The 71,839-nt window shown below is 44.4% G+C and overlaps 1 protein-coding gene across 4 annotated transcripts; it reads right to left on the minus strand.

Annotated features, from left to right (window-relative positions):
- Positions 1 to 8,865: 8,865 nt before the first annotated feature.
- On the minus strand, positions 8,866 to 52,216 carry ZNF217 (zinc finger protein 217). 4 transcript variants are annotated; one of them, XM_053574379.1, is made up of 6 exons: positions 52,197 to 52,216; positions 23,430 to 25,203; positions 18,647 to 18,763; positions 16,024 to 17,580; positions 13,268 to 13,402; positions 8,866 to 11,065 (listed from the first exon to the last, which is right to left on the minus strand). In XM_053574379.1, the coding sequence occupies exons 2-5, from the start codon at positions 24,820 to 24,822 to the stop codon at positions 13,293 to 13,295; spliced, it is 3,177 nt and encodes a 1,058-aa protein (XP_053430354.1). In that variant the 5' UTR covers positions 24,823 to 25,203; positions 52,197 to 52,216; the 3' UTR covers positions 8,866 to 11,065; positions 13,268 to 13,292. The 4 variants fall into 4 exon arrangements, with proteins under 4 accessions (XP_053430354.1, XP_053430351.1, XP_053430352.1 ...); XM_053574376.1 differs by lacking the exon at positions 52,197 to 52,216 and adding an exon at positions 36,554 to 37,269; XM_053574377.1 differs by lacking the exon at positions 52,197 to 52,216 and adding an exon at positions 36,201 to 36,284.
- Positions 52,217 to 71,839: the final 19,623 nt, after the last annotated feature.

Raw genomic sequence — 71,839 nt, forward strand, 5'->3', positions numbered from 1 at the left:
AGTAAGGTTCTGATTTTTTATTCCAGCATTTTCAAATGTCTTACTGAGCTATATTTTTTATTTTTTAGTTGAACTGTAATCTACATATACATAGAAGTGCCCAAATCATTAAGTTTAGGCCTCAGTGAGTTTTCCCAAAAAAAACTAGCACTTGGGCTGGGCGCAGTGGCTCACACCTATAATCCTAGCACTCTGGGAGGCTGAGACGGGCGGATCTCCTAAGCTCAAGAGTTCGAGACCAGCCTGAGCCAGAGCAAGACCCCCGTCTCTAAAAATAGCCAGGCACTGTGGCAGGTGCCTGTAGTGCCAGCTACTTGGGAGGCTGAGGCAGGAGAATCGCTTGAACCCAAGAGTATGAGGTTGCTGTGAGCTATGACACCACAGGACTCTACCCAGAGTGACAAAGTGAGACTCTGTCTCAGAAATAAATAAATAAAAATTCAAAAAATTAATTAAATTAAGTACCAAACTATCAGTATTATTGTTTATGTAATATCTTTATTTCTGTACTTTTAAAAATCTGTAACCAGAGCTGGGCATTGTGGTGGGTGCCTGTAGTCCCAGCTACTTGGAAGGCTGAGGCAAGAGAATCGCTTAAGTTCAAAAGCTTGAGGTTGCTGTGAGCTGTGATGCCACAGCACTCTACTGAGGACGACACTTTGAGACTCTGTCTCAGAAAAAAAAGAAAGAAAGAAAATCTGTAACCAGAATCATTTACATTGTGTGACACACTTAAGGGGGCATCAGTGACATTAGATTTGTATCTAAGCAGAAGTTCCAGACCCTGTGTTTTCTCTCCCACTTGGGGGCAATGGGTGAGTTTGAGTTACCTTTGCAGATGCAGTTGCCTCATGCAAGTGTTGCAGGAAGACCAGGCCCAGTGGAGAGAAAGAACACACAAATACCACGTTTAAAGAGGAAGGGCTTTCTTCCAGCCGGCCGAGTGGCAGCAGAGTGGAGTTCACGATGGCTCCGTCTCCTCCTTTGTATCCCCCGTCAAAAGTTCCGGCCCGTGGGCATCTGTCTCATTGGTCAGTTTGAATCCAGCTGGAGAAGCAGGCTCAGGCTTATACAGGAACCAGTGCTTTTGCAGAAGCGGAAGCAAGTGTTAGTTTCCAGGTCCCAGGAAGTTAAGTTTCTACAAATTCCTAAAAGCTGAGTCACCATGGGGAGGACCCTGCAGGTGTGTTCCGGAGAAGACCTCTGTTGTCTTAGACCTCACTTTTTCCAGGTATCCTCTCTCGCAAGAACTACCCTGGGTAAGGAACATGAAGGCAAGCTCATAGAACTCTGAAGTAAGAAAACTTTAAATATTTCAGTAGAAGCACATTAATAAAGGGCAGGATGAGGTGGCTCACACCTGTAATCCCAGCACTCCGGGAGGCTGAGGTGGGTGGATTGCTTAAGCTCAGGAGTTCAAGACCAGCCTGAGCGAGACACCCTCTATTAAAAATAGAAAATCGGGCGGCGCCTGTGGCTCAGTCGGTAAGGCGCCGGCCCCATATACCGAGGGTGGCGGGTTCAAACCCGGCCCCGGCCAAACTGCAACCAAAAAATAGCCGGGCGTTGTGGCGGGCGCCTGTAGTCCCAGCTACTCAGGAGGCTGAGGCAAGAGAATCGCTTAAGCCCAGGAGTTGGAGGTTGCTGTGAGCTGTGTGAGGCCACGGCACTCTACCGAGGGCCATAAAGTGAGACTTTGTCTCTACAAAAAAAAAATAGAAAATCTAGGGCAGTGCCTGTGGCTCAGTGAGTAGGGCACTGGCCCCATATACTGAGGGTGGCGGGTTCAAACCCAGCCCGGCCAAACTGAAACAAAAAAATAGTCGGGCATTGTAGCGGGCGCCTGTAGTCCTGGCTACTTGGGAGGCTGAGGCAAGAGAATCGCCTAAGCCCAGGAGTCGGAGGTTGCTGTGAGCTGTGACACTACAGCACTCTACTGAGGGTGATAAAGTGAGACTCTGTCTCTACAAAAAAAAAAAATAATAATAGAAAATCTAGCTGGACATTGTGGTGGGTACCTGTAGTTCCAGCTACTTAGGTGGCTGAGGCAAGAAGATCTCTTGAGCCCAGCAGTTTAAGGTTGCTATGAGCTATAATGCCACGGCACTGTAGGACGGCAACAAAGTAGACTCTGCCTCAAAAAAAAAGCATATTGGGCGGCGCCACCTATATACCAGAGGTGGTGGGTTCAAACCCAGCCCTGGCCAAAAACTGCAAAAAAAAAAGCATATTAATAAAGTCTAACATTTCTTGCAGCATGTGAAATAACACAAATGTTTTATCTTTGAACACCTGCCCCCATATTACAGTTGAGTATCACAGCGGGTACAATAAGGAATGGAAGTCTGTTTGTTCTAGTGCCCCCTGGTGGCGACACTTCATGGTATCAAGTAAAATGTCTGCGTTGATCAGATCTGCAGGAAAAAGTCTTGAATAATTCAACGATTCAAGAACCCACCGCTCGCGCATGGAATCTGGCAGCACCACGTTGCACTCATCACCTTTCTGTTGACTAGAGACTAGGTTTAGTCCCAAATGCAAACAAATCCTCATTACTTCTTCAGCTAAATTCACAGAAATGTCCCATTTACAAAACTCACACAGGAACTATGCCATTAGAGTAAAATGCAGCCCTAGCTCACCCCCTTTACAAGCCACGAGCAAACTGCTTAACGTCTCTGGGCCTCGGTTTCCTTATCTATAAAATAGGGGAGAATAATACTGACTACATTGAGATAATCCACATCTTATTACCGTCTCTGGCACATAAATGCTCGATATTTATGTATAAAGTGAGAGAGAAAAGGGCAATTTTCTTTTTTTTTTTTTTTTTTTGTAGAGACAGAGTCTCACTGTACCGCCCTCGGTAGAGTGCTGTGGCATCACACAGCTCACAGCAACCTCTAACTCTTGCTTACGCGATTCTCTTGCCTCAGCCTCCCAAGCAGCTGGGACTACAGGCTCCCGCCACAACGTCTGGCTATTTTTTTGTTGCAGTTTGGCCGGGGCTGGGTTTGAACCCGCCACCCTCGGCATATGGGGCCAGCGCCCTACTCACTGAGCCACAGGCACTGCCCGAAAAGGGCAATTTTCAAAAGGTGCAGAACCATTCCATTTCGGCCAATAGTAGCCCTAGCCTGTAATCCTAATGCTCTGGGAGGCTGAGCCAGGAGATTGACTTCAGGTCAGGAGTTAGAGACCAGCCTGAGCAAGAGCAAAACAGCCCCCCGACTCCCATCTTTACAAAAAATAGAAAAATTAGCTGGGCTTCATGGTGATAGTCCCCGCTACTCGGGAGGCTGAGGCAGGAGAATCATTGAGCCCAGGAGTCTGAGGTTGCTGTGAGCTGTGACATCACAGTACTCTAGGCTGGGCAACAGAAAGGGAGACTCTGTCTCAAAAAAAAAAAAAAAGTGATTATAAAATTTTGCTTGTGTAAAGGTAGAAAAAGAATGTGATTGTTTTCTTTTTTGATATGACTTTTCCATAAATGCGTAGATTAGAACTCTTTTGTCACAGACACCTGTACTGTTAGCCACACTGGTCTCCACCAGCTCTTTCTGACCCCAAAGCCAAGTGCTATGCCTTATTAAGATGCTTTATTAAACGCTCATACTTTATGGCCACCATCTCACCCCATACGTCTCTGCTTACAACCTGGCCTGACCACCCAGCTGTCCTCAGGTCTCCTGCTGGTTTCCTGCCCACGACTATCAAGGCGTCATAACTGGTCAATGGACGAGTTTGCAATACAATTTCCACCAACATCAAATCCACAGACTGCCAGCTTCATGAGGGTAGGAGTTCTACCTTGTTCACGGGACAAATGTCCCTGGCACTTAGTAAATGCTCTATAACAGCAGTTCTCAGCTCAGCGCCTGTGGCTCAAGTGGCTAAGTCACCAGCCACATACACTTGAGCTGGCGGGTTCCAATCCAGCCCGGGGCTGGCCAAACAACAATGACGGCTGTAACGAAAAATAGCCTCTCAAGGCAGACTACTTGGGAGGTGGAGGCAGGAGAATCGCTTGAGCCCAGGAGTTGGAGGTTGCTGTGAGCTGTGACACCATAGCACTCTACCCAGGGGGACAGCTTGAGGCTCTGTCTCAAAAAAAAAAGAAAAGAAAAGAAAAGAAAACAGCAGTTCTCAACCTGTGGGTTCTCAACCTGTGGGTTGAACTGTATTAAAGGGTTGCGGCATTAGGGAGGTTGAGCACCACTGCTGTATAAATACGTAAGGAGCAAGTAAAAACAGATCAGAGACCACCAACTTTAACCTCTCCAAATCAGATTTCTTCTTCAAGACATTTGATTTTCTAGAGAAAATCATGCTCTTTCATTCTCCATGAAAAAAGTAACGAAACAGCCCCCAAATCAGCCTGTGCTTGAGTAGTGTAAGCTTTTTACATAATAAAGGGGATATAAATACAGGGTGTCCCAAAGGTTGCCCGGAAATCGCCAGACCTAGAAAATTTAGCTAAATGTACATTTATTTACAAAATATTCATTATAAAATTTTACAAAGAAGTGGCCAACACATAGAAAATATTTTGTAGGGGCGGCGCCTGTGGCTCAGTCGGTAAGGCGCCGGCCCCATATACCGAGGGTGGCGGGTTCAAATTCTGCCCGGACAAACTGCAACCAAAATATAGCCGGGCGTTGTGGCGGGCGCCTGTAGTCCCAGCTACTCGGGAGGCTGAGGCAAGAGAATCGCTTAAGCCCAGGAGTTGGAGGTTGCTGTGAGCTGTGTGAGGCCACGGCACTCTACCGAGGGCCATAAAGTGAGACTCTGTCTCTACAAAAAAAAAAAAAAAGAAAATCTTTTGTAGGCTCCTGGCCCGTAGCTCAGTGAGTAAGGTGCCAGCCACATACACCGAGGCTGGCAGGTTCGAGCCCGGCCCATGCCTGCCAAACAACAATGACAACTGCAACCCAAAAATAGCCCTGTACTTGGGAGATTGAGGCAAGAGAATCGCTTAAGCCCAAGAGTTTGAGGTTGCTGTGAACTGTGACGCCACAGCCCTCTACCAAGGGTAACATTGTGAGACTGTCTCAAAAAAAAAAAAAAAAAGAAAGAAAGAAAATATTTTGTAATGAGTATTTTATAAATAAATGTATATTTAGCTACAATTTCCCATTTCTATGTATGGTGACTCTATAGCAACCTTTGAGACACCCTGTCTATCTGCATAGGAATATATGCCTACATTTTCAAAAAGAAACAATGGAAGGATGTATCAAAAACTAAGTTTTAAAAAGTTACTTTATACTGAACAGGGAACGGACAAAAGATATAAAGCTAGATCTCTCTGAATATGCCTGGTTTTATAGTTTTAACTTTGAAACTATATGTTTTACATAATAACGAAAGTATGTCGCGGAACAGCATAGCAGTGTTTAAAGATGGAAAACAATGAATCCAGTTGTCTGTGTCTCTGTGGGCAAACCCACCTGTGCACAGATAATTCACATTAATCTCTCCAGGGGAGACCAGTGTGCTCTGGACGGCCAGATGCCCTGGCCCCACCCACAGAGTTCCTGAGTAAGATCTGATAATTTGCACTTCTAACAATTTCTCAGGTGTGCTGATTTTATTTTTTTTTTTATTTATTTTGGAGACAAAGTCTCACTCTGTTGCCCTGGGTAGAGTGGTGTGGTGTCATCATAGCTCACAGCAACCTCAAACTCTTGGACCTAATTGATCCTTTTACCTCAGCCTCCCTAGTAGCTGGGACTACAGGCACCCCACACACACAATGACCTGCTATTTTTTTTTTTTTTTTTTTTTTGTATTTTTAGTAGAGACAGGGTCTCGCTGATTGCTCAATCTGGCCTTGAACTCCTGAGCTCAAGTGATCCACCCAGTTTGGCCTCCCAGAGTGTTGGGATTACAGGCGTGAGCCACCACACCCAGCCAGTGTTGATTTTGCTTATCTGGGACATTAGGAAAACCACTGCTATGGACAGACAGAACTACGGAAGGAGAACTGCACCCTTCCTTGGGTGATTGTTTAGTAATGAGATTGGCATGATGTTTTTGTTATATACAGCAGATAAAGCAGATTAAGTCATTATCATGCAGTAGGAACCCAGGTTTTCAGATAATCAAAAATGAAATCAAGAAGTAAAAACTCAACACTTTGCCAGGCGCGGTGGCTCACATCTGTAGTCCTAGCACTCTGGGAGGCCGAGGCAGGTGGATTGCTTAAGCTCACAAGTTCAAAACCAACCTGAGCAAAAACAAGACCCTGTCTCGAGTAAAAATAGGAAAACTGAGGCAAGAGGATCGCTTGAGCCTGAGTTTCAGGTTGCTATGAGGTATGACACCACAGCACTCTACCCAAGGCGACAGCTTGAGACTCTTATCTCAAAAAAAAAAAAAAAGAAAAGAACTCTAAAAGTAGACTGGAAATAGCAGTATTCATTGAGGATTTTTTTTTTCTTAAAAAAAAGTATATCCAACAGCGTACTTAAATAAAATCCTCTGCAATTGGAAAAAAAAAAAAAAAAGTATATCCTTGTTCCTTACATCAATAAGGGCCAGGAGCTCAAGCACCCAAGTAGGAATGAGTAACCCTTCCCCAAAATTTGTCATTTCTAATTACCACATTTCCCATAAAAGGAACCTAAGATTCTTGGGAAATGACTGTTTTCAGGTCTGGGCCAGTACAAAATGACCTTGGGTTATCTTGTCATAACGAAAGGCTGAGAAGCCTTCAGACAGTTGTCCGATAAACACCAGACCAACTGGAAGGAGCCTCCACTAGCCAAAACCAGGGGACCCTGGCACCCCACCCGGATGTGGGATCGCTTACACCACATCCAGGGCATAAAGATGGGTGATCTCAAAACAAAAATTTAAAAGGTCATTCATGGGTCACCTATGAAGGATGTTGGGTACTAACTCATCCATTCATTTTCAAGGGTGGTAAAAAATCAAAACCCAAGCATTTACTCTTATTTTTCAAACTTTATTCCAATGTAACCAATAGCTATAAGCAAGGTCTTCTTGTAAGAATTTCAACCAACAGATCAGGCGTGGTAGCTCATGCCTGTAATTCTAGCACTTTGGAAGGCAGAGGCAGGAGGCTCATTTGAGGCCAGGAGTTCAAGATCGACCATAGGCAACATTATCTCTACCAAAAAAAACTTTTTTTTTGAGATAGTCTCATTATGTTGCCCTTGGTAGAGTGCAGTGGCATCATAGTTCACAGCAACCTCAAACTCTTGGGCTTAAGCAATCCTCTTGCCTCAGCCTCCCAAGTAGCTGGACTACAGGCACCCCACAATGCCTGGCTATTTTTTTTTTATTGTTAAGTCATAGCTGTGTGCATTAGCGTAAAAAATCTTTTTTGTTGTCGTTGTTGCAGTTTGGCCAGGGCCAGGTTTGAACTTGCCACCTTCGGCATATGGGGCCGGGGCCCTACTCACTGAGCCACAGGCACCGCGCCTCCCAGCTCTTTCTTTTCTTGTAGTTGTTATTATGGTTTGGCAGCCCCAGTGTATGTGGCCGGTGCCCTAGCTGCTGAGCTACAGGTGCCAAGCCTACGAAAAACTTTTTTAATGAGACAGGAGTGGCAACAGGTGCCTGCCTGTAGTCCCAGCTACTCAGCCCTTTTCTCCCAGAAGTGAGCCCAGATCTCCATTAAGCCTCTACATTTGTTAGTTTACAGAAAACAGAGACTGAAGAAACTGGTTAAATAAACCACAAATATGTAATAAACAGAAACAAGAACGTGAGAACTGTAGAACAAACCATCCGGTTTCTTCACTAATAAAAAGGCCAGGTGCAGGGGGTCATGCCTGTAATCCCAGCACTCTGGGAAGCTGAGGCAAGAGGATTGTTTGAGCTCAGGACTTTAAGACAAATATGAGGCTCGGCACCTATAGCTCAAGCAGCTAGGGCACCAGCCACATACACCAGAGCTGGCGGGTTCGAATCCAGCCCGGGCCTGCCAAACGACGGTTAACTACGAGGAAAAAAAATAGCCGGGTGTTGTGGCAGACACCTCTAGTCTCAGTTACTTGGGAGGCTGAGGCAAGAGAATTGCTTAAGCCCAAGAGTTTGAGGTTGCTGTGAGCTGTGACACCACGGTATTCTACCCAGGGCGACAGCTTGAGACCATCTCAAAAAAAAAAAAAAAGAAAAAAAAATAGAATAAGACAAGCCTGAGCAAGAGCAAGACCCATCTCTACTAAAAACAAGTCAAAGCATTTGTGGTGGACTGGATTAAGAGGCTTATGCAGCCTGTAAATGTCACACGTGTGTGTCAACTATGGCACGGCAAACTAAGACATTTGAGGTAACCAGGGATCGCAGACATGGACTGGCAGAGACTGGTTGCCAGAAATCCTTCACTTAGTTGGGTGTGATCACGAGAAGTGCTTATCTGTTAGATACCGACTAAAGTATTTTAGAGATCAAAGGAAATCCTGTCTGAGATTTGCTTTAAAATATTCCAGGAGGAGAAAGGGGAGTGACAAAAGTTCTGATGAGTGAACAGGGGTCCATTTCATTACACTCATCTATAATACTGTATGTATAAAATTGTTATCGATAGGGCCAGGAGCAGTGGCTCACGCCTGTAATCTGGGAGGCCAAGGCTAGTAGATTGCCTGAGCTCACTGGTCCAAACTAGCCTGAGCAAGAGCAAGGCCTCTATCTCTAAAAATAGCTGGGCATTGTGGTGGGCGCCTGTAGTCCCAGCTACTTAGGAGGCTGAGGCAAGAGAATCGCTTGAGCCCAAGAATTTGAGGTTGCTGTGAGCTAAGATGCCATGACATTCTACCGAGGGCTACAAAGTGAGACTCTGTCTCAAAAAGAAAGAAAGAAACCAGAAACACAATAAAGACCAAAACCCACGACTGCAAAACACCAAATCTTTATTTACATCCATATATAATAACATAACTTTAAGCTGAAATATATCATAAATAAAACAAGTAATGTCTACTGTTTGACAACTTATCAACCATTAAAATAAATCAAACTGGAATGAAATAAATACGTTAACAAAAATCCAACGAATTGTACCTCTATTATATGTACTGTTGTCTCAAAGAAAAAAAACATACAAAACCAGTAGTATACCAATAGTTAATACTGATGGACAAAAAACATACTTTGAAGTACAAAGGGCTGTGGAAAAAAAAAAATTGGTATTTTTATGCATTCAGAAATGTGGTTGAAAAGGAGAAATCTGAAAGCCCAAAACATTTCAGCATAACACGAACTGACTTGTTTTCAAACAGATTTGGTGATTTTATTTTTTAATACAGGTTTAATTTCAGCCCTCTGTTATCACATACCCCCATTTTAAGATTTATGTTTATAGTCACAGCAAGCTTTCTGTAACACTCATTGGATTAGGCAAAGACTGAATCAATCATCTTGCAAAATGTGTTAATCTTCAAAATAGGCTATAAAAGTGCAAAACTATGAAAACAAAATCTAGATTATGTACATATGGCTCAGCTTGTGAACAGGAAAAAAGGTCACTAGTGTACACTTTCCTGATAGAAAGCCCTTCATGGCGATGCCAGCAGACGGACCTCAGCTGGGTCTCCCTGGAACACAGGAGTTAAGACTTCTTTCTATCAAGGACACCTCATGTTGCATAATGAAAAAGAAAGAATCAGGGCTCTTTTAGGACTTTATCCGTGCTCTGTGGAGAAGAGCAGGGTCAGAAAAATTAACAGTGCAAATTTATTTTTGAAGGTTTCTTAATAAAATATTTTGTGGCTGCTAACGCCACATAGTGCTGAATAAACTCAGCCATGGACAGCGCATTAAAGGAACAAAAGTTTAAAATATCTAGTAAGCCAGCTAGTGGCTATCCTTTCTAAAACCCAAACTGCATGTGCGCTGAGAAAAACATCGGTGCTTCAAAACAACCCAAAATGGGAAGACAAAGGAGCCCTGGGAACAGATTCTCTCTTCCCCGACTCCCAGGAGGCTCAGCCAGCAGTTTTCTTAGTCAGAATCCATGTGTCTGTAATTAATTTTAATATATCCACGGTCAACCCAAGGCCAGACACGTCAAGACTACCAAATACGAACCTAAAATTTTCCAAAAGGACTTTCCTTTCCTTTAAAATTGTTTCCCAACATTTCCAATTCACATATATAATTTAACATTTATGTTTTGAATATACTATTTTAGGCGAACACTCAAAAAACCCTGAATTTTCCAACAGAAATGATTAATTTGATAGAAAACAAATTGAAGTAACTCCACATGCAGTTTGCACTGTTCACGTGATAACCTGGCTGCTCTACAGAGGAAATGCGTCTCTGTAGACACTGAAAACCCCACAAACCACCCAGGCCCTCAGGAAAGGGCTGTGGGGGTGGGGGGGGGGATGCTCCAGGAAGGGGCGCGTCCTCCTCCGTTGCCATGCCGAAATTTGCAATAAAAGGGGGCCAAATCCAGAGCGGCTGGTCTCAACATCCGCAGCACATGTCCATAGAGGGTCGTACTTCTGTTAACAATTTTGTTAAGACAACAACAGATTTGAGAGGATTCAACATAATACAAAAATCATGGAGAATGTTTTTAAAAACATACATATATTAAACGAAAGAGCACAAATAGCAGAAGAAAAATTGCTCAAAGGGATGAGCTACATCAGAGAAAAGGTTACACAGAGTATCTAACCACACAGGTTTACAACTTAAATATTTACAGATTTTTTTTACCTGAGGTGCAAGCATTATATACTTTCCCCCCCCACCAGGCCCCGCCCCAACCCAAATGATTTCTTTTCAGCAGCGCTCAAGTATGCAAAGATTCCACTTCTTATTTGGTCAATTCTAAAAAAAATATTATTCAGGGACAAAATAGAGATTCCCAGTCCCCCCCGTGTAAATAGCCCAACAACTAGTTTTATTGCTATTTGGTACAAAAGTTAACAGAACAACTTTACAAAACCGTAGTGTTCCTTATCTGTTCTTGTATGTTCTATGCACAGTACAATCACAGCTTATTTCAGTAGCTTTCACCATTCGCCTTCTCAAAGGATGAACTAAATTTAATTTCATGGAGAGTACACACATCCATCAAGACCTAAGGGAGGAAAAATAAAAAGTGATTAAGATTAAAAACCAAATAGTGCAGAAAATTCATAAAAAAAAGTACAGCAAACAACTGAAGGCATGCAGAAACGCAGTGGGTTCCACTGAAGTTCAAATGCTGCAACGACAGTATCAGGAGACGAAAATAAATATCGCTGCGCTGGTCAGGAGATACACCTGCAGCGATCTGACGGAGAGGATGTAATCACAAATCAGAATTTAAGGAAAGTTACGACTTAAAAAGGCAATTGCCACCTACAAGAAACAGAGTTTACATGCTAGGAAACAAAAATGTATGGAATGAACCAGGAATATTTAACAAAACATACGTAATTCGTAACAACTTCCCTTCATGAGAAAGACGGCATATAAAACCATTTATATTATTATTTGCTTAGCCAACATCTATCAGGTTATCAGTAATATTCCAGATAATGGGCCAGGTGTTGAACGGAGGCGTCCCCTCTCCAGTTAGCTAGTGGTAGAAGATGAGCACACAGGGGAGACGGGTGGAAATGGGGATGAACCATGGGCAGGAAGAACGCAAAGGAAGTGCCCAGCTCCCAATGAAGACTTTACAGAAAAGATAGGGGATAGTCCTGAGCGCCACACCCAGAGAGGGGTGCTGGCAGAAGGGAAGGCCAGCCAAGAAGCCCAGAATTTACAGAGCGAGGCCAGGTACCATGGGCTACTACTGATCGGCTGTACTGCAGACTGCAAGTAATCTGTTACTAATACTCAGCTCCGTGTACTCCACTGATCGTGTATTTCTCTGTTCTAATGTAGAGGGGATTTGTTGTGATTCCTGTGATTGAGGACACTTTAGTCATTCCCATTATGGAAGTGGGTGAAGTTGATTGGGAAAGGAGGATTCCACACTGCCTAAAGCTGATGTTGCCCCTGAAGAATGTCACTGTGTGTACCCCCGTGAAAATACGGAGGACTTTTTCCCTGGACCAGGGTTATCCTGTCTCCTAACACTGAGCCAGCCCTCAGTAAAGAGACTACTCAAGCAGCATATGGTGACAGATTTACCCGAGAGAACTGAATCTGTCCAGGAACCCCAGTCTTTTCATTCAACTTTACTGTGAAATGAGACCTAGTGAGACCCTCACACAGACATCACACTGTGCCCAAACTCTGGATAAACACATACAATTCTGATGACACAACATACTATTTGGGCCTCATGGAGTTACTCTACCTACAGCTAAACACATTTGATATGTGAACCATAAAAGTCAAAATAAACCCTCTACTGGCTGGCTCCTATCCCAGTTCTCGTCCCCCAAACAGACAAGGATTTATAAAACTTGAACAGGCTCTAAAACCAGAAGGTTAGTCACAGGCTTTGAAAGGGGCAGGCCTAGGACAAAAACCAGACACCTGCCACACACAGGCCGAGGGGGGCTTGGAACAAGTTGCATAATCCATGCCTCAGTTTTCTTGTCTGCAAAATGTACACAGCACTTCCTACCCCCAGGTCAAAAATGTTTTCTGTTAAGGACCAGACAGTAAATATATATTTTTTTTTTTTTTTGTAGAGACAGAGTCTCATTTTATGGCCCTCGGTAGAGTGCCGTGGCCTCACACAGCTCACAGCAACCTCCAACTCCTGGGCTTAAGCGATTCTCTTGCCTCAGCCTCCCGAATAGCTGGGACTACAGGCACCCGCCACAACGCCCGGCTATTTTTTGGTTGCAGTTCAGCCAGGGCCGGGTTTGAACCCACCACCCTCGGTATATGGGGCCGGCGCCTTACTGACTGAGCCACAGGCGCCGCCCACAGACAGTAAATATTAATTAGTTTTGCAGCCCAGGCAGTCTGTTGCAATTACTCAACTTTGTGGTAGCAGAGAAACAGCCAACAGGTGACAAAGTGGCATGGCCATGTTCCAATAAAACTTTATTCACAAGTTTGCAGATTCCTGGCCTAATGCCCCCATTCTAACAAGGATGAAGTGAGACCCTGATTATAAAACGCTTCACTCAGTGCCCAGCACAAAGTCCAGTCCAGTCACTGTGAGTGTTTTTACTATTATCATCACTGCCAATACCCAATGGCCCTATGCATTCTAAATTTTAAAACATCTAAAAAAAAGTCAAAATTAAAAGTAATTTATATTAGACAAGCTACACAGTTTACTTTCAATTAAGTTAAATCAATACATTATATTTAGTTAAAATATGCTCACCTTTTTTCCCTAAAAATAAGAAAAATCAAGTTTTTTTGTCATTTGGTCGATAATGTGCATTCCCAATATAATTCTCGTAGTTTCTCTTCTGCAGCATGGTGCTAGACAAGTGTTGATACGACACAGGTCTTTTTCCTGATTGAAAAAAAAATGTAAAGGAGCACTTAGAGTTAAGGTCGAGCTATTAGATAAGAATATATATATTTTTTTCTTTTTCTTTTTTTTTTTTTTTTTTGGTAGAGACAGAGTCTCACTTTATGGCCCTCGGTAGAGTGCCGTGGCCTCACACAGCTCACAGCAACCTCCAACTCCTGGGCTTAAGCGATTCTCTTGCCTCAGCCTCCCAAGTAGCTGGGACTACAGGCGCCCGCCACAACGCCCGGCTATTTTTTGGTTGCAGTTTGGCGGGGACCGGGTTTGAACCCGCCACCCTCGGTATATGGGGCCGGCGCCTTACCGACTGAGCCACAGACGCCGCCCCATATATATATATTTTCAAAATCCCCTACTGCAGATAACATGATCCGTGTCCAATGTGTGTTTGCACAGTAATGACTTGTTTTTATAAGAACATTTGTTAGCACAGAATTTTGTTGAAGTTTCTAAAGCTCAAATTATCAAGGTTCTAGGCTGTCATCAGGAAGAACAAAAAGCCAAACAAACAAAAATGATAGCATAAAATATGTTAACCCTGCAGGCACTATGAACCAGAACCATGTGCAGAACAAGAGCTTAAAAAACAAACACCCAAGGGTGGACTTGACTTCTAACCCTGGGCTTCTCAAGTAAAGACACAGTTTTGATTCATATCCATTTTAAGCACTGTGGGAAAGGTGGATACTTTTAATCAAAGGCACCAAAAATTACTATTTCATCACAATTTTTATAAAATCTTCTGGAGTGTGCAAAGACAACTGTTTTCTAATCCACCAACCCTACCAGACCAAGTGGCATCAAACTCTTCTTGACAGAGCACTGTCACTACAGTGACTCCTTAATTCGAATTAACACAAACTGAGAGATTTGAAATGATTTTGTCTCTTTGGGGCAACACAAACCAGCCAAGTTTAAAGGAAGATGTGGTTTGGTCAAGTTTGCCAAGAGTACACATTCCTGGGACACTCTGATCTACCTATTCACAAGACAGGCATGTGCCAGGCACCTGTATGAACTGCTGCCACCTGGAAAATGCTTCCATAGGAGAACACCAAAGTCATCTGCAAGGTTAATGGTTTACGCCTATGAGAAAAAATTATGTCATTTAAAAAACTCACTTAATGAAAAAAAAAAAAAAAAAAAAAACAAACTCAATGGTGGTGCCCATGGCTCAGTGGGTAGGGCACCGGCCACATACACCGAGGCTGGAGGGTTCAAACCCGTCCAGGGGCCAGCTAGAAAAACATACAAAGACAACTGCAACAACAACAACAACAAAAACAGCCGGGCGTTGTGTTGGGCGCCTGCGGTCCCAGCTACTTGGGAGGCTGAGGCAAGAGAATCGCTTAAGCCCAAGACTTTGAGGTTGCTGTGAGCTGTGACGCCACAGCACTCTACCCAGGACAACAGCTTGAGACTCTGTCTCAAAAAAAAAACAACTCACTGGGCGGCGCCTGTGGCTCAGTCGGTAAGGCGCCGGCCCCATATACCGAGGGTGGTGGGTTCAAACCCGGCCTCGGCCAAACTGCAACCAAAAAATAGCCAGGGGTTGTGGCGGGCGCCTGTAGTCCCAGCTACTCGGGAGGCTGAGGCAAGAGAATCGCTTAAGCCCAGGAGTTGGAGGTTGCTGTGAGCTGTGTGAGGCCACGGCACTCTACCGAGGGCCATAAAGTGAGACTCTGTCTCTACAAAAAAAAAAAAAAAAAAAAACTCACTTAATAAAGGTATCCCTCAGTATCCAGACGCCTGGGGCACTGAATACAATGCGTATATAACCTAGAGTGAGCACCTCCAGATTACTTACACCAGATACAAAGACACTGTTCAGGGGATAACAAGAGAAAGTCTGTCCATGTTCAGCACAGACACCACCATCTATTTTTTTTTCTCATTATTTTTATCCCACAGTTGGCTGAATCCATGGATGCAGAAACTGGAAGCAGAGGGCTGACTACTTCATAAAGGCCAACCAGCCACCAGTTCTAAAAGTCCTAACACCGAATCACTCAACAAGACTGCAGTTCTCATGCCACTCTGGTTCTGCCTGATTTTGGGGGGGTGGGAGGTATGCGGGATTTACCGCCTGCCCCTCCCACACTCCCAGGGGTCAGGCACACAGCAGGACTGCGTGGGATTCCAAGCTACGCATCTAAGACACGGTTTCTGCTCTGAACCAGTCCGCCGTGCAACCTGGGTGAAACGCGTGAAGAGGCAGGTGGAGACTGAGCGCAGAGCCCAAGGTCACTGGGCACATGGGAAAGGGCCGGGACCAGGGGAGGTAAGCCAGGCTCCAAAGCAAGGGAAAGACTGGACTCAACCAGTGCTTCTCCACCATCTCTTTCATGACCACTCCAACAACAGGAAAAAAGTCAATTATTTTAGAGAAATTAAATCCTCAGGAATGCGATTCAATCCCATAGAGTTAAGCTTTGGAGGACCACAAACCATCACCAGACCTAAGACTGGTTCTTTCTCTCTACCACCCTCCAAGAATGTTTTGGGCCCCTAGGGCAGTACCACCTTCACCGAGAACATGTGGATCAGATACCAGGCAATGTGGGCGCAAATGCAATTAAAACAGGGTGCCGCCAATGCAATACCTTCTAGCGCTGAGCAGGAAGCTGGGCTCCCCGCCGGCCCGCAGGTGTACAACGGCCCAGAGCCACCGTAGGCCTTCTGGACTGTGAGCACATTCGGAGAGTCAACCTCAGCGGAGCTCAGGAACCTCGGTTTGGGGGGCAGCACTGGCGATGGGCACACACACTCCTGAGGTAAGAGCGATGTGATGCCTCTGACAACGTGGTACTTGGGGAGGTCACAGGCTCTCCTGTAATTGGCCCCCGGCTGGTCAGCGTCAAGGGCAGCTACACCGGACTTCGGTCTTTTTGGAAGGGGCTCGCCGAAGTCTGCTGTAGCGCTGCTGGCGTTCCGACTACAGAAATAGTCTCTTCCTTGGGGGACCCAGGCGCTGTCGTTCTTAGGCGGGTAATCAATGCAACCATTGACATTACCGCTACCTAGTGCGGGCTGAGAAGGGGCTGCCTGGAGAGGTTTTAACTTTGTCTCGGGTCTTTTTGTTTTGTCTGCTGCAGGTGCAATACCAGTCTTAGAAAACATCTCAGACTGCTGCTGTCTAGCAGCGGTGGCCCCTGGGCCCCCAACGCTCTGCGGTGGCCTGTGTGACTTCAGGTTGCTTGGGGCTAAAGTGCTAGAGTCTATCCCTGAAGTCAGAGGGGCTTTGCCCGGCCCAGGGGGGCTCTGCCTCACCTTCTCAGAGGGCAGGGATTTAGGCTGCGCTGGGAAAGCAGCCTTGGGCTTGGGCTTAGGGAAAACAGACAAGGGAGGCACATCTTTTCCCAGTAAAGCTGGTGGGCACCCAGTGCGCCTACTTCTAAGCAAAGACTTATTCCTGCAGTTTTTATGGACGTCAGGATTGTACTTATGCTCCAGTCTCTGGTGCATCATCAAAACTTCTGGATAAAATGTCTTGAAGGTACAAAACGGGCAGGTGATACTTGGGATTAAACTTTTACTCAAAGAAATTGCTGGGCAGTTGTGAAGTGCCCCGAGGGATAAATTCAAAGGTTTGTCTGGACAGTCTGTGCTCTGCTTGTATTTGCAATCTGCCGCCATCTCCGCGTTCTTCCCTCTGGGGCCGCCATCGATGCTGTGGGCGGTGCTGCCATCAGGAGGAGGGGTGACACCCTCTTCTGTTTTACAGAGGAGGTTATTTGCCTGAGGTTCGACTGCAGATCTCTTTTTGAACATGTCCACAAAAGCAGGGGCAGGATTTTTGTTCGCTTTATCCACACTGTCATCAGCTGCATTTTTATTGAAATCCTGAGTATCTTTGTGTGCTGGTGAGAGGACAGCGCTGCCCAGAACACTGTGAAAGACAGCAGGAGCCTCCTTGAGCTGCTTTGCAGGTGGACTGCCTTTGACTTCTTTGGCACAATCAAGAAATCTTTTCAAATTTTTGGTCTGCGCACTGTCAGAGCCGCCGAGGGCCTCTTCAGCCCCCTGGCTCTTAGCGTCCTGCTTGGCTTCGGCAGCGGCGTCCGCCTGCTTGTCTTTGTGGTGTCTCTCCAAGTGATACCTCAGAGACGTCTTCTGGGCTGCAGCGTAGTCACAAAATTCACATTTGTACGGTTTTTCACCTAAAATAAGAAATGCACCATATTATAGAAGCTTATGAAAAGCATCAAAATACATCTTTGGAAACAAGAAGAATCTATTCTGTAGGACACACAGGATTCCTTTCTTTGTCCTTTCCAATCTACTAATCTTCATATCCAGGATTTCTCACGAGTTCTTTGCCTTATCACCCTCATTATACTGAATATTAGAAAGTGTAGCCGAGGCTCAGTGCCCATAGCACAGTGGTTAAAGTGCCGGCCACAGACACTGAGGCTGGTGGGTTCGAACCCGGCCTGGGCCTGCTAAACAACAATGACAACTGCAACAAAAAAATAGCTGGGCATTGCAGCAGGCAACTGTAGTCCTAGCTCTTTCGGAGGCTGAGGCAAGAGAATCACTTAAACCCAAGAGTTTGAGGTTGCTGTGAGCAATAACGCCATGGCACTCTACCCAGGGCAACAGCTTGAGACTCTTGTCTCAAAAAGAAATAAATTAATTTTTAAAAAAAGAGGCTCAGCACCGGTAGCTCAGTGGTTACAGCGCCAGCCACATACTTGAGCAGTTCCTGGCAGGTTCAAACCCGGCCTGGGCCTGCAAAGTAACAATAGCCAGGCGTTGTGATGAGCTCCTGAAGTCCCAGCTACTTTGGGAGGCTGAGGCAAGAGAATCGCTTAAGCCCAAGAGTTTGATGTTGCTGTGAGCTGTGATGCCATAGCACTCTACAAAGTGCAACACAGTGAGACTGTCTCAAAAAAGAAAAGAAAGATTAAGACTATAAGACTGAACATATTCTCACATTATTCTAAAGTGTAAAACTATAAAAAAGATACGGCATTACAAAATGAGTTCTAGTAAGACGTGAAAGTCAAGTATAGTAATCACAAACTAAACAAGAAATTTACTTCAAAACAGGAACTGCTCAAGTTACAAGTGTCTATTATAAAAAAGTAACAGCTGCAATTAACACAGTACATGTTTATTCTTCGCTATTCCAAGAATCTAGCAGAACATTTGAACAGAAAAAGTACAGTAGATCATAATTCATTTATCTAATACGTGCTTTAAAAAAAAAACAAAGTTCTTTACCTGTATGGGTTCTGAGATGAATATTGAGGTAATAATTTGAACGGAAAAACTTTCCACAGTAACTACACTCTCTTGAGGATGTGAGATGCTTTATTTTTCCTCCATCATCATTTTTATCTTAAACAAACAAAGAAATTTTTAATTAGACAGCTGAAGTACATGTATAAGATATGCTGAATCGTTAGTGGGCGGCGCCTGTGGCTCAAAGGAGTAGGGCGTCAGCCCCATATGCTGGAGCTGGTGGGTTCAAACCCAGCCCCAGCCAAAACTGCAAAAAAAAAAAAAAATATGCTGAATCAGATATTCTTGATATAAGCATACTGAAAAGAATATTTTTATATTAGTATTGGTGTAGAAAAGGAAGGCTGAAAACATGCCAAATGCTGTTTTGAAATTGTCTAAAAGTTTTATAACATGCATGCATGTTTTTATTTTTTATTTTCTGGGTGTAGCCAAGTACACTACTCAAGCTTTAGTTCTCTGTTAGCCTGAATCACTAGAAAGAACATTTAACAGACCCAACTGCACAGGCCACTTCCAGGCCCTGGCTGCCTCTGTGCCAGGAGCATCTGCATTGCTGGAGGTGGTTGTACCACCTTCTTCAGAATAATTGACTTAGAAAAGTGTGCCAGTGTAAACCGTCAATTCCCCCAATGGTCACCAGGGTTTGGGAAAACCTTTTCATTTCAAGATTAAATCAGTTACCACTAGAGGGTAGCAAGCACAGCTTAATCTTCAACGGGAGAGAAAGTCTGACATTGGGCCAATGTAGGAAAGTTTGTCAAAATTTAGCTAAGTTTTGGAAAGTAGAATGTATTGCCCACAAGCACTCATGTAGGCAAAACTTATTTGACAACTCAAAATATGTCCCCAAACGACAATGTGTAAGGCATAAAGCTTCGATCCTGGAGGGGAAGTCGGGACAGAGTCCCTTCTACACAGCACTGTGTCTGTCTGTCCCTTGTGGACCAGACAGAGGGTGATCAGATTCACACACACCAGAGCCCTCCAAAAGACGCTCAGACGTGCAGCAATTAAAACACCCCTCCCCAGGGCGGCGCCTGTAGCTCAGTCGGTAAGGCGCCGGCCCCATATACCAAGGGTGACGGGTTCAAACCCAGCCCGGCCAAACTGCAACCAAAACATAGCCGGGCGTTGTGGCGGGCGCCTGTAGTCCCAGCTACTCGGGAGGCTGAGGCAGGATAATCGCCTAAGCCCAGGAGTTGGAGGTTGCTGTGAGCTGTGTGAGGCCACGGCACTCTACCGAGGGCCGTAAAGTGAGACTCTGTCTCTACAAAAAAAAAAAAAAAACACCCCTCCCCGAGATGAGTAAGTTGTGATCAGCGTCCCCTGTTGTACATCACACGACATGATGGTATGGATGACCACAAGGAAAGTCTGGCCCCTCTTAAAAGTTCAACGTGACTAAACTAGTCATACTGCCTTGCAAAACCGTCATGTCCCATGAAACGGCCTCTTCCCTCCTCCTCCCATATTCCTGCACTCCAGACTGTAGCTTACTAATTTTAAAAAGTGGCTTATAAGTACAACTTCGTGAACCTCCGAGTATAACACAGACGGCGCGGTGCAATCTCTCTGCTCTCCCTAGACTCCCCTCTGAGAAAGCATATATCTACTTTTAAAATGGAGATAAGCCTTAATCTTTTAAAAATCAATTATTTACTTAGTTTTATGATTGCAAAAGTAAAAAAAAAAAAAAAAAAAGCCAGGATAGTACAGAAGATAAGCCTAGACGGGAAGACCACGTAATAATATACATTTAGGATTTCCTAAATGCAGAATGCCCAACGGGCTTTCACCCAACCAGCCAGCTGGGTCTGTACCTTGATGCAATTTCCTACTTCCAAGTCAGAATTTATGGTCTGTTGCATCATATCCAAAAAGCTATGAAGTGCCTTTATTTTACAACAAAAAACATGACATTTCCGCATGTCCCTGGCTCCTGCTCTTTCAACATCACCTGACTTTACAGTGTGCATTAAAGAAAGGAGTATGAACTGTTTACAAATGGGCTGTTGAAATTATCCTTGGGAGGTGAAAGACAAGAACTCATGAGCCAATTTTGTAAACGGGGAAATCAGGGCAAAGAAGAGTTAAGCAACATATAATCGGTCACAAAACAACGCAGTGGCAGAACCAGAACCAAATGCCAGGCCGGGGCACCCCCACCCATGAATGGAGTGTTCTTGTCGCCCTGACAGACCAGCCACCCACTAGTGACTGGCAGTTTCCTTACTTTCAGGGCATCACACCAGTACAGCACTGGTGACAGGAGAAATCACTTCAACTGTGCTTAAAGCCTTTTTTATGATGTCATTGAGACTTAATGCATTTTCTAGATTTCTAAAAACTGCAGATGCTAAGTTCTTAGTTTCCTATGTCCCAAGAAACTCAAAGCATTCCAAATATTTGACATAAAACTACTGCTCTCATATCATATGATCTGAAAAAGAACAGAGCACTGACTTTAAGTAGGTGAACAGTCCAAAATGCTGTCTGGTCAAATTGATCACAGGGCTGGGCACAGTGGCTCACACCTGTAACACAGCACTCTGGAAGGCCCAGGCAGGAGGCTCACTAGAGCCAGGAACTGAAGACCACCCGGAGCCACACAGGGACCCCCACCTCTATTTTAAAAAAAAATGATTGATTGCTGGACATTGTAGAGGGCGCCTATAGTCCCAGCTACTTGGGAGGTTAAGCCAAGAGAATCGCTTAAGCCACGAAGAGTTTGACATTGCTATGAGCTGTGATACCATGGCATTCAACCAAGGGCGACATAGTGAAACTCTGCCTCAAAAATAAATAAATAAAATTTTAAAAATAAAAATAAAGAAAAAAAATAAAATAAAATAAAAATCAATGAGGCGGGGCACAGTGGTTACGCCTACAACGCACAGGGAGCCTGAGGCAGGTTGATCGCCTGAGTTCGAGACTAGCCTGAGCCAAATTGAGACAGAGTCTCTAAAAATAGCCAGGCATTGTGGCAGGCACATAGTCCCAGGTACTCAGGAGGCTGAGGCAATTGAATTGCTTGACTCCAAGAGTTTGAGGTTGCTGTGAAGTATGACGCCACTGTACTCTACCAAGGGAGACAAAGTAACTGTCTCCAAAAAATTTTTTAAAATTTTAAAAATGAGAAAAAAATGAGCCAGGCATGGTGGTATACTCCATGAGGCTAAGGCAGGAGGATGGCCTGAGCCCAGGAATTCAAGGTCACAAGGAACTATAATCTCGACACTACATTCCAGGTGAGGCAACACAAATCCATTATGGGTCTCAGACTTCGTAAAACTTTAAACACACAGTAAAGTTACACTGAAAGGATGAGAAGGAGACATTTGTTTTAATCAAAAACCACTTTCATAAATGATAATGTGGGCAGTGCCTGTGGCTCAAAGGAGTAGGGCGCTGGCCCTATATGCCGGAGGTGGTGGGTTCAAACCCAGCCCCAGCCAAAAATAGCAAAAAAATAAAGTAAAATACATGATGTTTCTGAGACCAATTCATGCTCCCATCATTTCACTTGTTGATTACTCCTGCACGTTAGGGTTTTTAAACTGTTTTTAAGCAGCAGAATCCTTTGTTCAAACAAGCTCTGGTTGAAGTGAGGCTGGCAAAAGCCCACACACAGGTGGAACCCACTGCCCCGCACCATGCCTGCCAGGGCTCGGGGTCAATACACGAGCCCATCTCCACTGACAGTTTGGTGAACAAGTGGGATTTCTTTTTTTTTTTTTTTTTTTTGTAGAGACAGAGTTTCACTTTATTGCCCTCAGTAGAGTGCCGTGGCATCACACAGCTCACAGCCCCTCCAACTCCTGGGCTTAGGCGATTCTCCTGCCTCAGCCTCCCTAGCAGCTGGGACTACAGGCGCCCGCCACAACATCCGTCTATTTTTTTGTTGCAGTTTGGCCGGGGCTGGGTTTGAACCCGCTACCCTTGGTAATATGGGGCCGGCGTATCATGATTCATATTCCCTGCATTTAGCGACAAATTGTTAATGGACACTAGTTTCCCAAACATTAAGCATGGGATGTCAGCCTGCACCAAATGGCTTCACTAATAATATTCTTTTTTTTTTAACTTTTTTTCTAATAACATTCTTATACTAGTTGACAATCGTTCCCAGTACCTTTTGTGACCACTAGAAAATTCATTTGGAATAAACACAGGAGAACTGGACCTCTGTAAAACAGGGGAGTTAATTGTGTATAAGGATAGCTTGTTTTTACAGAAAGGATCTAGAATGCAGAGAAAAACCTTAAAGTGAAATCTATCTTATCAATAATCAGATAATTATTATCAATTATCAGATAATCCTTGCTGAGGGCGCTGTCCTGTGCCCTGCAGGTGTTTAGCAGTGTCCCTAGCCTCTGCCCACAACATGCCAGCTGTGTGTCCAACACTCACACCACTGCACAGCAGTGACAATCAAAAACATCTCCAGACACTGCCAGATGTCAACAGGGGGCACAGTCGTCCTAGTTGGGCAACACTACTTTAGGCGATGTACAAGTTACAAAAATATGTGTTGTGAGCAAAACATAAAAATCCCTTAATTTTCAGAACAAGGAGAAAACATGATGGGCCTTTTAACTCAATCATTATTACAAATATGAGAAAACTGAGGCCCTGAGAGGCTAAGCACCTTCCAGAGTGCTACCCCGAAGGGCCTGGTCTTCACCCTGGTTCTCCGAGCCCCGTCCCCACTGGTGTTGTGTGGGATGAGGTGGATGGCAACATCGACAGAGCAGCTTACCCAGATGGAGCCCTTCGGGAAGCCCATCCTCAGATCCATCTTCAGAACCTCCTTCCCCTCCATCGGCAGCTCCGTTCTCCTCCAGCGTGGTGGAGAGGTCGGGAGAGCACGTCCCCGGCTGCCTCCCGTCCACAGACATGGTGGGCGACTCAGTGCCCACCCGCCGGTCCTTCTTGTGCACCCTTGAGTGTAAGACCAGCTGGTGGTAGGTTCTGAAAGCCTTGCCGCACTCGGAGCAATGCGTCGGCTTCTCTTTGTTACTGAGTAACTTGGGGTCCGCATCTACAGAAGGCACTTCACTGGTGGAGTGTCGGGACTTCTCCTTGTCTTGCGAGAGGCCTGCACAGCTGCTTTTGTTTGTTTTGGATTTTCCAGAACCTTCCGAATGGCTTTTAGGCACACTCCAAATTTCTCCAAGTTCTTTCTCTGAACTCGAGTCATCATTGTCGGTGCTCCCTTCTTGCCCCGACTCCTTCACTTCCTCCTGGCCAACAGCGACCTTGCCTTTGGTCGCCAGCTGCCAGGCCTGGTAGGTGGTGAATGGATCGAGCTGAGGTATCCACTTCACGAGCTTCGTCGTGGTTTCAGGGTGAGATTTTGGCCTTAAGTTTAAAAACTGCAAGAACTCTTCCCGTGGAGCCGGCATCCCCTCTCGCTGAAAGTCTGTCTGTGGACTGCTGGTGCTGGGAGCAGTTTTTTTGGTGTGCATCTTGCTGTGCTCAATTAGACTTTCTTTATTTGGAAATAGGAAGCCACAAACCATGCAGATTTTGTAAGGAGATGAGACGCTCTCAGCTGCATGTGCCTGCACCACCTCGTTGATTGTGACTGGACTCTCCAGGCCTTGCTGCAGTTTGTTCCTGGCCCCTGATTTGCCATTGTGTGTCCGCATGTGATTTTTCAGAAACCAGGGCTCCTTGAATCTTCTCCCACACATGTTGCACCCGTAAGTGAAAGAGTCCTTGTGTTTCTTCATGTGGATCTCAACATCAAAAGCCACTCTGAATGTCTGCCCACAGACCTCACAGCTAAAGTCTTCATTTTCTTTGCCGCTCTTGTCTTTTGGAGGTTCTGTTCGCACTTGACTTTTATCAAGTGGACTAAGATACTCTGCTTCGACCCGCAGAACTGCCGGCTCACACAGGGTGGGCCGGTGCTGCATCAAGACGTGCTTATTCAGGTCTTCGGAGTGCGTGAAGGTCTGGCTGCAAAACATGCAGTCCAGCGGCATGTAGCCCTCTATCTGGATGACGCTCTTCTCCTGCGAAGCTCGGAAAGGAACAGCAGCGCTCCCTTTCATGGACACGGCATCATCTATCTCCATCTGCGTGCCAAGAGAACTGCCGATCACTTCTGGCCCGTCCAGGTACACTAAGAGGGACTGGGTTGGCATGGTTCCTGCCACTCTAGATTTTATAAAAAAGCAAGACTCTCAGAGTTTTGTTGGGGAATTTCCAGAGTTGGAATAAGGCCACTTGTAAGACTTGTCACTCACACCTCCAGCAGCCCTGGGGCTTCAAAACTAGAGCAAATATTTATTATAAAAGTTCAAAACAAAGTGTGTAGTCTTCTAACTTCTTATCTTCAGAAGTTTTAGGAAGCTCAGTGATAGTGTCACTGGTTCTTTCCGCAAACAAAGCATACAGACTCCCCAATGCTTTGATTCCAATATGAATCAGCACAAAGCATTAGTTTTCTTTGTTTCCATTCAGTGAGTGATTCAACTGAACAAGAAGTCAATCCCAGCAACCTGGCGACCAGGGATTTCTAAACCCTAAAGGAAAAAAAATAGAAAACAGTTAGCTACACAAGGAGAAGGCGGCTGGCGTGGGTGATTCGGGGGTCTTTTCCCAGCAGAGAAGGAGGCTAATTCAGTTCCTTCACTTTTAACTGACACAGAGTGCGTCCTGTTCAACACCCCTGGTAATTAAATCACTGGCATTTTACCCAGTCAGTACACTCACTGTATCAGAATTTCATCCAGTTAAACTTAAGACATGGCACGTCACTGATTTACATCTAAAATGTCAAGTTTTCGGGCAGAAGTTGTTAAATTTGGTTGAATATATTTTAAATGCTACTAAAACGTACGTGTACCTTATAAAAAGCCTTCCCAATCTAAAGCCTCTAAGACAGTGGTTCTCAACCTTCCTAATGCAGCAGCCTTTTAATACAGTTCCTGTGGGTCGCGACCCACAGGTTGAGAACCGCTGCTCAAGAATTGTGAAAAGACAACAAAATTAAACCAGGTAAAATTTTAAAAGCCAGTGCTTAAAACTGTTTTATATATAAACAAATCTACATACAACAAATACCCAAAAGCACACCAGGAGTGCACATTCAGAGCCCAACAACAGAAAACACACCCAAACAGCACCCTTGCCGACATCCCCTCTCAAGAAACGTGGAGCACCTCAGAATTCAAGGGGTCCTTGAGATACTACAGTTTGCTGGATATTCTAAACCTCAACCCACCACCCAAATCTCAGTTTGCTTCCAACAACTTCCAGTCTTCAGTAAGCTCTAAGCAGGACTTCCTAACCCAAACAACAAATAAGGAAACAGATACAAAAAGAACACACACATTTAAGTCAAAACCCTCACAGAGCTGAACCAAAATGGCCTCATCTGTCATCAGAAAATGAATCCTCTCTTCTCTTTTTTTTAACCCACTGTTGGTCAGGTGGAAAACAGATTATTTTATTTAGCTCTGCTGGCTCTAATTTAGAAGCTTCATTTCAAAGAATTAATCTCTAAAGCCAATACCCTCTACCTGTATGGCTAGCATAAAAATTGTTTTTAAAGAGCCCCAACTACTTTAAAACTTACATCAGTTAATTCTACCCAGGAAAACAAAGACATTCAAAACTACTCCCACCCTGGGCAATATTAAAAAACAACAAAAACACTTTACTTTCCTTCTTCTCTCCACTTCCTCAAAGAGCCAGGGCCTGCAGGCTCCGAGGAGGAGGGCCTCTCTTCCCCTCCTTCCTACACTCCTCTTTATCCTTAGTTTTGAATAAATTAGATCTCTAGTAGTCAGCTTTTCTAACTAAGACTACAGATCAAAGATTAGGGTAGAGAAAGAACTTACTGAAGTGTTTTACCCTAATTTCTCCGTCAAGGGAGGATAAGCTGGCCCTCACCAGCTGGTTACCAGCTTGGTGTAACAGAACAGAACCCTCGGGGACCTGAGTTCCAGTCTGGCAAAGTCACAACCTTAAAGATGTACCCACCACACGCCTCTCATCTTTCTACATCTAGGATGGATACCACTGGTTAAACTAGAGGACAGCCCCGAAGGTTTCCAGATTCTATGGTTGTTCCAGCACTCCTATGTGTAAAAGAAAAATAAAAAGACAAAATTCTATGGTTGTGGGGATAGATTCACACACTCAAAAAAATATTCAATGACTCTGCTAATCAGAATATTAAATGATACTCGGATATGGGACTGCCAAATTCGGTTTCTATGTAGTCATTTGCTCACTCACCAAGTATTTACTGAATGCCACTGTCCCAATATTTTAATATGAATAGCACATATTCTAGAAAAGCAGGTATTAAACTCTGGCACTATTTTCACTGGTCAACAGTTAAATGAGAAACAGAAACCAATGAGCTCTACATAAGAACACATAGGCTCGTTTTGATTTGAATAAAGTTTGTCATTTATTTGAGATCCTTCCTTTTAGGTGCTAAAATATGCTTTTGTAAAAAAAAAATGACATCATGGTTTACAGCAAATAGTGGTTTGGGGTTTTTTTAATGTCCTTATTTGGCAAAGGAAATCAAAGTTAGTCCCCACGTCAGGCCTCAACATTATTTTGTTAGGAATTTGACTGATCTGTGAAATTTTACATTTTTTCAGAACCCTACTTTTCTTTTTTTTTGTTTTTTTTTTTGTTTTTTTTTTTTTTTTTGTAGAGACAGAGTCTCACTTTATGGCCCTCAGTAGAGTGCTGTGGCATCACACAGCTCACAGCAACCTCCAACTCCTGGGCTTAAGCGATTCTCTTGCCTCCCGAGCAGCTGGGACTACAGGCGACCACCACAACGCCCGGCTATTTTTTGGTTGTAGTTCAGCCAGGGCCGGGTTTGAACCCGCCACCCTCGGTATATGGGGCCGGCGCCTTACCAACTGAGCCACAGGAGCCACCCAGAACCCTACTTTTCTACAGACATCCTTTCCCCACAAAAGACCCAACCTTAAGACTCAATCCCTTGATCAGGCCTATGAGGTGGGTATATCCCTATTATTTCCCAACCAGCATTACTTGGTTACTAGAAATACTTAGGAATGTAGTTTGGAACTTCCAATTTTTTTTTTTTTTTGGACACAGAGTCTCACTTTGTTGCCCTCAGTAGAGTGCTACGGAGTCATAGCTCACAGCAACCTCAAACTCTTGGGCTCAAGTGATTCCCTCGCCTCAGCCTCCCCCCCCACCCAGTAGCTGGGACTACAGGTGCCTGCCACAACACCTAGCTATTTTTTTAGAGATGAGGTCCTGCTCTGGCTCAGGCTGGTCTTGAACCCATGAGCTCAGGCACTCCACTCTCATCAGCTTCCCAAGTGCTAGGATTGCAGGCGTGAGCCATCACACCCAGCTAGTTCGATTCCAATTTTTATCTGCGAATTTCCAAATGTCTAAGTTAAGGAAGTCACCATCATCCTGTAACACAAGATCTTCTGAAATTATTTCACTGAAGTAAAGGATGATAAAGAAGGCATAGTGGGAAATGATTCCAGAAGGATGAGCCAGGTTTGCCAGGGAAGAACAGCTTGGGAGGCCTGGAGACTAGAAGGGTGCCTGGGCCAACAGGTCTTCTTGTGTGGTCAGACACGGGAAGCCCATGCATGGAAACAGAGGCACTTCTTCCAGGGAAGCTTCTGGGGCAGATTCTGATAGTCATTCATGTGCCCAGCTGTCCTGAGTCCCAAGTCCCAGACTTCTTGGTCTCACAGTAATCCTGACTGCTCACCTCCAAGTTACCTTCCCTGACTACTGCCCAGTGTGCCCTGCCCATGGCATCCCATCACAGCTCAGTGATGATTTCCGCCAACAACTTCCGCCAACATCTAAAACGACCCAAGTCTGTCTGCTTGCCACTGAATTTCTCGACCACCTCTTTTAGATCTAAAGAACAGAGACCCTGTTGCCTAGTTCACTGCTGTCCCCAGGGCCCTGGCACAGGGTTAGGCCTTCAACAAACACCTGGTGAATGAAATGTCACGTAATTGGTACAAAGAATCAGTAGGCACATGTTTGGCCACAGTCACAGCAGCAAGTGATCAGATGTTAAGATTAACTTCAGTGTACCTCAAAATGCCTTACTGACTCCACGGCTGCCAACTAATTACCATCCTGCATCTTCAAGAGTATAACAACATTTTTAAAAAAGAATCCTATTTAATCATATCACTAAGTTGACCAGCACAAGCCAAAACCATATCACTTAGATTTGAATTTTATACCCGCTCTCCTTTGTATGACCCACGAAACACTGGGCATGCTAGGGACATCTTTGATGGCAAATGCTCCTAGCTCTGGACTTAGAAACTGTAACATATGTAGATAAAAAAAACACTTCCTTAAACTAATACAATGAATAATACTTTAAACCAGGTTTACATAACTTAAAACCAACTTGCTAAACAAAAAAGTAGTTGTAATAAGAAAGACTTAATAGAAATTCTAATCACTGTCAAACAAGGAATCAGCTGAAGCAGCTTCCTAGAACCCCCACAGCCTCCTGGGACAGCACTTGAAGCCAGCAGGGATGGCCCTTCGATGAAGGAACTGTCTTTCTCCACAAAGCCAGGAAGGGGGAAAGGAAGATATTATAACCTAACAATGTAGTCTAATACTTTTAATTTGAAAAAAAAAAGGGGGGGGAGCATTCTGCACACATTAATTATGGAAAGGTACTTCACAAAAATGTTTACTCAAGTAAATGACAGACCTTTTACCCCAAGGCACCTAGGTCAAGAAATCATTCAATAGAACCCTATATTGAGAGATACTAATTTATATTGTGATTATTTAAGTAGGTACTTTTTAAAATCCAGCAGGAACCATATGCTGTGAGCGCCTGAAATACGTGAAGTCTGATGTGCCTTAGGTCACACTGGCTAGACACTGATTGTGACTGGAGCTACTCTGAACTCTACAACTACTTGCAGGTCTTGAAATTAGCCAGTATTTACACTTTACATAGTGCTTTTTAAAAAGCACCGTAATTTGTCCTTTGACTACAACAAATCAGGGGCAATAGCTGACAATCGCTGCAACTGGAAATATTTTTCTCTACATACAGGCGCACTCAAACCACCAGCCTCTAGAGACAGCGCGGTCTCTGGTCTCTGTTTCAGCTGGGCAGGATACCTTACATTCGATTTGGTATATTTTACATATCACAGTATGGAGCAATGAGAGAGTCAAAGTCCTCAAAAACTGTCAGAAACACAGAAAAATTCTATCTATACAGAAGTAATTTGCCACATTTCTACAAATGTTTTTCTCAAGTTACCAAAATGTCCAACCAAGTAAATATTAAACATCCAACTTAAACTGCTGCTCTCTAGCCAAAGTGCTTCCTTAAAAGCACAAAATCATCCCCCAGATCTGGTTAAGAAGCTGCAAGTTTCTCTATTAGCTTTCCCTCTATATTTTATACATACTTTATATATTTTACACTATCTTTTCTAAGTCTATTCACTAGATTGATGAAAACTCTGCATAGAAACCTACAATAACAATAAGAAGCTATAGGTTTGTTTTTAAATCCTTTAAATCCTTCAACACTATTTCAAGGAAATCACTAAGCTCATATCCATGAGCTAAATGGTCAACCCACTTTCCTAATTCAGCTGTGGACAGATGATAAAAAGTTAAGCAAAAAAAAACTTCAATCAGAATAGTCAAAGTTTCTATTCAAAAGTTCCTATTCAATGTTACAACTTAACCTCCTCACAGGCAAAAGACTGTTCAAAGGCAAAGTTTGGTAAGATACTGTAGGAAATAATCTCATTTTCTTGAAATTGTTATCTGCCCTAAATAGGATTAGAGACCAAAGTACTATAAAATATAATCACATTAGCACATTTGAGTATTATAATTAGAAACTGCCAGATTTACCCCAAATAGGTAAAGATCAGTTAAAGAATTTTAACGAAAATTTAAATTATCACATATTCGTTTTAGTTTCAATATTAACTTACATTGTGATCTGCAAACTGGCTTTTTAAAACTCTATCTTGTTGTGGAAAAATTATAAAGGAAGTAATTTTTTTATTTTAATTAAGATGAAACATTGCTATGTCAGTTTCTGCTATTACTACTACTATTACTACTACTTAACCAGTAGAACATGAAATATTCTTAAAAGATTTGAACCTAACTCCACCAAAAGATTTCAGCAAATTAAAAAATAAACTGTTCTATCTTTACCTGTACTCTCAACTCTCTACAAAGAAAACATGTATTTGTGTGCACACACAAGTATTCACATACAAATAACTGTGTCTATATGTATACATACTAGTATGCATGTACAAATAACTATGACATTATACTACAACACCATGCTAAACACTACATTATTTTTTCCAGTAGATCAAATAATAGCTTTCTGAATTAGATTCAGTTTAACTAACTTCAGTTAAATACAATCTTAGGCAATACCTTTAAAAGCCTAAGATCCTTCTTTAGCAACATTGAAATAGTCCCCTCCCTAACATTTGTTGAATAAACACTAAAGTTGTAAGTCTGGCTCTCTCAAGGCACCTGTTTGCTTTCCAAAACAAAGGGGAAAGTCTCCTTTCAATTAATAATACAATCACTGTTCAGCAAATTTATGTTGAACTGAAAATAAACTTATTACAAAAGAAAGGAAAACAATTGCTGGTATAACTGAATTATTTAAATTATCCTGATTTGATACAGGTAGGAAGAGTGAAAACATGTATTCCACCTAATGCTGACTCAAGAACATATCTGTAGCCTGCATTTCCAGTCCATTTAACTACATTTTAAATTCAAAAGGTTTCCAAACACAACTAGGAACTGATGAAACACCAATACAAAAACACTCCACAAAGCCATTAAAAAAAAAAAAAACAGCATCTGACTCTAGTAAGTCAAAAACAACTTTGGGAAAGCCTAAGAACAAAGGCTACGAAATTAAACTAATTCTCTCATACAACTTACTTGGCTGTCTTTTCAGGTTTAGTAATTTTATTTCTCAACTTTATCATAAAATTACCAAACTGGCCCCAAATTTCCAGTAACTCAGTTATGCTGATACCCTGGGCAGGAAGTAATGGGGATGTTTAGCACAGTCAACAAATGCTCACATGTAAAGAATCCCAATGTTAAATATAACATGTACTTTGCAGCAGCAGCTGCCTAATGGGGGCTTCCCCCCTATTTATTTGGAAGACAGATGTGGACAAGAAGAATTGAATTTGCTGGTCACGAGCTACAGATTTTTGGAAAGAATGGTCCCTGTTCTTCCACTTCCTTAAAGTCAGATTTCTATCTGCCCTCTCGTCTAAATTCAGAAACCTTTGCCCCACATACCTTTGCAAATTTGTCTAACTATATTACTGGTTGGAGAAAAATAATACAGATCACCTTCCTCAAAAAAAAAAAAAAATTGCACATTGTACCCCTGGATTGCACAAATGTACACAACTATGATTTAACAATAAAATAAATAAATATTTTTAAAAATTAGCATTTCAGGTAAGTTTTTATAGCGCCCTCAAACTGAGGCCATTAAGTTACATTCAATAATCAGGCTTCCCTCCCCCCAATTTAAGAAATGTCCTGTGTAGTCTTTGTGTAATACCTTCTTTCTTCCACCCGCATTTAAACTAGTTAACACCCCTCCCCCCCCAAAATCTGGAGATGAGGTGTGGGGATCAGATCGCCTCCATTGTTACCAGTTTCATTTACATGCAGTAACTAAACCCTTCACTGTTTAGAATATTTAATAAGATTGAGATTCCTTTAATTCTATTTCAGTAGCTGTTCTGTAAATACCTTCCAGGTTTTTATTTAATACCCCAGTCATTTGAAAACTATTCTATATACTCCAATTATAGTAATTTTAAACCTCATTACCTTAACTTTATTCTGTTGGAATACTCATCACTTTATACGACTGTCTCATGTTTTCATTCCTACTTTATAATTCTCAAACTTGAAAACATAATAGCCATTGCTCATTCTTTAGCTTCACCTTTCCCATTCATTTATTAAACACTGCTACTGGATTAAACTGAAACAGGAAATTAGGAAGGAACCATTTCAGACAAATCGTACCCACAACCTCAAAATCCATAGAAATAAAGCCTCATCTAAAACACAAAAATCATTTACTTTCACAAGAAAGCCAGCTAGAAGTAGATCCTTTTTTGAAGTAGTACCTCTTAGGCACTCAAGAATAATTAAAACTACTCAAAAGTTCTTATCAACCAATATCATGTTTGTAGCAACTGTGAGAAAAGAAAGCAGTTTTAATAGAGTGGGAAAACAGCGCATCTTTGGGGACCCCTGAGGCTCTAATCAAGCCTTCCAGAATTAAAGAGTGCTCCAGGGTTGGGAAATGGCAACCCTGCTGTGGCAAAAACATACCATTTCATAATAAATGTTGTTAAAAGAGAAAAAAGTGATTAGCATTTATCTTCCATGGGAAGACAGAGAGACTTAGTCACTGCCAGGCCATTATATTCCTTAATTATTTCATCAGTTTATAAGTGACTTGATGATTAAGTCTTATTTTCAGATTTCCTCTAAAACAAGTCCACTGGAAGGGGATTAGAGGTTCCTATTCCTCCCTCAGGAGTCCCAGCCAAAAATGGAGGATCACAAAGAAAATGCTAATCTACCCCCACCTTAGAAGTAAAGGCAAAGTCAAAACCTTCACTCCTCCCCTTCCTCCTGTACTACCTGGAAAAAAAAAAAAAAAAAAAATGAGCTGCTATCCAAACAGATTCTTCAGGGTAAAGGGGGAAATTTTTTCTACACATTTTTTCTAAGCAGTGTATTAGTTCCTTTTCTTAAGTAAGAAGTGAAAGGGAATAAGACCCCAACACGATTGCTAAACTTCGATCTCACAAGTTATTAAAAAACAGCAAAGGTCAAACTGCCAAGTGTTAAGAGGTGTTATGAAGACAAAAGAACCAAAAGTGGGACACTATAAAGAAAAAAAATGTGTCCTTCGCCAGTAAGCCACGGTCTTGTCCTTTATATTTCCTCCTCCTGTATGCAAATAAATACAATCCTGAAGGACCAGACTTCCTCATCACACCAAATAATTAAAATGCCAAACAACCAGGGTATTGGCCCTGTTCTAACAATTTAAATTATAATTCTGCCTGGTAAATATTGACAACTGAATTTTTAAATAAGACACTGCCTCTTCAATTTAATACTTATATAACTGATTAAAGATGGCAGCAATTTGGGGGAAGGAAGTGACTTCGACTAAAACATCAGGATTTAAAAAACTAAAAAACCCAAAACACAACTACAGTCTCCAGAACACGGAACAAAACAGTATCTAAGATAAACATGACTTCTCAGAAGGAAAAAAGTTATCTACCATTAAGGACACACCTTAAAAGTTCTCAGCACACATTAACTAAGCAAGCACAAACTGGTGGCTCGACTGTTATATTTTTCAGACAAAAAGCAATGAGGCTATTACTCTCCACTTGTTACTATAGACACATAAGGGCTTTTTAGAAACTCCAGATCTATTACTCATTCTCAAAGTATCATAAAACTTAGCATTTTAAGTCTTACTGGATATCAATCAAGGCAGTCCATCCATTTCAGGGGGGGAAAGTACAGTAAAATAAGAACATTTTAAATGTGCTTCCTGACACATACAAAAGAGAAGGTAAAAGGCCTCCTAAGACCCCTACCTAGTCGCCAGGCCTGGTCCGCAGCTGTTGCTACCTCGCCTTTTCTTTTGTTGAGCTTAATCTCATGTCAAGTCATTCAACCAACTCAAAAGTGATGAAGACATAATTGAATCAACCTGAACTAAATCAAACCTAGGCTGCTTGAAACATACAGCTTAATGGTTCCAAACGATCTAGAAAACTAGGAAACCAGCTACACTGCGGTACACACGGGGGTCAATAATACACAACCCCAAACTGGCCGATGGACCGGTGCAACCGCCAGCTATTTAACACATGTTTAGGAATGTTCAAAGCTTCAAGCCCTATAGGCTGATTCAGAAAGATAAATTGAGACTTAAGGAATTTGAAAGTGGAACAACACACTAAAGCCTGAAGTCTTGAAATGACTGTCCTTTCCCGGGGTAAAGAAAAGAAAAAAGAGAAAAAAAAATTGCCTCCGCTTCCAGTGTGGACAAGATACTGGGGTCCCAGAAGTGGCCACTGGTGGCTTTTTCTCGCTCCCCCAACTTAACCTCATGGAAAACTCCCCGCCTGCTCTCCCCACCCCCACCCCACCCGCCCAAGAATTCGTCTTCTAAGTCTTCCGAGGCCCTACCCTAATCCTAAAATATGGGTTCAAACCTGGGCCCTAAACGTCCTTCCAGATCCCGGGGACCCAAATACCGGCTGCGCAACCTCGCGGACCAGCTCCAGCCCCTCCGCGCAGGACCGCCCAGGCAGCCCCAAATCCAGCCTCTGGGCCCCCAGCAGCGCCCTCCCCTCCCCTCCCCATCCTGTCCCACTCGCATTTGGGGGCCAAATCAAGAGTGAAGAGGGCTCTACATGTGAAACTGAGCAGTTTCACCCCTCGCCGCCTCCTGGCAGAAACTTCCTTTTAAAAAAAAGAGAGAGAAAGAAAAACACACTTTGGGGCTAACATTTCATTCCCTCCTGCCCTCTAGAGTTCCTAGTTCTGTTTCCAGCTGGCTTTGGGTCTCCCACTAGAATTGAAAGTTGTAAAGATAATTCTTTTAAGAGTTTACAAGGCATTAAAAAAGGTGGGTTTTTTTTTTTTAATCTTTAAAGGACAGGAAAAAAAACACCTTATCACAACACATCCAAGGAAACGCAGCCCTGTACACCCCCTGCTTAGGGATGGGCAGGAGATCCGGGACTCCCAGGGACGGATTTTCAGGGAGGCTGGGAGGGTCACTGGGGCATACCTCGGGGTCCGCGGCAAGGCCCGGCCCCTCCCGTGGCCCCTGCAGACTCACCCTCTTCCCTGCCCGTGTGGACGGTCCCGGCCATTGTTTGTGGGGGATGCCAGTTCGGACGCATTGTTTTGGCTTTTTCCAACTTGCTCCGGCCCCTCCCGGGGCACCGCAGGGGACCCCCGTACCGGTCCCCTCCCCTCCGGCCGCCCCCCAAGGCCAAGTCGGCAAACTGGGAGACCTGCTCCGCAGAGCTACCCAACTTTTCGGAGCTGGCGCCCATCCGCCCCCGCAGCCCCCGGCTTCCTCCGGCCGGCCCCTGGCTGCTGACCGAGAAAAACGGGGACCCCGCGTCCCCAGGCTATTCTGAATACTTCCAATAGTGAGTGTGACGGTAAAACACTGTACACGCCGGGGGTCGCCAACACCTTCTCGCTGGCGGAATAGCTCAGAAGCCGGGTGGGGAGGGGGCGCCCTAGAGGAAAGGAATAGAAAGAGCAGAAACCGGGTGATGCGAGGATCCTCCGGGGCGGGGTACAAGGTAACAAGGGCCGGGAGACTCGAGGACCGGCTCGGGGAGACTCCGGAGGGGCCGGGTGGGCGCCCGGGGCTCGGCGCGGGCGGGGGGCGCGCCCCCTTTACCTGCGGCTCCGGCTCCTCGGCCATTTCCTCGCTCGGCGGCGGCCGGGACTGAACTGACACCACACGAGCGAGCCGAGGTTTGAATGAGGGAGCGGGCGAGGAGGGGAGGGGGCGGGGAAGGCAGGAGGGAGGGCAGGCGACGGGGAGTTTTCTCTCGGCCTTTTGTGCGGACACCTCTTGGATTCCGCGCCCGCACCCGGCCCCCCAAAAAGAGACTGGGGGCCCCGGGTTGAGGGGCAAAGCCATCCCTCAGGACGCCTTGGAGACTCGCGCTTGAAGACCGCCCCCCCAAAAAAAGAGTCCCCCCACGCCCCCTCCCACCCCCGCCCGGAGGATTTGGGGGCTGGGCTCACCTCGGGCGCAGGGCTAAGGTGAGCGGGGCGGGGGTGCGCACGGGGGGCAAAGGCGCGGGCGCCCCCTACTCGTCCGCGCGGGGACAGTGCAGGCGCGGGGGGTCCCTAGAGCCGCCGTGGCGAGTCGCTAGAGCCGCCGTGGCGCGGCGCGTCCGGCTCAAGGGGACTGTTGGGGCAGAAAGTGTTCAGGGAGCAGCTGTTGCGCCCTCCCTCGGCCCGGCCGCTCTGAGACGCCCCGCCTCCTGCCTTCACCGGCCGCCCGGCTCCGCCCGCGGCCCCGCCCCGGACGCCACGTGACCCGCGCAGGCGCTCCTCTGCCCCGCCCACCGCCGCGGACTCCGCCTTCGAAACGCGAGCGAGCGGACGGGTGCGCGCCCTCCCAGTTCTCCCCCCCAGCGGTTCCCGCGCACGCGCGCGCTTTGCCACCGCCCCCCGCCCTCCCCACAGCTCTGCTCGGCGCCTCCCGCCATCCGGCTTAACGTGGCGGGCTCGCGCCCGGGCGGTTCCAGTGACAGGTACTCGGGGAGGGGGCCACGTGGGTAGTGCGCAGGCGCAAACCCAAGCCTCTTCCTAGCCTAGCTGCCTCACACTACCTCCCCCACCACCCAAGCAAGGTGTGCCCGGGCCAGGGGAGGGGCCCGTAGCCCGAACTCCTGGGTCATCCAGAGTTACAAGCAAAAACCTTTACACTGGTCTGGGTAGATTAGAGGGGAGCTGTGTACAAAAAACATGTTTTCTTCGAGTATAAGGAAGATCGATAAAATGATTAAATTTTCTTTGGTATCTAAATAAAGCTTTCCCCCTAATTGTGTTGTTTTTTGTTTTTTTCTGAAAGAGCTGGGCTTGTGTTAATATACCTTGAGATTTCTAAATTTAGCCTAGGTTCCAAGAATCAACTTGGTTTTGACAGAAATCCTTTTGGATGAAACCGGGATTAAAGATTAGGGGACAAAAAAAAAAAAAAAGCCTCCCTACGCCCAACTCATATAAAGCATTTCCCAACTGTTTTTTATTTTTCCCCTTGCTTGAAAGGAAGAAAGAAAGACAGGAAAAGGTTCCGATTCCAAAAGCCTGTGATATTCCCGTTTTAAGTAAGCTCCAAGGAGGAACCGTAGATACAGCAATCACATCCACTAATATTTCTGCCCCAAAATGCAAACGAATGCAAAAATGAACTGGATCTATGCAAGTGATTACACAAAATAGCCAAGCATTTTAATGGCCTTCAGTGAATCCAAAATAGAAAACCTTAAAAAAAACAGTCAAGAAAGGCGTTTAAAATACATATTTCCCAAATCCAAAGAAGGGGTGGGGAGGAAGCACCACAAAAACAATCCGGAGCTGGTGAGCAACGCGATCCTTAATAAATAGTAAAAGGAATTTGAGTAGACAGCTTAGCAAAAGGGAAGAATTTGCCAAGTGTAATGTTTTGCTGTCATTTTATATATGACTACTAACCCCACATATGGTCTGGTTAGTCTTTTTTAAAAAGGAAGTGAATCAATTACTTACTCACACTTAATTAATTAGCAGTGCCAGAAGCGCCATCCCTATTTTTTTCTCTCAAGTATGCTGATATTGATCACTTTAAGTTCCAGGGTTCCTTTTCTCACAAAAAATGGATACCTTTCTTTAAAATATTCTCTAAAGTCTTATAGTTACAGTCTAAAACACAGTCCAAAAACAAAACTCCTCATTAACTTTATCAAAACAAATGACTGTGAGCCTTGCTACACAACAAAGAAAAGTATGGAACAAACGGAACCAGGTTGAGCCTTAACATACGGGTAGCCTCATTCTACACATTAATAGATAACCTTTGAACTCTGAAATCTTGAATGCTGCAAACACAATAGCATAGATAGTTAAAAATGTTAGTGTCAAAATTGAGCAAGAAGAAAAAGTCCAAACTTTTCAGGAGGAATAGAGAAACCATCAAATATTTTGACACATAATCGTTTCACTAAGAACAATGAGCCTCCTGGCTCTCAGACCTTGTTGCTACTGAATTATTTTCCCTATGCCTCACAAAGCCACCAGTTTGTTAGCGTTATGGCATCATATGATTGGTTACTGTTTCTCCTCCCCCCTCAAAGAAAAATAACCTTATTATGTTGTAGCTTTTAAAATGGAAAGATAATTGTATTCGCTGATCTAGCCGGTAGGAGTTTTGTATGTGATCCTTATGTTTGAGCAAAGAATTACAAAGAACCTGGTTCCTGGAGACGTGCCAACAAAACTGGGAAATCATTGCAAAATTCTGCCAGTGACTGAATGCTGGGTTGCAAATTCATACTGTTTTCAAAGGGACACAGAACGATCTGAATGGCCGTGAGAGCTTCTGTGAGACACATTCTTCCCTTAGTGGGGATTCACACTTAAGGTTTATTTGGAAAGCATGTGCAGTTCAAATAATGAAAAACGGAAACTCTCAAAGTAACAGGAGTAAGGCTAGGAAAGGTTGATTTGGTAATAAAAGCCCCAAAAAACTCATTATCATACGAAGTGAAAACTGAAAAGCTAACGTAGGTCTTCACCGCTTAGCTCCACCCACGCGTAATCCTGCTTCGCCATCACTCCCAGGCTAGACTATCTCTAAAGGAGTCAGGTGCTACCAGACGCCGGCAACAAAAACAAAGAATGGAACCAGAAGAAAAGTCCCTTAAAATGTGAGCTGGGGGGCAGCGTCTGTGGCTCAAAGGGGTAGCACCGGTCCCATATGCCAGAGGTGGCGGGTTCAAACCCAGCCCTGGCCAAAAATTAAAAAAAAAAAAAAAAAATGTGAGCTGGAGCTCTGCACATGTTGCAGAATGGTAGAAAAAGCCCCATTTCACTTCTTTTTCATGCGACAAACATCAGCTACACCTCATTTTTCACAATTATCCAAACAGACAGGGCCTCTTAAGACATATTTCCCAACATGCATTAATAAAAATCACACCCTTATCTCTTATTTAATCCAAGTGATATTAGGCCTCTTCATTTAGCTAACTTCTGATTTCCCATCCAGATTCTGCCCTTTACAGCAATCTCAGATCTCATAACTTCATAACAAAAAATTCCTTCTGATTTGCTATTATTTCACATTCACTGGAATCATCTTTTTTGAGACTTAGCCTTAATTAGAATGTGGTATGATCTTGTTTCTCAAGTATTTCTTTTACTGTGGAACTATTATAGAAAAACAGTTTGGAAACTGTGTGTAAATCCCAGGAGCTGAAGTGGAGCCAACACAGATACTTGATGTAAAAGAATTCAGTGTTCAGAGCAGGAAAACCTGAAAAACTGCAGTGCGGAACTAGCAGGAAAAGAAAATGAAAAAAGTTAGGCAAACCTACCAGCATTTGCAAGCTGCAAAGGACGCTGGAGAAGGAAACAGGGGGCGCCTTTTATCAAGACTGAATAGACCAAATTAAGTAGGGATAACAAACAACTCACCAACACCACACCACTCTATGAAGCTTCTTGATCCCACACAAATCATTCCTCCATAAATAATCACAATAATATGTTTAAAAATATATAAAAGAAATTACCTCTCAGAAGTGAAGGCAGAGTCTGCCACCTGGAAACACTCTGTTTCTCTCTAGTAAGAGAGCTCTTAGTAAGAGCTTGCCAGTCCACCTAGCTCAGAACAATACTGGGAGAGATGGGATTGCTGGTTTTTACAGGCAAACAAAAAAAGGGAGGGGCCAAGAATAAGACTCAATTTAAATAAAGGATTAGATTCAATCTCATCTTGATTGCCTTAACCAATCTCGATGATGACGTGTGACTTCATTTTGAACTGCCTTTGTCTCCTTGCTAAGTTTGATACATACCCTCCCCCTTTGCCAAACACAATTCATATCCCCTTGAATATTTTGAATAGTTTTCCAAAATTGATGTGACTCATAATATTAGTGTAAACTTCCTTAAAGATCACAAGAGTAACCTAACAGTGGAAGCACCTTTTTTAGACCTTTCTGCATGCATCAGATGTTCCAAATGAGGAGCTTTGGGATGAGCAAAGGTTGAGGAAAGATAACTGGCCTGTATTGAAATCCAATCAGCAACATCTCAACAAAATGGAAGCATCTTCTAGCCACCCACTGACTCAAACCAAAACCGCAAAGTCAAATTATATTTCCCCATCCCCCACTCCACACACCTTAAACCCATCAGCAAACCCTTTAATCTCTACCTTACTATGTCTCTGCTTTACCCATTTATCTTCATGTCTAACACAAGCCTCCTCCCAAGGCCTTGCCACCACTCTCTCCTCCAAAGACAGTAGTACATGTCTTTAGATCCGTGCAGGTGTCTCCAGGCTTCCTCCTGTCTGGGTTTGCCTTAAACACCTTCTCTCCCCATAACCCAAGAGATCTTTTATAGCGGATATCAGATTATTGCACTGCCCTGTTTAATGGCTTCCTATTGCCTTGTGGCAGAAAAGAACAAACTCCACGGCCAGCCTCCAGTCTCGGCAAGCCCCTCACCTAGCACTCTAACCTTCTTCGCCATGCAAGCCTTCAGCCCCAAATTCCCTCACCCTAGCACCCTCTCCCATTCTCTTCAGGAAATCAGCTCCCGCTCCTTCTGAGAGTGGTTTAAACCCCCACGTTCTTAGCCAGGCATTGTGGCGGGTGCCTGTAGTCCCAGCTACTAGGGAGGCTGAGGCAAGAGAATCGCTTAAGCCCAGGAGTTGGAGGTTGCTGTGAGCTGTGTGAGGCCACGGCACTCTACCGAGGGCCATATAGTGAGACTCTGTCTCTACAAAAAAAAAAAATAAATAAACCCCCACGTTCTCAGGTGAAAAGAAGGAAGGGAGGGGTTCTGACGAGTCATCTTAGAAAATCTTCCCTTCAATCACTTGGGCTCAAATACTTCAATTCTACCTCCTGAGAAATGCACAATCCTAGAATATTATCGAATCTCGTTTGGTTTGCAGTTTCCTTATTTTGTGGACAAGGGTGATGAAGATGACATGTGTAACATAACCGTTTATATTACTTATATAAACAATAAACAGTCACCTATCTACAGGACTCTGAAAAATGAATGAGACACAATGCGAAGCTTGTAAGCCCCAAGTTTGGGAGAGCCTGGCTCTGTTCTAGGCCCGGGAGATAGAGCAGAAGTCTTGCCCCCCTTAGGGCTTACTTTTTAAAAGGAAACAGACAACACACCTACAATTCTGTCAACAGCCTACACTGAGTAACTGGAGAGGAGAAGATGCCTCCTGTTTTAGACTGGGGCTCCCTGAGGAGTAAAGACCCCCCCCAGGAAGTCAGGTGGCATTGCTAAGATGGGGAGTTTTCCATTCAGACGTGGCAAAAGATGAGAAGGCCCAAAAAGGAAGGGAGCCAGGCTTGGGTAAAGAAGCGGAAAAGGGGCTAGGCTCATACCTGAAATCCTAACACTCTCAGAGGCTGAGACAGGCGGATTGCTTGAGCTCAGGAGCTGGAGACTAGCCTGAGCAAGAATGAGACCCCGTCTCTAAAAATAACATTGCATTGGGCGGCGCCTGTGGCTCAAGGAGTAGGGCGCTGGTCCCATATGCCGGAGGTGGCGGGTCCAAACCCAGCCCGGCCAAAAATAAAAATAATAATAATAATAATAACATTGCATTGTGGTGGGCGCCTGTAGTCCCAGCTACTCAGGAGGCTGAGGCAACAGGGAGGATCTCTTGAGCCCGAGAGTTTGAGGTTGCTGTGAGCTCTGACATCATGGCACTCTACTGAGGGCAACAAAGTGAGACTCTGTCTCAGAAATAAATACATAAATAAAAATAAAAAGAGAAGAACTATCCGAGTGCCATGGCAGGTGCCTGTAGTCCCAGACATTCAGGAGGCTGAAGGAGGATTGTTCAAGCCCAAGAGTTTGAGGTTGCTGTGAGCTATGATGTCACCCACTCTACCTGGCGTGACAGAGTGAGACTCTGTCTCAGAAAAAGAAAAAAAAAGAAAGAAAAGAAAAGAAGTAAAAAAGGTTTCCAAGCGCCTGTGGCTCAAGGAGTAGGGCGCAGGTCCCATATGCCGGAGGTGGCGGGTTCAAACCCAGCCCCGGCCAAAAACCACAAAAAAAAAAGAAAATGAAACCCTTTGGGCAGCACCTGTGGCTCAAAGGGGTAGGGCGCTGGTCCCATATGCCAGAGGTGGCGGGTTCAAACCCAGCCCTGGCCAAAAAAAAAAAAAAAAAAAGAAGTAAAAAAGGCTTCCTGTGTGTCTGGGAACCATAGAATGAAGACAAGGTTAGGAGAGAGGAGCAGAGCATCAAGGCAGGCCCATGTGAAGACTGGGGCTTGACTCAGTTGTGGGAGGGTGTCAGATGGTCACTTCTCCACCCTCGTTTTATTGGCCACGTGGGCAGCACTTGATGGAGCCCCCTGGATCTGGCTCACCTTGCTCTCCTGACTTTCCCCCATCACTGCCACTCCCGCTCAGTCCCTTTTGCAGGTTCTTTCTGTTCAATGACTTCCTATTGCCTTGTGGGGGAAAACAACGGACTCGGTGTGCTGGCCTGCCTCACCAGCCCTTGACCTCCACACGCTGAAGCGCCCCAGAGCTCAAAGCTGGTGCCTCTTTCTCATTCAAGTGATTTCATCCAATCCAATGGCTCAAAATACCATCTACGTGTTGAAGGCTGCTAAATGTACATGCTTCCCACCCAGAACTCTCCCCTCAACGCCCAAAACTTATTTCCAGCTATTGACTGCGTCAAACACGAGGTCCCCATTTATAGAGCTGCCCTTCTGTTCCATTAGCAGAAATGCAAACAGGTCTGTGAGCAGCCACATTGATCTTTGCAGAAGTCAAGTCTGATTAGGTCAAGGCCCTGCCTAAAACCCCTGATGGATCTCAGAGTCAAAACAAAATTCCCAAGAACGTGGCCGGCAGGATCTGGAGGGCTCTGCTAAGACTCTGGATTTTATTCTAAGAGCCCCAGGAAACCACTGAAAGGAAATGGAAGTAAAAGTGAAGGAACCATTCAACTTCAAGTAAGTGTTCTTCCTCAAGAGATACTATCTCCCAAATCCTGCTTTAACAAAGAGGACGTAAGGACAAGCGCTAAGGAGTCCTTTTACTTCAAGCTGACATTTTCCTCTTGCTGTGCCAAGGGTGTGAATCAGAGCTGCCGTTGGTACGCACTGGATGAGCCCTACTCTTACCAATCTTCACCCCTTTAGTCATTACCACCTTTCCTGTAAAAAGGGAAAACTGGGGCTCAGGAGAGTTAAGGAACCTGCCTGAGGTCCCACAGCTAACAATCTACTTCCCTACTTTCCATTCCACTAAAGCCAATGAACCATCTGAACCCAAGGTCAACCCCCATCTCCGTCACCACCACCTAAATTTCCTCAGTTCTAAAAACCTACACTGATGCCTAGTTCTCGACACCCGATTTCCTGGATGTTCGCCAATCAGCCAAGTGTGGCTCTGGGGCAAGGTTGAAACATCCTCACCCACCCTCCTCCCCTCCCCCCATTCCAGAACAGCAATAAAGTGTTTCATTCGGTTGCCCAGGGCTAGTTTCCTCCCATCCGCCACTCCCTTGTATTCTAAGTGTAGGTGTGCACTCATCCCTCTTCGCGGGACTGCGCTAGGGAAGAAAGGTCGGGCAGGTTTATGTCCTCACAGCAATTAGCAGAGTGCTTTTTGCAAAGACCTGGGAAACAATAACTGTTGGTAAAGTTAAAATATCCTAGACTGGGAATCAACCTTCCTTCCATTCTTTATTTTATTTCAATCGCTTTCCTTTTTATTCCTACCATCCCTGTTTCTTGTTTCCTTTTTTTTTTTGAGACAATCTCACTATGTGTGTTACCTGAGTAGAGTGCTGTACCGTCAAAGCTCACAGCAACCTCCAACTCTTGGACTTAATGACTTGTGTAATAACCTCATCACTGCTTCTCCTATATCTACCTTCTTCCTAGTCTAGAATACTTTTTCCTAAATTTCACTAATAACTATCTGCTACTGCCTTGGGGGGAAGATCTCTAATTTCACTAGTCCCAGCTCCCTCTCTTAAGGTGCAAAAGCACACCATGGCCCCAACCAACCTGTCAGCCTGATTCATTCAGTAACTATTCACTGACCACCCCTCTCTGCCAAGCACTTGAGTAGCTAGCCATTAAAGAGGGAGGCACACTTAGCTGGGTGTTGTGGCAGGCACCTGTAGTCCTAGCTACTTGGGAGGCTGAGGCAAGAGAATCGCTCAAGCCCAAGAGTTGGAGGTTGCTGTGAGCTATGTGATGCCACGGCACTCTACCTAGGGCCATAAAGTGAAACTCTGTCTCTACAAAAAAAAAAAAAAAAGGGACACACAAAACAGATTCCTGCCCTCATAGAGCTTATATTTTAACAGGAAAAATAGGTATTAAACACAAGGTATGAAAACACAAATAAATAGGGTGGCGCCTGTGGCTCAGTCGGTAAGGCGCCGGCCCCATATACCGAGGGTGACAGGTTCAAACCCGGCCCCGGCCCCGGCCAAACTGCAACCAAAAAATAGCCAGGCGTTGTGGCAGGCGCCTGTACTCTAAGCTGCTCGGGAGGCTGAGGCAAAAGAATCGCTTAAGCCCAGGAGTTGGAGGTTGCTGTGAGCTGTGTGAGGCCACGGCACTCTACCGAGGGCCATAAAGTGAGACTCTGTCTCTACAAAAAAAAAAAAAAAAAATAGCCGGGCGTTGTGGCGGGCACCTGTAGTCCCAGCTACTCGGGAGGCTGAGGCAAGAGAATCGCTTAAGCCCAGGAGTTGGAGGTTACTGTGAGCTGTGTGAGGCCACGGCACTCTACTGAGGGCCATAAAGCGAGACTCCGTCTCTACAAAAAATAAATAAATAAATAGATAAGCGTATAGTTACATATCTACCCTAGAAAAAGATCACTCATGCACAAAGTGTAAACAAGGATGCTCACTGCAGCACTGTTTGTAACAGTGAAAAATTAGAAACCTAAACATTCGTCAAAACAGAAAGCATCACATAAACTATGCTATGTGTAAGTTTTAGAAGATAGACACAACATAGAAAAAAATGTAGTAGAGCCCTCTGTACTCAAGTGGATGGATCACCAAGCTGGGGAAAAAAAAAGCCTCGGCGCCTGTAGCACAGGGGTTACAGTGCCAGCCACATTCAACAAGGCTGGCAGGTTCGACCCTGGCCCAGCCCAGCTAAACAACAATGACAACTGCAACGACAAAAAAAATAGTCAGGCTTTGTGGCAGGCGCCTGTAGTCCCAGCTACTTGGGAGACTGAGGCAAGAGAATCACTTAAGCCCAAGAGTTTGAGGTTGCTATGAGCTGTGATTCCACATAGTGAAACTATGTCTCCGCATTTTGGGAGGCTCAGGAGGGTGGATTGCTTGAGCTCAGAAGTTCAAGACTAGCCTGAGCAAGAGTGAGATCCCATCTCTAAAAATAAAAAAAACTGTGGTAGTAGTCCCACCACCTCCCAGCTACTCAGGAGGCTGAGACAAGAGGATCACTTGAGCCCAAGAGCTTGAGGTTACTGTGAGCTATGATGCCATAGCACTCTAGCCAGGGCAACAGTGAGGTTCTGTCTCAAAAAAGAGAGAGAGAGAAAAGGAAAAAAAGCAAGCTGCACAAAGGTATGCCATTTTTGTTTAAACACACACAATAACATACAGTATTTTCTTTTTCTTTTTTTTTTTTTTTTTGTAGAGACAAAGTATCACTATACTGCCCTCGGGTAGAATGCCATGATGTCAAAAGGTTCACAGCAACCTCTAAATCTTGGGCTTACACGATTCTCTTGCCTCACCTCCCAAGCAGCTGGGACTACAGGCGTTGCAGTTTGGCCGGGGCTGGGTTTGAACCTGCCACCCTCGGCATATGGGGCCGGCACCCTACTCACGAGTCACAGGCGCCGCCCAACATACAGTATTTTCTAAAGGAACTATATGTGCATGACATATATATGCCCACACACACACAGATCCTAAGAAATATCTATGCAAATGATATTTGGGAAGTTGGGAAGGTGCACAGCAAGTCATCAATTCTCATATGTAAGCAAGGAACCAGAACAGTTTGGTGGCTAAAGGTTCTGATCTTTTTATATGTCAAACATATTTATAGTTTACCTACATAAACATTAGTAACCAATTAATATATACTTATCTGAAATAAGCCAGACACAGAAAGACAAATACTGCAGGGAATGCAGAAAAGTTGAACTCACCAAAGTAGAGAGTTAGAATGGTGATTAGCAATTTTGGGAGAGAAGACAGTAGGGACGCATTGGTCAAAAGGTACAAAGTCTCAGGAGAAACAAGTTCTGGAGATCTATTATATAGCTCAGTGATTGTAGTTAATAATAATGTACTGTTGAGGGCGGCGCCTGTGGCTCAGTGAGTAGGGCGCCGGCCCCATATACCGAGGGTGGCGGGTTCAAACCCAGCCCCGGCCAAACTGCAACAAAAAAATAGCCGGGCGTTGTGGCGGGCGCCTGTAGTCCCAGCTGCTCGGGAGGCTGAGGCAAGAGAATCGCGTAAGCCCAAGAGTTAGAGGTTGCTGTGAGCTGTGACGCCACGGCACTCTACCCGAGGGCGGTACAGTGAGACTCTGTCTCTACAAAAAAAAAATAATAATGTATTGTTGGTCGGGCACGGTGGCTCATGCCTATAGCCCTAGCACTCTGGAAGGCCCAGGCGGGTAGATTGCCTGAGATCACAGGTTCAAGACCAGCCTGAGCCAGAGAGAGATCCTGTCTCTAAAAATAGCCGGGTGCCGGTAGTCCCAGCTACTTGGGAGGCTGAAGCCAGAGAATCGCTTAAGCCCAAGAGATTGAGGTTGCTGTGAGCTGTGACGCCACAGCACTCTACCAAGGGTGACATAGTGAGACTCTGTCTCAAGAAAAAAAAAAGTAAAAAATAAATAAATTAATAAAAGAGGGCGGCACCTGTGGCTCAAGGAATAGGGCGCTGGCCCCATATACCCGGGGTGGTAGGTTTAAGCCCAGCCCCAGCCAAAACTGAAAAAAAAAAAAAGTATTGTTAACACAATGATCATTTGTATGTCCAAGGAAAGAAAAAAGAAAGAAAAAAAAAAAGAGAGGGCAGCGCCTGTGGCTCAAGGAGTAGGGCGCCAGTCCCATATGCTGGAGGTGGTGGGTTCAAACCCAGCCCCGGCCAAAAACCAAAAAAAAAAAAAAAAAAAAGAAAAGAAAAAGAAATAATAATGTATTGCACGTGTGAAAATTGCTACCAGTGATTTTAAATGTTCTTACCAGAAGAAAATAAGCACATGAAGTGATGGATATGCTGATTAGTTTAACAATGAATCATTTCACAGTGTGCACATACATTAAAGCATCACATTGCACACCCTAAATATATACAATTATTATTTGTCAACTAAAACTATTTACTTATTTATTTTTAATTTTTTAGAGACAGAGTCTCACTTTGTTGCCCTTGGTAGAGTGCTGTGGCGTCACAGTTCACAGCAACCTCCAACTCCTGGGCTTAGGCCATTCCCTTGTCTCAGCCACAACGCCCAGCTATTTTTTGTTTGCAGTTTGGCCGGGGCCGGGTTTGAACCCGCCACCCTTGGTATATGGGGCCAGTGCCCTGCTCACTGAGCCACAAGCGCCATCCAATTTATTTATTTTGTTTTGTTTGTCTTTTGAGACAGAGTCTCACTCTGTCACCCTCAGTAGAGTGCTATGGTGTTACAGCTCACAGCAACCTCAAACTCTTGGGCTCAAGCAATTCTCTTACCTCAGCCTCCCCAGTAGCTGGGACTACAGCCACCCGCCACAACACCCAGCTATTTTTAAAGATGGGGGGGTCTCACTCTGGCTCAGTTTGGTCAGTCAATCCACCCGCCTTGGCTTCCTGGAATGCTAGGATTACAGGCGTGAGCCAATGCCCCTGGCCTTAACGAAAACAATTTTAAAAACCCAGTATGCTAATTACTCTGGAAACGGAGAGTCAATTTTTTAGTATTTCCATAGACTACTTCTTTTTCTTTTTTTGAGATAGAGTCTCACTATGTCGCCCTCGGTAGAGTGCCATGGTGTCACTGCTCACAGCAATTTCAAACTCTTGGGTTTAAGTGATTCTCTTGCCTCAGCCTCTCAAGTAGCTGGGACTACAGGCACCACCACAATGCCCAGCTATTTTTTGGTTGCAGTTGTCATTGTTGTTTAGCAGGCCCAGGCCGGGCTCCAACCTGCCAGCCTCAGTGTTATGTGGCGGGCGCCCTACCCATTGAGCTACGGGCACTGTCCATAGACTACTTCTTTTTTTTTTTCTCTTTGCAGTTTTTGCTCAGGGCTGGGATTGAACCCACCACCTCCGGCATATGGGCCGGTGCCCTACTCCTTTGAGCCACAGGTGCCTCCCCATGGACTACTTCTTGATCAAATTTCATCAACGATTCTCTTCTTACCTCCTTGTTCAGTTCCGCCTGCCTGCCCCAGCCTTGCTTCCAATCTCCACACACGTAAGTGTCAGATACATGTAAAAATCAATCTGCAGCCACCCTACCCACCCTCAAGGCCCACTGCGAGTGCCACCTGCTTCAGTCACACTCTCCTTTGTTCAGTGTCCCCTTTATGACACTTACTGGATTATGCCTACCTGGCCCTGGATACCAGTGTGAGCATCTCAGCACCCGAATAGACTGCAGGCTTCTCGAAGGTAAAGCCAGTTTCCTCCATGTTGGGGGACAGTGGCAGACATGCAGCGAAGCATTTCAGTATTTAATAGTTCTATTTAATTAAATAACTATGCTCCCTGGCCAGGGGCGGTGGCTCACGCCTGTCATCTTAGCACTCTGAGAGGCCGAGGCCGGTGGATCACCTGAGCTCAGGAGTTCAAAACGAGCCTGAGCAAGTGCAAGACCTCATCTCTATAAAAAATGGAAAAATTAGGGCGGCACCTGTGGCTCAGTGAGTAGGGCGCCCCCCCATATGCCAAGGGTGGCGGGTTCAAACCCGGCCCCGGCCAAACTGCAACAAAAAAATAGCCGGGCGTTGTGGCAGGCGCCTGTAGTCCCAGCTGCTCGGGAGGCTGAAGCAAGAGAATAGCGTAAGCCCAAGAGTTAGAGGTTGCTGTGAGCCGTGTGATGCCACGGCACTCTACCCGAGGGCGGTACAGTGAGACTCTGTCTCTACAAAAAAAAAAAAAAAAAAATGGAAAAACTAGCTGAGTATCGTGGTGCATGCCTGTAGTCCCAGCTACTCAGGAGGCTGAGGCAAGAGAATCACTTGAGCCCAAGAGTTTGAGGTTGCTGTGGGCTGTGACGTCATAGCACTCTAGCCAGGGTGACAGAGTGAGGGACTCTGTCTCAAAAAAAAGAATGCAGCAGGATAACCAAACCAAACAGATAAAACAGCTATCATTAGGGAGTTAACATTTAACATTATAGTCAGTTAGAGGATAAGTGCTATGGAGAAAAACAAGGGAGTCGGGTGGTGCCTGTGGCTCAAAGGATAGGACGCCAGCCCCATATGCCAGAGGTGGCGGCTTCAAACCCAGTACCAGCCAAAAACGGCAAAAAAATAAAATAAATAAAAGACGGAAAGAAAAACAAGGGAGTCAAAGGGGCAGGGAGTGGAAGGGGTGAGGGATGCTGTTAGATAGGCTGGCCCTGGGCTGGGCCCTATGGCTTATGCCAGCAATCCCAGCACTTTAGAAGGCCAAGGAGGGAGGATCACTTGAGGCCAGGAGTTTGAAGCTGCCATGAGCTGTGACTGCACCACTGCACTCCAGCCCTAGTGACAGACCAGGAGACCCTGTCTAGCTAAAATAAAATAAAATAAAATGGCTAGCCATGAAAGAGGGTGACAATGAGTGTGAGCCACAGGAGTTCTGGAGGAAGAGCATTCCAGACTTAGGGACAGGGAAACAAAGGCCTTGAAGCAAAGTACCCAGTGGTTCAAGGAACAGCAGGGGGCCATCACGGCACTGTAGGTGGTACAGAGACAAGTGAGAAAGTCAGGATGAGGGCAGTGTATACTGATTGACAGGGTCTTCTGGCCCTGGAAAAGTTTTACATTTTATTCTAATAAACCTGAGACCTTTGAGCAATAAGAGCAGAATGTCAACCTGGCTGAGCTAATAAGCAGCTTATTAAGTAGGTTGATATAACCAAGAGCCCTCCTAAAATAGTAACACAGATAGTGTCTCCCTTGCTGAAATCATGTAGATATTTAAACATAGCTATATTTTCAGGTTACTTTTACAACAAAAAGCAGAGAAGGGATAAAAAGAAGGGAAAAGAAGAATTTGTGGAGCCCATGCTATGTAGAGACAGTCTCTCCAACCTGCCTTATATCCTGGTGTTAATTAGCTCTCCTGATCACTTACATGCTTAAATCCATTTTCATTGGGGAAACTGAGGCCATGAGAGGTTCACTGCATTTCTGCCTTACTTAACTGACTTTAACTTTCTAACCTGAAGTTCCACAATGAAAAGAAAGCAGTATTCCAGCCCACATGTAATTCCAAAGGCCACCATGACTCATATCATTCTTTTGTGGTCCTAAGTGGTTGACCTTGACCTTAGCAGAATAGAGAAAAATAATGGCAATCATCTTCCCAGCCATTATATCTACAGTAAAAAAGAAAAGAATAAGGGTGACCATCAACTGCTCACTTACTCCAGGGCAAGCATGTGATACAGCATTTGGGGGTACGCAGGCAGAGTGAATATCCCGATTTAGTAGATTAGAAAACTGCCATACCCACAGGCGATAAAGGGCGCACCCAACTGTGCCACCTTGAACTTGGTTGAACTCTTTGCCTCTTCCATTTTACTGATGGAGGTAACAGTATTCAGACAAGTGTATCTGGAAGGAGTGCACAATCCTCACTCATCCCAACGTGTGCTGAGGGGATTTGGCACAGAGTAAGCACACAACGAAGCCACACTTTCAAGATAAAAACCCCTGCCCACGGTCACAGAACGTCCCCAGCTCTCAAAATCAGGTTTTGACACCCTCAAACATGTTCTCACCCAACCAGTGCAGGGCCCTTGGCAGGGCACTTACTCAGGGGCCGGATGGAAAGCCAGGGTGTTGGGAAGAGGGGAGGGAGAGACCAGGTTTTGTCTACTGGGTGCAGATTTGTCTACTCCTGAGCTGCTCAATCATCAGCTAGAGTCCAGGCGTCCTCAAACTTTTTAAACAGGGGGCCAGTTCACTGTCCTTCAGACGGTTGGAGGGCTGGACTATAGTTTAAAAAAAAAAAAAAAAAACTATGGGGCGGCGCCTGTGGCTCACTCAGTAGTGCGCCGGTCCCATATACCGAGGGTGGCGGGTTCAAACCCAGCCCCGGCCAAACTACAACCAAAAAATGGCCGGGCGTTGTGGCGGGTGCCTGTAGTCCCAGCTACTCGGGAGGCTGAGGCAGGAGAATCACTTAAGCCCAGGAGTTGGAGGTTGCTGTGCGCTGTGCGAGGCCACGGCACTCTACCGAGGGCCATAAAGTGAGACTCTGTCTCTACAAAAAAAAGAAAAAAAAAACTATGAGCAAATTCCTATGCACACTGCACATACCTTATTTTGAAGTAAAAAAGCAAAACGGGAACAAATACAATCACACTGCCTCATGTGACCCGCAGGCCGCAGTTTGAGGACCCCTGAGACCATCCCAGGTGGACAAAGCAAGCGCGATTCCTTGAGGCTCCTACCTTGGTCTGGGCGGTCCTGGCAAGCGGGAAGGCCACTTGCTGTCCAGCGATCCTGGCGCGTCCTCCCCACGCGGGAGGTCACGGCGGCCTGCGGAGGGTGCAGAGGGCAGGAAGGTGAGCGCCACCAAGGAAGGAGAGGCTGATGAGCCCCAGGCAGGTGCCCTCCCAAACCACACCCTCAGATGGGACCCTCCGACGGGGGCAACACGGGAGGAGATGAAGGTCACAGGGTCACAGCCACACCTAGACAGGCCTACGGTGACAAAAAAAAAGCCAAGGCTTCTAGACTGAAGCTCAGCCATGTCCTGCACCCCTCTCAGCCTCTGGGCTTTTGCTCGGCAGCTCCCAAATCTTAGCACAAGGCCAGTTTCCCCCAGAAAACTGGAAATGAACAGTCCCCAGTTCAGAGACTGCCTGGCTTCCAATCCAGCTGCTGGGACCTGCACTCCAGAAGGGGAACTCCTGGGTCGCTGGTTCAGGGGCCCCATCAGTGGTGGTCAGCGAAAGAACATTAGCCAGGGCCCTCTCGGAGGTCTCCCTGTTCTACAACAGCCCTGCGATTTGGGCTAATCCCTTTGGCTTCTTTTACAAATTAAAAAAAAAAAAATGTGCTTAGTGCATTTTGTTGACATACTGTTATAGAGACCAAGCCGGTGTGTCCTCCTCTTAAAAACATTTTAAGAGTTATGTTTTGTTCCCACTTGCTCTGAGGAATGAGACTTTGTCCTGGTGGAAGGGGCCAAAACCAGTGAAAATCAAACTGGGATAAGAGAACCATCCTTCCTGTATCCACCCCTCCCTCAAAAAAAAAAAAAAAAGGAATTAAAATATTAAAAATTCAGATGTTGGATCTTAAAGACTGTCATCCTACATATTTTTTTATCAAGTTCCTGTTTCCCCCAACTCCCCCCCACCACCAATAAACACCACAGGAAGGCGTTTTCCTTTCTCTCCTAAGTAAATAAATAAATAAATCTGTCACATAAACTTTTCTCCAAACTCACACAGTTGAATTTTCTGCCAAGATGTGTAACCGACACGATCATATATCCACAAAGAAAATAAGAATGCTGTGAGCAGAAATAAACAGTTTCTGAAGCAGTTTGTATTTGAAGCCTACAAATAAGAACAGCGTGTCCCCAAGGAAAGAAAAGTAGAATTTGGAGTCGCAGCTAAAATGGCTCTGCCGATTCCTCTGTTAAGCTAGTGGGCTGCCTCCACAGAAAACCCTTGCCAGAAGTTTTCTGCTAGTTTTCCACGGCATTTTTTTTTTTTTTTTTTTTTGCATCATCAACTCAGGCATATGGAAGTAAATAAACTATTCAAGCTTTTAAAACAAAACAAAACAAAAAATCAAAAAAGAAAGGAAGAGGAAGCTGACCTGTTCAATTTTACCTTCTCCGGGCTGGAAAGACAAGAGGCAAAACGGGCTCCCCTCCCCCCTCCAGGACTGAGCTTTTCTGGCTGGGTGGAAACTATCTCATTACCACATTTTCAACAAGTAGACCAGTTTCCTCCTTTAATCAAAGTTACTTTGTGCTCGTTTGGCAGTCTGCGCATGTCATGTTTTTATAGCTATAGAAAATGTATATTTATTTATTTTGAGATAACCACGTCCATATGACAAATACAAGTCAGCCTCTTGTAGCCCATGATTTATAAGGGCTCTGAAAAGCACTGCCTTTAAACATTTTAATAGAGGCTCTCTCATCCTTTGTAAGTGGAAGTGTAAATTGGTACAGTCCTTTTGTAAACAACTCACTGAGAAAAGTCAAGGGCCTTACAAATGTTCATACATTCGGATGCAGCAATAACACTCCTGGAATCAATCCTAAGGAAACAGCCCTGATCACGGAATAGGTGTTATGAACAAAGATTCATGGCGACAAGGTTTACTACAAGGGGAAGAAAAACACACATACACACAGTCTCTGTGTGTGTGTGGAAGTTCACAAATAAACTGTTGATCAGTCCCATTTATTTATCTCCACGTGATTGCAGCCAGCCTATTTTAAAATTAGAAAGTTTTGAAAAAATATGCCATTAGGAAATAGTTGTAACAGCAAAAGGAAAAACCCAGATGCAAAGTTGTATTTTGAATAAACTATAAATTGTTTTATTAGTAAGCAAAAAGGTAGGATGTAGGTGTTATGCATAAAAATATTAAAATTGGTTTTCTTTTTTTTTTTGTAGAGACAAAGTCTCACTTTATGGCCCTCCGTAGAGTGCCGTGGCCTCGCACAGCTCACAGCAACCTCCCACTCCTGGGCTTAAGCGATTCTCCTGCCTCAGCCTCCCGAGTAGCTGGGACTACAGGCGCCCTTAAAATTGGTTTTCTCCTCAAGGAAATGTTATTAAAAATATGAACTGAATATCGTGATACCGAAATGGTATTAATTTCTTTTCCTTTTTTTTTCTTTTTGAGACAGAGTCTCACTTTGTCACCCTTGGTAGAGTGCCCTGGCGTCGTAGCTCACAGCAACCTTAAACTCTTGGGCTCAAGTGATTCTCTTGCCTCAGCCTCGCACATATCTGGGATTACAGGCACTGGCCTCAAAGCTCAGCTATTTTTAGAGATGGGGGTCTCGCTCTGGCTCAGACTGGTCTCGAACCTGTGAGCTCAGGTGATCCACCCATCTCGGCCTCCCAAGTGCTGGGATTACAGGCGTGAGCCACCACACCCGGCTAAAAATTGTATTAATTTTATTAGCTGTGATAATGGCATTATGGACTATATGAGAAAATGTACATATATAGAGAGAGACAGGGAGAGAGAAAAAGCTGAAGTATGTAGGTGAATGACATGACGTAGGAATTCATAATACTTTAGCAAAGAAAAAAATGGGAGAATTGAAGCAAATTAGTTAACATCTTGAAATTGTTGATCTAGGGGTTGGAGGGTTCTTTTTATTACTTTTACTATTCTCTCTGTTATTGCAAACATTTCAAATTTTTTATAATATTTTTCTTTTTTGTATTATTTTTTATTTTATTTGATAAAAACGTCTAACAGCCATAACCAATGGGTATGTAAAACTTTTTTTATAAATTTTTTTAATGGTTTTTCTATCATGGGATATGTATGACCTTTTTTCTACACTTCCTCTTTTTTTTTTTTTTTGAGACAGAGTCTCACTTTGCTGCCCTCAGTTTCGGTAGAGTGCTGTAGCGTCATAGCTCACAGCAACCTCAAACTCTTGAGCTCAAGCGATACTTTTGCCTCAGCCTCCCAAGGAACTGGGACTAAGGCACTCACCGCAACACCCAGTTATTTTTTAGATACCAAGTCTCGAACTTGCTCAGGCTGGTCTCACTCAAACTCTCAAACTCAAGTGATCCACCCATCTCTGCCTCCCAGAGTGCTGGGATTATTCCTCTTTTTCTCTATTTTCCATAGTATATCTGTATTGCCTTTGAAGCTCATTAACATTTATTTTACTAAAAAGAAGTTTAAAATAGGCTCGGCACCTGTGGCTCAAGTGGCTAAGGTGCCAGCCACACACACCTGAGCTGGCTGGCTTAAATCCAGCCCAGGCCCACCAAACAACAATGACGGCTGCAACAAAAAAATAGCCGGGCGTTGTGGCAGGCTCCTGTAGTCCCAGCTACTTGGGAGGCAGAGGCAGGAGAATCGCTTGAGCCCAGGAGTTGGAGGTTGCTATGAGCTGTGATGCCACAGCACTCTACCCAGGGTGACAGCTAGAGGCTCCATCTCAAAAAAAAAGAAGGCTCGGCACCTGTGGCTCAAGCGGCTAAGGTGCCAGCCATATACACCTGAGCTGGCAGGTTCGAATCCAGCCCAGGCCAGCCAAACAATAATGACAGCTGCAACCAAAAAATAGCCAGGCGTTGTGGTGGGCACCTGTAGTCCCAGCTACTTGGGAGGCGGAGGCAGGAGAATCGCTTGAGCCCAGGAGTTGGAGGTTGCTGTGAGCTGTGATGCCACGACACTCTACCCAGGGTGACAGCTTGAAGCTCTGTCTCAAAAAAAAAAAAAGTTTAAAATAAGAGTTAACAGTCTCACAGGGATATTCTTATTGCAGTATAATTCCACTGAATCCTCAGAGTACTATGATAAGTCTGTGACCCTTAAAATGTGAGCTCATAAAAGGACTTTACCTAACAAATGCAATCAGTGTGACCTGGTTTCTTGTACCCTCAATGAATCCCCAATAATTAAAAAAAAAAAAGTGAGCTCATAAATGGTCCAGATCCTCTGTTGGGATAGCACAATGCCATCTGAGACCACACCGTAAGTGTGACTGGCTGACAAAAAGGCCAGCTGTGACTCACCATTTTAAAGATTAGGAACCCTGTAAAAACACACCACCGCTTGTCTCTTAAATGCTAAGTGGCAAGAGACTCTAGTTGATGCCTACAGTTTCATGCGATGATCATGTAAGCAGTAAACAGGGCAGAGTTCTGCATGCCGCCACGCTGACTCAGAAGGAAGGGTTCCACATTCCTTAATTAGCAGCATCCAAAAAGCACCACTTCCTGCAGTGGAGTTCCCATTTCATCCAGCTCCTCTGCTGGCTCCCCACACCCCACAAGTTCAATGTAGAGCGGGGGTCCTCAAACTTTTTAAACAGGGGGCCAGTTCACTGTCCCTCCGACCGTTGGAGGGCCGGACTATAGTTTAAAAAAAAAAAACTTCGAACAAATTCCTATGCACACTGCATGTATCTTATTTTGAAGTAAAAAAACAAAACGGGAACAAATACAATTACACCGCCTCATGTGGCCAGCGGGCCGCAGTTTGAGGACCCCTGAAGAGGGTTTTCCTAAGGCCTGGAAACATACCTAGTCTTATTTAATTTCTTTTCATTTCTTTTGTTTTATTCTATTTTCTTCTATTATATTCCATTCTGTTGTACAGATCCTGATTTTTACAGACTGAAGTGAGGCACAACATTAGGTATATTCTCACTGGTTTCCAGACTTCATGGACATCCTGAATGCGTTCAGATCACAGTTGGAGGCAGAACAGATGCACACTCGACCCACTTGGAAACAGCTTTCTCAGTTGTTCAAAGTCAAAAGTTTCTAGGTCCTGGCCCGTAGGTTTCTTTTTTTAATACCTATTACTTAAATTAAGTTCTTGATGTGTATTCAAGTTCTCTGGCAGAAGTCATATAGGATGAAGAGCCCAAGGAAGATTTCCACATAAGATTACACGGTTTTCCAACATGATATATTTGATCATGTTTAAAAAGAAAGTGGTGGCTCGGCGCCTGTGGCTCAAGCAGCTAAGGCGCCAGCCACATACACCTGAGTTGGCAGGTTCGAATCCAGCCCAGGCCCGCCAAACAATAATGATGGCTGCAATCAAAAAATAGCCGGGCATTGTGGCGGGTGTCTGTAATCTCAGCTACTTGGGAGGCGGAGGCAGGAGAATCGCTTGAGCCCAGGGGTTGGAGGTTGCTGTGAGCTGTGATGCCACAGCACTCTACCCAGGCGGACAGCTTGAGGCTCTGTCTCAAAAAATAAATAAATAAAATAAAATAAATGAATAAAAAATAATAATTAAAAAAAGAAAGTGGCAACACTATTGCACTCATAATTGAAATGTCAAATTTGGGCGGCGCCTGTGGCTCAAGGAGTAGGGCGCTGGTCCCATATGCCAGAGGTGGCAGGTTCAAACCCAGCCCCGGCCAAAAACCACAAAAAAAAAAAAAAAAAAAAGAAATGTCTCCCTGGGATAGTGCCTTTTGAGCAAAGGCCAAGGAATTATTGTGCCTGGCATTGCCCCCGCCCCCCCATGAAATTTCCCAAGAGTATAAACACAGACTGAATTTAGTTAGGATGGAAACATTTTGGGGGAGGGAGGGATGTAAATAGTCTCACAAGGGGTCTAAATCTTTGGGTAGGCATTACAGCTTTGCGGGGCCGTTTGGAAAGAACAAAATGGTGTCTTAAAAATGGGAGGGTGTTGGGCGGTGCCTGTGGCTCAGTCGGTAAGGCGCCGGCCCCATATACCGAGGGTGGCGGGTTCAAACCCGGCCCCGGCCAAACTGCAACCAAAAATAGCCGGGCGTTGTGGCGGGCGCCTGTAGTCCCAGCTACTCGGGAGGCTGAGGCAAGAGAATCGCTTAAGCCCAGGAGTTGGAGGTTGCTGTGAGCTGTGTGAGGCCACGGCACTCTACCGAGGGCCTTAAAGTGGGACTCTGTCTCTACAAAAAAAAAAAAAAAAAAAATGGGAGGGTGTTTTGATAAAATAAAATTACTAGAAAGCAAAAAAAAAAAGAAATGTCAAATTCTCAGCAAACATATTCTCCTTGTAAATATTGGATATAACCATTATAACATTTATTTACTTTGAACCTCAGTGGTTTTAAAAATATATAAAATATAAAATAAGCAGGTGACAGATTTAATAGATTTTTAAAAAGCTATTTGGAAATATTTGCACTTTGAAGGATCCAGATCTTCAAAGATCTGGATCTGTTCTCCCATGCCTCATTATCTCGTTTTAGTCCTCTATCCCTTAAACTATTTCTTTTCAAAGAATCCTTCTCTTTCTCCAGCAGGTTGATAAATTTAAATTTGGTTTATAAACACATACCTTAGTCATAAATAAGAGGACAGATCTTTATTTATTTATTTTTTTAAGACAGTCTCCCTATGTTGCCCTGGATAGAGTGCTGTGCTGTCACAGCTCACAGCAACCTCAAACTCTTGGGCTTAAGAGATTCTCTTACCTAACAATTGCAATCAGTGTAACTGGCTTATTGTACCCTCAATGAATCCCCAACAATAAAAAAATAAAAAAAATAAAAAAAATAAAAGAGATTCTCTTGCCGGGCGGCGCCTGTGGCTCAGTCGGTAAGGCGCCGACCCCATATACCGAGGGTGGCGGGTTCAAACCCAGCCCCGGCCAAACTGCAACCAAAAAATAGCCGGGCGTTGTGGCGGGCACCTGTAGTCCCAGCTACTCGGGAGGCTGAGGCAAGAGAATCGCTTAAGCCCAGGAGTTGGAGGTTGCTGTGAGCTGTGTGAGGCCACGGCACTCTACCGAAGGCCATAAAGTGAGACTCTGTCTCTACAAAAAAACAAAAAGAGATTCTCTTGCCTCAGCCTCCCTGGTAGCGGGGACTACAGGCACCTGCCACAACGCCTGACTATTTTTTTTTGTTGCAGTTGTCACTGTTGTTTAGTTGGCCCGGGCCAGGTTCGAACCCACCAGCCTCGGTGCATGTGGCTGGTGCCGTAACCACTGTGGTACAGGCGCCGAGCCAAAAGGACAGATTTTTTTAAAGCCCATAGCCTTAAACCTCTCCGCACCTCCCCACCCCCCACCTCAAAAAAACTTTCTTTAGAAAGAAACCTGCCTTCTGAGAGGTCTTGGCGTTGCCCATAGCTCAGTGGGTAGGGCGCTGGCCACATGCACCCAGGCTGACGGGTTTGAACCTGGCCGAGAATCTCTTAAGCCCAAGAGTTTGAGGTTGCTGTGAGCTGTGACGTCATGGCCCTCAGGTGACATAATGAAACTCTTGTCTCAAAAAAAAAAAAGAAAGTATACTGAGGAATTTTATTTCTTCTGAAGACATCTCTGGTATTTGAGAACTTCTGAGACTGTTTAATGGAGACTAACCCCTTTTTTTTTTTTTGGTAGAGACAGAGTCTCACTTTATGGCCCTCAGTAGAGTGCCATGGCCTCACACAGCTCACAGCAACCTCCAACTCCTGGGCTTAAGCGATTCTCTTGCCTCAGCCTCCCGAGTAGCTGGGACTACAGGCGCCCGCCACAACGCCCGGCTATTTTTTGGTTGCAGTTTGGCCTGGGCTGGGTTTGAACCCGCCACCCTCGGTATATGAGGCCTGACTAACCCTTGATTGGACTTCTTTTCTTTTTTTTTTTTTGATTAGATTTCCTTTTTTTTTTTTTTGATTGGATTTCTTGAGAATGAAAACCTTTCCTTCAGACCCCAGAGATCAATGAATTACTTGTAACAATACATGAGTTGAAATATTATAGTAAAAAAGTATATTTGAAAGTATATTTATTTATTTATTTATTTTATTTTGGCCAGGGCTAGGTTTGAACCCACCACCTCTGGCATATGGGCCCGGCGCCCTACTCCTGAGCCACAGGCACCACCTGAAAGTATATTTATTTTAACTATCACATCTAGTGAATCCAGAGCCAAGGGCACCGGCTTAAATTAAATAGATTTTAGCTGGATACAGTAGGGTAAGCCTATAGTCCCAGCTACTTGGGAGACTTAGATAGGAGGATCCCTTGAGCTCAGAGGAGTTTGAGCACAACCTGGGCAACATAGCAAGACCCCATCTCTAAAAAAAATCCCAAATAAATAGACCTCAGGATTTGGTACTTTGGGGTCATGCAAAAGCCATAGTTTGACTCTATCCCTGACACAATTTCCCTGAACCCTACTTACATAATAAGATGCTATCCCAGGAGGGTGGCGCCTGTGGCTCAAGGAGTAGGGCACTGGTCCCATATGCCGGAGGTGGCGGGTTCAAACCCAGCCCCAGCAAAAAACCAAAAAATAAAATAAAATAAAAAAATAAAATAAAAAATTGGCTTTAAAAAAAAAAAGATGCTATCCCAGGGAATGAAAGCTGTCCCACGGCTGTGACACTGTCTTTCACTGTCTTTATGAAGATGCAACATCATAGAGTTTTTTCCTTAAAAATAATGTTTTCAAAAGTAGCACGCTGTGAGACACGATCCTTAATTCAAGAAACTGAGTCTTCTTTCAATTTCAAAGAAATCAAGGTTGAAATAAAATTGTTCTTATTTTTTTTTTTTTTGGCCGGGGCTGGGTTTGAACCCACCACCTCCGGCATATGGGACCGGCGCCCTACTCCTTAAGCCACAGGCGCCACCCTAAAATTGTTCTTATTAATTTGGAGAGTGATATTACTCATATCTAAAGGAGAGTTTTGCTCATAAGAAAAGATCTCTGAATTAAAGTTTTCTCTCTTTCCATTCCTGTACATTAGAAAAGACTTTCTGCTCTTCTCTTTAATTTTCCAAGCTTTTTTGTGTCTGTCTTAGTTTTCAAGGTATGAATGGCAGGTCACAGTGGCCCGCACCTACAATCCTAGCAGTCTGGGAGGCTAAAGTGGGAGGATTGCTTGAGTCCAGGGATTCAAGACTAGCCTGAGCAAGAGCGAGACCCCATCTCTACCAAAAATAGAAAATTTCCACAGCCCTCTACCAAGGGTGGCACAGTAAGACTCTATCTCAAATAAATAAATATAAACAAAAATAGGAAAATGTCTGGGCGGCACCTGTGGCTCAGTGAGCAGGGCACGGGCCCCATATACCGAGGGTGGAGGGTTCAAACCCGGCCCCAGCCAAACTGCAACAAAAAAATAGCCAGGCGTTGTGGCGGGCGCCTGTAGTCCCAGCTACTCAGGAGGCTGAGGCAGGAGAATTGCCTAAACCCAGGAGTTGGGGGTTGCTGTGAGCTGTGTGACACCACAGCACTCTACCGAGGGCAATAAAGTGAAACTCTGTCTCTACAAAAAAAAAAAAAATAGGAAAATGTCCACATTTGAGACAAAGTAAGACTCTACCTGCAAAATAAATAAATAAATAGAAAAATTTGCTGGGCCCCGTGGTGGCCACCTATAGTCCCAGCTACTCAGGAGTCTGAGGCAGGAGGACCAGGAGTTTGAGGGTTGCTATGAGGATGCTGGTGCAGGCTATTCAGGCTGCCTGAGCAAGACTCTGTCTCAAAAAAAAAAAAGAAACGAAAAAAAGAGGTTATGCAGTAAAACATTGTAAATCTATTAGAGAGAAAACCAAAATTGTAAGTAGCAATCATTCAAATTGTAATAATTATTGTCTAAAACACAAAGATTCCCCCCAATTCCCAGCATATTCTATTATGTTCTGTTCACATAGACTCCAGTGTGAGTGGGAGCTGCCTAAAGTTAGCTGCTCAGTGGACTGAAATCATCTTAGCAACCTTGTGATGGTTTAGTTTCAACCACTGCTCCTTTGCCATCTGGCTGGGACTGCTGCTCTTGCCATGCCTGTTTAGATAGCGACCTACAAGACCTCCTGGTCTTGCTGATACTTCTTGGCCTATCAGTGAATCATTAGTTGGAGTATTTCCTTAGTCATGGACTGGCCGTTTACTGGGATGTTCACAGTGGGAACTCTATTTGCAGATAACACATGGGTTTTTAAACAGGAATGTGAAAAAGCACATGTTCTTTTTCTTTGGGGGCCTAAGATGTTTTTTTGCTATTTTCTGATTGTTTGACTTTTTACTGTTTTTAAGAGGGGAGTTCTGATTTCTTCTTAATCTTTCCTATGACATGTAAATGTCTGAGTGTTTTGTAAACATTTGCTTTCTCTGACCAGCCCACCACACTCAGAGTCTTCTACAGTTCCTCAGATTAAAAAAATAGGAGAAAGCTAGAGAGATTTGGGAAACAACTATGTAACAATCTGGCAAGAAAATTCTTGAGCAAGAGGATATGGGTTTGATTTTATTGGAACATTCGAAAGCAATTAAAATATTTGTTTACCCCCAAACTTATTTTTCTCCTTTTTTAAGGGCACACAGTCTTACAACTGAAAAATATCATTAAAACATAAATGAAGCTCCCGATGTCTTAGTTTCCATAGTAAGGTTTGCCTGTGTACAGACCTCCGTTCAATAAATTATTGGCATAAAAAAATATAAATGTGCCATTCCTGAGGGGAAAAAAAAATATATATATATATATAAATGAATCATTAAGCCAATCAAGCTAGAAGCTGCTCCCAGGGGTCTTCACAGCATATTAGGGTGGTATCTATAATCCACTCTCAGGCTGCTGTAGGTGTTGGGATTAACCTTTTAACCCTGAACTCGGTGCTCAGACTTAATTAATATTTATTGACCTGATGCAGATTGTCCTGTATAGCATCAAAAGTGCCATCTTCCAAATGAGGGAACAGTCCCTATTGAAATGACATGTATGTGGTTAAACTATAATATATTTTATCTATATGATGAACAGTTATATAGGAATATAGTAGAGGCCACAGTAGATGAACCAGAATTATTCAGGATGATCCCACAGTAAAGTGGAAGAACATGGTTATTAGTCCTGCATACTCGTCATGTTTTGAATGCAAGAGTTCTCAAATTCTGCCATGTCCCTTAGAAAAGATTAGAAACACACTCTGACATGCACCATTTAATTCTTTAAAAATACTTTTTGATTTTTATGATCAGAAAGTCTTTCTGACCATTATGGAAAATTCAAAAACTGCAGAAAACACCCTAAACCCAAAACATACCACGTAGAAAATAACCACTGCTCCTGCTTTGCTATCTTTTCCTTGCAGCTTTTTAAAAAATGGCACTGTACAGCGCCTGTGGCTCAAGGAGTAGGGTGCTGGCCCCATATACCAGAGGTGGTAGGTTCAAACCCAGCCCTGGCCAAAGGAAGAAAAAAAAACTGCAAAAAATGGCATTGTACTTAATCAGACACTGCTTTTCTTCACCTATTAGTTTGTGATGATCATTTTTCTCAGGTGTTAAAAATAATAGAAGCTTCCTAAATCATATCTTGTTTTTGACCCCACTCCTAACTAACTCCTTTTGGCTGGTGCAGAATACCTCTGAAAAGTGAAACAGAAAAAAAGGAATGGTTTCACTAGCAATTGAATTAAAACTTTTACAGGTAAAGAGTACTTAGTACTCAGACTCTTTTTTTTTTTTTTAACCATTTTATTTTAAAATCTACTTCCCCAGCAAAATTATCTAGGAATAAAGACCACCAAAGGTTATTCACATTGTAAAGGAAAACAAAATTGACAGAGCAATTAGCTCCTTTAAAAAAAAGTCTTCACTCTGGTCCCACTGGTGGCCCTCTGGGGAGGTGAGAGGAACTGGCGGTTGGGGTCCACAGTGGAAGGAAGACCAGCTTTTCTCTGTTTATCTTTTAATATCAGATTCATGTCTAAAGTTCACCAAAAACGTCCATATGCAGACTTACCAAAAGCACAGTAAAATGTACGTCTGTATAACAATCTCAGGTTACCACCTTTATTTCCAAGTTCTTAGCATGTCTCTCCCTTCTTTCACTTTCCACTTCAGAATCGAAAATGTTTTTGAGGGGTGGAAGGAAGGAGAAGGATGCAGTACCTAAAAATAGCACACCTGCTCTGTTTAGTCTGAGTAATTTCTCATGGACAGTGACAATGCCCCAGGAACAAGATGGCCTAACCAAATGGAAACACCACAACTTACTTATAAAATGAGTCTTTGTTACATTACTGTTGTTTTCGATTTCAGGCATTTTCCCCTCATTTTCTGGATGTATCTGACCTCAAGAATGGCAAGTCAGGGCGGCACCTGGCTCAGTGAGTAGGGCGCCGGCCCCATATGCCGAGGGTGGCGGGTTCAAACCCAGCCCCGGCCAAACTGCAACCAAAAAATAGCCGGGCGTTGTGGGGGGCGCCTGTAGTCCCAGCTGCTTGGGAGGCTGAGGCAGGAGAATCGCGTAAGCCCAAGAGTTAGAGGTTGCTGTGAGCTGTGTGAGGCCACGGCACTCTACCCGAGGGCGGTACAGTGAGACTCTGTCTCTACAAAAAAAAAAAAAAAAAAATGGCAAGTCAGCTACTGGGCGGCAGACGGGTGTACAATTTGCTGCAATCCAAAATGGGAAATATCCTGTAGGCAATGTGGCCTTCCAAGGTCCCCCAAGCATCTCACGGGAATGAAACCCCGCTGTGGCTGGGCTCTCATTCATACTCCTGACCACTCCTGTGATTAATTTAGACATTTTCTAAAGTATTTATTTAAATCCATTCTCTTCCTGAGTAAGTGTGGACTCTGCTCACCCAGCTATTTCCTGGAAATATTTCCACCTTCCTCTCCCACTGGCTCAAGTTTTCTTCTGGAACACAGAATGAACAGTACGCACCGGTACTCACGCAGATGTAAACACGATGCACAATTTCAGCTTTCCTTCCAAAATGACAACAGTGATTCTGGTTTTAATTTACAGTGTTAAACGTTGCAAGATTGGTAATTTGATAGCCAGGGTGAGAATCTATCTCGGGGCGCCCCTCTCTTCTCAGTCTCTCCTGATTCTGTTTCAATCTGATTATGTGCTTGGCTGGGGGAAATGGCCAGGGACCCACGTTGTGATTAGCCCAACAACCCGAGCAGGACAGACTCCTGAAACCGGATAGTAACAGAATCAGTCCGGACCTAACAAAACAGACATGAGTGACAAAAAGTTTGATGTGTCATTTTCTCAGTAAGAGAACCAGAGGCTCGGCTCCTGTTTGCTCTCCACACTCTAGAAAACGTGTTCAGTGTTTTTTGTTTTTTTTTTTGATTCTTCCACATGAAGCCGTTTTTTTGCCTGCTGACTGTTTCATCATATTGATTGTATTTTGAGAACATGCGGGGAAAGTTGGGAATTTTTTTCTTCCTCCTCTCCTCCCCCCCTTCTGCTTTAAAAACAGATAAGCCTGTATGCAAATAGAGTTCACGGTAACCACAGTAACATTCTCAACTTTATTTATTGAATTGCAGTGTCTTCCTTCACCCGATTAAGTTATATTTGCATACCTTTAACATTAGAAACATTTATTCCATTAATGAGTCATTTGAGACATCTGAGTTTATAGCTCTGGGGCTGGATTCAGCTAGACGGATGCTGGAAAAAAGAAGTGTTCTGCATTAAATATTCAAGATTGTTTACATGCAGAGAGAGAAAGTGTAAAAAAAATTCTAGAATTGAAATGTGTCCAAATTAATGAAATCCAATATTTTTGAAATATATTTAGTTATGTATTTCATACACTGAATATACAATATGACATTCTCATTCTGGGACAAAACAAATGACAGGCTACTTTTTCTCAAAGGTAACATATAATTAGTTTCTTGGAGAAAAGTAATAATTTTATATGTTGAATATTTTTAAATAGAAAAAGGAGAGGAAGAGAGAAAGACAATCTCAATGCTTTTCTCAGAAAGGATAGGAAGGGGACAGCACCTGTGGCTCAAGGAGTAGGGCGCTGGCCCCATATACCAGAGGTGGTGGGTTCAAATATAGCCCTGGCCAAAAAAAAAAAAAAGCTGCAAAAAAAAAAAAAGAAAGAACAGGAAGCCTGAAGGAGGAAGCAGGTGACAGTTTATTTTTCACCAAGTCCATGTTATCAAGTGTGTGAAATTCCTCTGGAAGTTCTAAACATGAAGATTGGAGGACGGCTTTGTTCAGACAGCATGAAACGTTCCTCAATCCTTAGACCCATCTCTCAAAGCTAAGTTATTAATGAAAGCCAATTATTGCACTTTTCCAAAAGGAAACACTGAGTCATTCATGAAATGATCTAAGATTTCGAAACTTGCTTACACCATTTTTTTCCCCTCCTCCTTTGCTACCTGTGCCAAAAACAGGCTCAGAAACAGCCAGCCAGTAACCAGGGCTTATGTCCAGGGAGCCTGCACCAAATTAGCTCAAGAGTGGAGTAATTTAACAGACTCCTGATGCCCCAAAGGCTTAGGGTCCTACCTGATGGTAAGCTCAGAAGTGCCTCCACCGCCCCGCGGGGGTCCTCATCCCCACCTCCGGAGGGCCTGTGATTAACTGGTTCTGACACAGTAATTACTTGGCCATACCCTTGGCCTGCCTCCAAGTTTCAAGTGGAACAGCAAATGGGCGTGGACCCGCAGATAGGCAGGCCTGGGTTTTTGGGGGGGAGGCCTTACATATTTACAGCCAGATTCCCATAGAATTTGGCCAGAGATGGGATACAGAAGAGAATGTGTCTGGCTAGGAAATAACCTATTTCTTGATTCACTTACAGAGGAGAATGTAATGGCCAGTACGCCCAGTCAACAAATGTTTGTGTCAGGAATAAACTGAGTGAGGTGGTTTCTACCTGGGAACAGCGTCATCCCATCTCTTCCCTGTTGAAAGACAGTATTTCTAGGTACTTACTTTCACAATCTAATTTGAGCTAAATTCATTAAGAGTTAAACCACCGGTTCAGCACTGTAGCTCAAGCGGCTAAGGCACTAGCCACATACACCTGAGCTGGTGGGTTCGAATCCAGCCTGGGCCTGCTAAACAACAATGACCACTACAACCAAAAAATAGCCGGGCGTTGTGGCGGGCACCTGTGGTCCCAGCTACTTGGGAGGCTGAGGCAAGAGAATCGCCTAAGCCCAGGAGTTGGAGGTTGCTGTGAGCTGTGACGCCACAGCACTCTCCCCAGGGCAATAGCTTGAGGCTCTGTCTCAAAAAAAAAAAAAAAAAAAGCTTTCTCTTCCCCTAAGCGGCCTGAGGTGATCTGTGAAAATGGTTCGCTATTCACTTGACCCAGAAAACCCCACAAAGTCATGCAAGTCAAGAGGCTCAAATCTTCGTGTTCACTTTAAGAACACACGTGAAACTGCCCAGGCCATCAAGGGTATGCATATACGAAAAGCCACCAAGTATCTGAAGGATGTCACCTTAAAGAAACAATGTGTACCATTCCGACGTTATAATGGTGGAGTTGGTAGGTGTGCCCAGGCCAAACAGTGGGGCTGGACACAGGGTCGGTGGCCCAAAAAGAGTGCTGAATTTTTGCTGCATATGCTTAAAAATGCAGAGAGTAGGGTGGCGCCTGTGGCTCAGTGAGTAGGGCGCCAGCCCCATATGCCGAGGGTGGTGGGTTCAAACCCAGCCCCGGCCAAACTGCAACAAAAAAATAGCCGGGCGTTGTGGCGGGCGCCTGTAGTCCCAGCTGCTCGGGAGGCTGAGGCAAGAGAATCATGTAGGCCCAAGAGTTGGAGGTTGCTGTGAGCTGTGTGACGCCACGGCACTCCACCGAGGGCGGTACAGTGAGACTCTGTCTCTACAAAAAAAAAAAAAAAAAAAATGCAGAGAGTAATGCTGAACTTAAGGGTTTAGATGTAGATTCTCTGGTCATTGAGCATATCCAAGTGAACAAAGCACCCAAGATGCGTCGCCGAACTTACAGAGCTCATGGTCGCATTAACCCATACATGAGCTCCCCCTGCCACATTGAGATGATCCTTACTGAAAAGGAACAGATTGTTCCCAAACCAGAAGAAGAGGTAGCACAGAAGAAAAAGATATCCCAGAAGAAACTGAAGAAACAAAAACTTATGGCATGGGAATAGATGCAACATAAAATAAATGCAAATAACAGTAAAAAAAAAAAAAAAGAATTAAACCACCAAAGTTTCTAGAGAGGTTATCAGTGGAAGCCCCTTATTTCATCTTTACTAACAACTATAAATCCATGTAGATAAATAATTTAGGCAAGGAAACAAAATTTTGATGCACACAATACAGAAAAGTTTAGACTTGTGCCTCCTTCACATAACGCCTTATGTTTGCACTGTACTGTTAAAAAGATTTTACAGGGCGGTGCCTGTGGCTCAGTCGGTAAGGTGCTGGCCCCATATGCCGAGGGTGGCGGGTTCAAACCCGGCCCCGGCCAAAGGCCAAACTGCAACCAAAAAATAGCCGGGCGTTGTGGCGGGCGCCTGTAGTCCCAGCTACTCGGGAGGCTGAGGCAAGAGAATCGCTTAAGCCCAGGAGTTGGAGGTTGCTGTGAGCTGTGTGATGCCACGGCACTCTACTGAGGGCCATAAAGTGAGACTCCGTCTCTACAAAAAAAAAAAAAAAAAGATTTTACAGATATCTTAACGTGACTCTGCAAGGTGGAAAGGGAAGAGGACAATGTCCCATTTCACAGATTAGAAAACGGTGGCCCAGAGAGACCATGGCCTTTCTAAAGTCACAAAGTGAATACACGCAGAGCCCAGGCATGAATCTAGGGGTGCTGGTCATGGTCCTCCATCTTGCCCCTTGTAAACCAGATACGAAGGCTCCTTGCTGTATATCTGGATCCTGAGCTTGTATGTCTTTTACTTTTACCATAAGCCTGTGCTTATAACTCCTGGAATTCCTAAGAAATATTCGAGTCTGTTTCTACTCCCTATCTTGAAGGTCCTGGTCTGTTTTCACAACAGGGTATGTGCCCATTTGAGGAGGAAGTGGCCTAAAGTCTGGTATTCATGTGAAATGACTTCCTCTTTTTCCCCTGGAGTTTATTCTAATATTATTTTATCCCAATACTCCCCCCCAAAACCCCCAGATGCTGCACCACACTGGAGAAACTTTTAGGAAAAAACCTCTCTCATCTACTAAGATGTTACCAAATATCACCAGTAATTTTTAATTTCCTTTGTGTATGTTGTTTTATTTTGTTTTTTATATTTTTTTATAACAAGGTGGAGTGGATTTTTTTTTTTAACTACTTTGGAAAAAAAATCATTTAAAAAAGGATCTCACCAGTTTTTTGTGTTAATTCCCATGGTGTAATTCACACAATAGGTGATTATTTCTACCACCAATAGGAAAAACAGTGTTGCGTCTCACTAATTTAGAATATGCCCAGTAAGCACTGGTTAAAAATTTATAATCCCAGGAAAGTCTTTCTCAAGCGATTTTTTTTGTAAAATACCTAGGAGACCTTGAACGTTCTGTTACAGTTTTACAATCCTGGCGAGCGAGGCCGAGGGTGGTGTGCGTGAGGAATACTGCCTTTATTACTCAGCTAAAAGTCCCTTGGCTCAGGGCTCAGCCGTTTTCCTTGTGTGGTAAGCTGGGAGGAGTCAGCGTTTTTCTCTCCCTTCCTGGCATTTTTTACTAGGCAGATGAGATGTCCCCTGTGAACGATTTCATTTTCAAAATATGTAAAAGAAAAACTTTGTTCTTTACTAGACGATTTTCTCCCCCACACTGGTTACAAATCCCTCCCTCTCCAGTGGTGTCTCCTTATCTCCCGTTTGCAGGGCAGAAGCCATTTTGGGGAGGGGGAGTTGGCAGGGCTCAAAGCCTAATAATGGCAAACATTTCATAGAGCACGTGCTGCGTCCCAAGCACTATTCTAAGAGTCCTGTGTACGTGAATATTAACTGAGTTCCTCTTTACTCCAGCCCTATGAGATAGATGTTGTTAGGAGCCCCATTTTACAGAAAAGGAAACTGAGGACCAAACTGCTCAAGACCGAATAGCTCCCCCATGCTCTGACCCATGACTTTTTGCTGCCTCCAGGTAGGTATTCATGCAGCCTGCAAACCTTCAGTGGAGTCTCCCTGGCTGGGCTCAGCTCTGTGACCTGTGTCCCAGAGGCAGAATGTTATTCTAATCTCACAGGAGTGTAGGGGAAAGTCAAGAATCTCACTATGGGGCGGCGCCTGTGGCTCAAGGAGTAGGGCGCTGGTCCCATATGCCAGAGGTGGAGGGTTCAAACCCAGCCCCGGCCAAAAATCACAAAAAAAAAAAAGAATCTCACTATGGAGGTTTAGATTGAAGAGAATTGGAACTCTTGTTGAAAAAGAGAAAGCCTCTGATACGGACGGGGCCAACACTTTATTTGTACCCATTAGTATTTCCTTTAAATCTATGAGCAAACTCAGTTGTTGCAACACACACCCAGTGGTTTCCTAGCCAGGGCAGCTCAGCAAGAAAATACGACATATTGTTTAAGAGTTAAGTGCTAGCTGCTTTTGAACTCACCGATTTGTTTCAATCCATTTTCCATGTTTATAAAATCCAATTGTAAAAGGTTAATACTTAGGGGGTGACGCTTGTGGCTCAAAGGGGTAGGGCGTTGGCCCCATATGCCAGAGGTGGCGAGTTCAAACCCAGACCTGGCCAAAAACTGGGAAAAAAAAGTTAATACTTGTAGGATTTTATTCGATAGCTGAAGGACTCATACTTACTATCTTAAAAAACAGCAATGAACAAGCAAACCAGACACAAACAACCCAACCAAACATAACAAAACAGACAGCGGGCTTGGCGCCTGTGGCTCAAACAGCTAAGGCGCCAGCCACTTACACCAGAGCTGGTGGGTTAGAATCCAGCCAAACAACAATGACAACTACAACCAAAAACAGCCGGGTGTTGTGGCGGGCACCTGTAGTCCCAGCTACTTGGGAGGCTGAGGCAAGAGAATCGCTTAAGCCCACGAGCTGGGGGTTGCTGTGAGCTGTGATATCACAGCACTCTACCCAGGGAGACAGCTTGAGGCTCTGTCTCAAAAAAAAAAGTAGGGCGTCGGCCCCATATACCGGAGATGGTGAGTTCAAACCCAGCCCCAGCCAAAAACTGCAAAAAAACCCAAACAACAACAACAATAACAACAAACAGACAGCAAATTAGGTGCAGCCGTAATGCTTGGGAGAAGATACATTCGGCTTAATTATATTTACCAGTTATCTGGACAGCCACAAATAAAAGTTTTGTTTCATCTTTTCTATATTTTAAATGTCTTCAATATATATTTCTATGTATTTGTAAATGCTTTGTACTTTTTTAATACATAAGAGAGGCTTTTCCTTTTTTTTTTTTTTTTTTTTGTAGAGACAGAGTCTCACTTTATGGCCCTCCGTAGAGTGCCGTGGCCTCACACAGCTCACAGCAACCTCCAATTCCTGGGCTTAAGAGATTCTCTTGCCTCAGCCTCCCGAGCAGCTGGGACTACAGGCGCCTGCCACAACGCCCGGCTGGCTTTTCCATTCTTAAATATGTATAATATAGTAAATATGTCATATTTTATTTTATTTTATTTTTGAGACAAAGCCTCACTTTGTCACCCTCTGTAGAGTGCTTTGCTGTCA

This window comes from Nycticebus coucang, chromosome 21 (assembly GCF_027406575.1).
Source record: "Nycticebus coucang isolate mNycCou1 chromosome 21, mNycCou1.pri, whole genome shotgun sequence".
Taxonomy (NCBI): Eukaryota; Metazoa; Chordata; class Mammalia; order Primates; family Lorisidae; genus Nycticebus; species Nycticebus coucang.

Excerpts from the sequence above, each read along its gene's own strand:
- ZNF217 (XM_053574379.1), bottom strand. The coding sequence starts at position 24,822 with ATGCCAACCCAGTCCCTCTTAGTGTACCTGGACGGGCCAGAAGTGATC. Across the intron at positions 18,764-23,429 it reads TCCCGAAGGGCTCCATCTGG|ATAAAAATGATGATGGAGGA; the intron begins GTAAGCTGCTCT and ends TGTTTGTTTAAG. Across the intron at positions 13,403-16,023 it reads TTCCTGCTCAGCGCTAGAAG|GAAAAAGACCTGTGTCGTAT; the intron begins GTATTGCATTGG and ends TTTTTCAATCAG.